At 48.9% G+C, this 71,553-nt stretch overlaps 1 long non-coding RNA gene and 1 other non-coding gene across 3 annotated transcripts; one reads left to right on the top strand and one right to left on the bottom strand.

Moving 5' to 3' along the window:
- Nucleotides 1-34,496: 34,496 nt before the first annotated feature.
- LOC138423174 (uncharacterized) lies at nt 34,497-52,627 on the bottom strand. 2 transcript variants are annotated; one of them, XR_011250179.1, is made up of 7 exons: nt 52,529-52,627; nt 49,696-49,965; nt 46,455-46,607; nt 42,388-42,469; nt 41,673-41,788; nt 39,708-39,765; nt 34,497-35,700 (listed from the first exon to the last, which is right to left on the bottom strand). It is a non-coding gene; the product is annotated as an uncharacterized lncRNA (long non-coding RNA). The 2 variants fall into 2 exon arrangements; XR_011250170.1 differs by having other exon boundaries at nt 42,378-42,469; nt 52,529-52,610.
- Nucleotides 39,847-39,919, top strand: TRNAS-GGA (transfer RNA serine (anticodon GGA)). The gene has a single exon. It is a non-coding gene; the product is annotated as a tRNA-Ser (tRNA).
- Nucleotides 52,628-71,553: the final 18,926 nt, after the last annotated feature.

The raw sequence follows: 71,553 nt of genomic DNA, 5'->3' as shown, positions 1-71,553 counted from the left end.
CAATAAGGCACACCGTCTCTTCCATTCTGAACCAACCGAGAAAAAGACACAGAAATCATGGAGGTGACGATGAACGTGGCAGCTCCAGTGCCGGTGAATCTGGACGGGATGTGATGCTTGGATACGTAGCCACAACCCTGCTCCCTAAAACTTACCTCAGCTCCAGTCCTTAGGGTGACCCACCTGGGGGGAATTTGGATCAGCTGAGCAAACACAATTCTGCAGAATCACATCTTTACACTGAGCCAGGAAAATGGCAATGGCAACCCACTCCAGTACTCTTGCCGGGAAGGTCCCATGGATGGAGGAGCCTGGTAGCCTGCAGTCCACGGGATCACTAGGAGTCAGACACGACTTCATTTTCACTTTTCACTTTCATGCATAGGAGAAGGAAATGGCAACCCACTCCAGTAGTCTTGCCTGGAGAATCCCAGGGATGGGAGAGCCAGGTGGGCTGCCGTCTATGGGGTCGCACAGAGTCAGACATGACTGAAGCGACTTAGCAGCAGGAAAATGGGGCTAAAGTGGGTCTGGCCTCCAGATAACCTCTAGAAGCAGGTGGGCCTCTGTCCCATGTGCTGTACACATGAGAGGGAGCAGAGCACAGCTCAACCATCCTGCAGGCGGAGCCTGATGAGCAAGAGAAGGTGGCAGGGCCGCGCCCGACTGTTGTCATCTCACTAACAGGTTAAGTCCCTATCTACTACCTTCTGAAGGGCCTCCCTGATAGCTCAGTGGGTAAAGAATCTGCCTGCAATGCAGGAGTCCCTGGTTCGATTCCTGGGTTGGGAAGATCCCCTGGAGAAGGGAAAGTCTACTGACTCCTGTATTCTGGCCTGGAGAATTCCATGAACTGTATAGTCGGTCCATGGGGTCACAAAGAGTCGGACATGACTGAGTGACTTTCACTTTCACTTCCTTCTGAAGGAGGAGGCAGAAAAGGAGGGTTGGGAAGATCCCCTGGAGAAGGGAAAGTCTACTGACTCCTGTATTCTGGCCTGGAGAATTCCATGAACTGTATAGTCGGTCCATGGGGTCACAAAGAGTCGGACATGACTGAGTGACTTTCACTTTCACTTCCTTCTGAAGGAGGAGGCAGAAAAGGAGGAAGACTTTCACTTCCTTCTGAAGGAGGAGGCAGAAAAGGAGGAAGGTTTTCTTCCTGGTTCTTCTGAAAGCATGGGGGCACCCACTCCATGATGTAGGAATGCTGCGAAGAGAGGTTGGTTGTCCCTACAAATGTGTCCATAGTCCAACTCATGATCTTTTTCCCAAATATGACCATCTTCCAAGATCCACTATCAGTCATGGCGTAGGTAACCCTCCAGGTGCCCATGCCAGGGGTCAGCAGCAGGATCGTCTTATTTGCTGACTGTGTTTTTCCAGCTTTACCCCTCAGTATTTCAGGCTCATCGCGTCTCCTTTATTTCCACCGTCACCGTTTAGCTGAAGCAACTTATTTGGTTACTGCATTGCCTCCCAACCCTACGCCTAGTCAAGTCCTGCACGCTGTCTCCATGCTTTAACCAGAGCGGCCTCTAAAAGCAACTCTGAACACGTCGCCCTCCACCCCTTTCCATGCTCTTAGGACAGAGATCAAAACCTCTGGTGTGAATGAGGTGCTTGCCGTAAGGACTGGACGCACCCTCCCTGCAGCCTCCTCTCCTCCTTCCCTGCCTCTGGTTCGGCCAGGACCTCCTTTCACGCCCTCAGACACACCCCGTCTCCTCTCACCACTGTCTCCTCTCACCACCAGCTCTGCACACGCTGTTGTCCTGTCTGGATGGCCCTCTTCCCCTCCCCACTCCTTCACTCTTGACTGCTTTCAGATCTCACCTCAAGAACTTTCCACTGGGCCATCACCTCCGACAATCCTTCCCTTCCTCCCATACCAGATCATCTCCTTAGTCATGGCCTTCATAGGTCCTCACTCCTTCCTTCACAGCCCATCTCAGCGGTGTCCACTACTCACGTTAGTGTGGGTTGATTAATGGTGGTCACTCTCACTTTTCCTAAGCAACATGACCCTGGAGCTGAGCCTCTCAGCCCAGCATTTTACCCAAGTTGGCCACCACAGTGACAGGCAGAGGGCGGGCCTTGGTGAGTGCTTGTTGGGTGAATGAATGGAATGCACCCTCGGCTGATTTCATTTCTTCTAGAGCAAGCACATGCTGGAGCATCTTTGTCCCCTGTCTGTCTCTGGTTCTCTGTTGGCTCTCTTCTCGCTGTCTCTGCTCATCTGTGTGTCTCTCTATTACTCTCTCTATCCCTCCCTCGCCCTCCTTCTCTCTAATCCACTGCTCATCTTCCTTTGCTTCTCTCCTTTGCCTTCCTCTGAGTCCTAGCAGCTTTGCCAAAAATTCCTCCACCCCAAATTTTTGCAGCCACAGCGCCACCTAGAGTCCATCTGTGAGATGGGCCAATTCTAGGGGAGCTGACCGCTGTCCAGCCCAGCCCAGTACTGCCACCGCCAGCTCCCCAAGTATTCTGGGCACATTTTGAGTTCTCACACATCATTTTCCTTGCTTTGAGACAATGTCATCTGACCAACCCCCTAAGCGCCTAGTGGAGACTTTAAGATAGAAAATCACAGCAAATAGGAGGGCAGGGGAGGCAGTTCAAAGCGATATCTTCCTCTAAACTTCAGTCTATCTTTTCTTTCCCCTCTCGAGCTCTAGTCCTCTCTACTTAACATTATAATTTCAGTTTTTATTAAAATATAGTAGATAGTTCATGAGCAACAACAATATTTATGGGCCAATGCAGGTTCCTCCTCCAGGGGACCTTGTAGGGCTACTGGGGAAATGATGTGAACGGAAGCGAGCCTTTCACTCGCACTCAGTTGCCATCTCCCTGTCTCTAAAAATACAAGCTTTGTTTTGGATGTTTGGACCAAGTCCTTTAAAAAGCATTCCAACACATCTCATCATGCGTACAGAACTTTATGCACAAAGATTCTTTGCGCATCATTATGTGTAATGACAAATAGGTAGAAACACCCTACCTCCCCAACAATAGGAAATTGGATACATAAGCCATGGCACATTCCTCTGTCTGAATAGCATGCAGCAAGAAAAATAGTGCAGATCAATGCTTTAGGATAATGTGAGGACATACTTACAAGCCATTTTGGGTAGAAAAAACAGATGAGGTGTATAGGAAGTATTATTGAATTATATAGAATAAGGATATATTTGGGGAAAGATTATGAGAAATATTCCTAGTGGGTTGTTCTGGGCAATTCCTTTCCCCCTTTTCTTTCCTAAAACTTCTGTAAAGAGTTTGGTTTATTATTTATTTATTTACTATTTGGAACAAACCCCACACACACACCCGCCAATTTACCAGAATCATCTTAGAGAAAAGAAAAGTGGGAAAAAAGAATAAATGTGGGTTAAAATAGTCTCTGAATAGTTTACAAAAGCTCTCTTCAGAGATTAGGAGTCTCTGAACTATTTCTTCTCAATAGACAGGGCTCTGAAGTCTCCAGGATCTATCAGCTTTAAGGTCAAGAAACCTGGGTCAGTCTGCCTCCTGCCATGGACTCAGCCAGCATCTCCTGGGTGCTTAGCAATACGGTTGGCTCTTAGCGACAGACATCACATCTCAGCCACGGTGCCTGCTGCAGAGCACCACAGTCTATTGAGAGGAGCAAGGCAGACCCCCGAGACGATAGTGTGGACACTGTTACCCCAGGAAAAATTCCAGAAGGATCAAAAACTTGAATGTAAAACCTAAAAGTACTATAAGAAGGAGAATGATTTTATAGTCTCAGAACAGGGATGATTTTTCTAAATATGATAAACCTGAGAAGCTACAAATGAAGATGGTTGATAAACTGACTTCACAAAAATATAAATTTTACTCATGGCCAAAAGACTCCATAGAAATATCAATAGGATATTTTTTAACTCCACAAATTCTAAAATTCATGTGTGAGGGAGAGGGTGGGATGATTTGGGAGAATGGCATTGAAACATGTGTACTATCATGTAAGAAACGAATCGCCAGTCTATGTTTGATGCAGGATACAGGATGCTTGGGGCTGGTTCACGGGGATGATCCAGAGAGATGATATGGGGTGGGAGGTGGGAGGGGGGTTCATGTTTGGGAACTCATGTATACCCATGGTGGATTCATGTCAATGTATGGCAAAACCAATACAGTATTGTAAAGTAAAATAAAGTAAAAATAAAAATAAAAAAATAATAAAGTTCATGTGGAAAAGTAAGTATGCAAAAATATTCATAATATAATATTAAAGGGCAAATAATGAACTGGGGGAAATACTTTCAACTTATATCTTAGGCAAAAGTAAATTTCCTTTAAAATATAAGCGCAGAAAATCAATTATAGAGATCAACACCCCACCCCACCCCCAAAATGAGCAAAGGATAAACCAAATAATTCCTAGAAAAGGAAATACTACATAGATTTCTTTTAAACATGTAAAAAGATATTCATGATAATAATTAAACTAATACAACTGAGACTTCTCTAAGATTTTTTTCACCTATCAGACTGGTCATGATTAAACAGTTTGATAGTATACACTGTTCACAAAGATATAGGTAAAGCAACAGCCCACACTGCTGGGGGCTGGGGGCAGGGTGGCAAGGAATGCTAACTCATTCAGTTCCCTTAGATGGCTGTTTGGCAACATCAAGGTACATCTGCATATATCCTATGCCCCAGCAACTCCACCTCTAGGGTTTATTCTGCAGATAGATCATATACAAGTGTGTGTGCACAGAAATTATTCATTGTAGCTTTGATTGAATAGCATTGTGTGTCCTGGACTCCATCACTAAGTCATGTCAAACTCTTTGCAACCCTATGGACTGTAGCCCACCAGGCTCCTCTGTCCGTGGGACTTCCCAGGCAAGAATACTGGAGTCAGTTGCCATTTCCTTCTCCAGGGTATCTTCCCAACCCAGGGATCGAACCTGCATCTCGAGTCTCCTATATTGCAGGTGGATTCTTTACCAATGAGCCACGAGGGAAGCCCTGAATGTTAATCAACAGGAGACAGTTAAACACACTGAGGTCTACTCATCAATGCTGCTCTTAGGCGCGGAAAAGAATAAAGAATGTTCTTTAGGAGATACCGTGGAATCATCTGCAAGATACATTGTTAGGTGAAAAGGGTGAGATGCAGAAGATAGCGTAGAACTTTTGTGTTGCAAAATTATAGGTTCAAAAATGCATAAAATATCTCTGGGAAAGGGGATAAGAAACTGGCAATTCTCTGGGTGGAGGCGGCTGAGTGGCTGGAAACACTGATGGAATGGAAACTTTTCACTGTGTATCCTTTTGTAACTTCCGAAGTTGGCATCATGGGCATGCATTACATTTTTTAAATCTCTGTATCATTCTGGGGCAAAATATTCAATTATTTGGGGAAAACACAAGAACTGGCCATTTAGTAACATCTTATAAAGCAAATACTCCCCATTCCTTCTGTGGGCCTCCCTGGTGACTCAGACGGTAAAGAATCTGCCTGAAATCCTTTCATAGGGAATGTCTAATTAATTAGCTTGGAGTAGGTAGTCATGTCAGTTGTCACAAGCAGTATGGTAAGTGCTGTGTTTCTGTAGATTTTATTGCTCTTTTATCAAAACAAAAACATAGAAAAAATGATGAATATTTATTTGCTTTCTATGACTTAGACTTCACTGTGCTTGTACGTGTATGTGTGTGTGTATGTAATCTTATTTAATAATTCACCAGTCTAAGCTGAAAACAGAGATGTCCAGATGTGGTATTTGCAAGACCAGTGGTAACAATTAGCCAGGCTGACTTAGAGCTCAAACTGAACTAATTACAGATTTCTCCACAGGCTGCATACGTCCTAAGTCACTTCGGCCGTGTCTGACTCTTTGCAACCCTATGGATCATAACCTGCCAGGTTCCTCTGTTCGTGGGATTCTCCAGGCAAGAATACTAGAGTGGGTTCCCCTGCCACCCTCAGGGGATCTTCTTGACCCAGGGATCAAGCCCTGGGTCAGGCCCTGTCTCTTCCTTCTCCTGCATTGGCTGGTGGGTTCTTTACCACTAGCGTCGCCTTGTTTTCCAGGCAAGAATACTGGAGTGGGTAACCATTCTCTTCTCCAGGGCATCTTCCCAACAGAGGGATCGAACCTGGGTCTCCTGCATTGCAGGCAGATTCTTTACCATCTGAGCCACCTGGGAAACTTCCTCCATAGGCTACTTAAGCTAAATGATCCGGAATCTGGGAAACATACTGATTGCTGTTCAGTTGTTGCTTTCTGATGTAATGGTCTTTGCAGCACTTAGGACCAGAACTCACCCTTGTGAATAAGGCTAGGAAGTGGACATTCCTATTGCCAATCATCTAGGCAGCCATCGAATCTGATCCTGGCATCCTATACTCATCAGGCCCTTTGATGCTTGGTCCAAAATTCTAACGAAGACATCTCAGTGGATTCCTGCTTAGGGGCAGAGACTGGCAGGGTGTGAGCAAGCTTCTTTCCTGCAGAGACAGCCTGGGACAAGGCAGGGACGCTTTGAAAATGATTTTAGAAAGGATACAGGCCTTAGGGCACTAAGAGAATCCACAAGTAGTAGAAACTATATAATTCTCCAGTGACTGCCCCTGAGCCTTCAATCAAAAGTCATAGACAATCTTGGATTTCCATAAGAGAGTAAGGGAAGGTTAAGACAACACGGTAAAGGGAAGAGCATGTCCATCACTTCCCAGAGCCAACAGCACGTCCTAACAGAGAACTGTGGGTCTGAGGCATGATTGCCTCTGGTCTCCACGTGGTAGCATCACATGAGTCCCAAACAGAAGAGCTGGGGTCACAGCAGCACCAAGACTACACCTGTCCATGTAGTGCCCACATCCTGGTCTCTAACACTACTGTCCACTAGAAAGAATCAGTGCGTTTTAGAGGACAGATAGTTCTATATCCTGGAGAAAAAGAGGAACAGTATGGATGGATATGCAGCATCCTGCTGTTGCCAGAAAGCAGGATTGCCTTAAAGGATATCAATGGAGGATTAAAAAGATAAGAGGTCAGCTTCAAGAGCCTTCCACTGGCAAAACTGTGATCGTCTGAACATCAAAGATAAGGGAGACAAGGAAGAGGAGAGAAAGACATAGAGTTTATTAGAGCAAGGTAAGGGACTTCCCTGTTGGCTCAGATGGTACAGAATCTGCCTGCAATGTGGGAGATCTGGGTGCAGTCCTTGAGTTGAGAAGATCTCCTGGAGAAGGAAATGGTGACCCACTCCAGTATTCTTGCCTGGAGAATTCCACGGACAGAGAGGGGGACTACAGACCATGGGGTCGCAAAGAGTTGGACACTACTAAGCAACTAACATATATATAGAGAGAAAGAGAGAGAGGGAGAGAGAGAGCAAGGTAAGTTAACGAAAGACTAGAATTCATGACACTTTTTAAAAAGTCAATATAAAAGCAATATAAAAAGGTGGCTACAATTCAAATGTGATAAGATCCATTCATTTTTATTATTTCAATAAGTTGGAGAATGTTTGCCTATTTTATTTTTCTAGTAAACATTTGTCTTTTTAAAGCTTTATCATGTATCCATTTCTAGCTCTATGTAAACAAGAAAGAAAAATCACAGGGAGTCATGAGTAAGTTAAGAAACCATGGAAAAGGTAGGAACTGTATTGAGAACCCAGACAGTGGCCTCAGTAACAACCAGGTAGAAGACACCTCAAGGTGAGCTGGCCCCCCAGCATGTGAACCCCACAACAGAGCAGTGGGAGCATTCTGCCAGGTGTCCACGGTGATGGATTAGTTAAACCTTCTCTAGAGAAGAAAAAAACATGCAGACCCAACCCCTCACCGCCTGTGAAATCTCTGTATGACCCCACTAATTATAAGGTAGTAAAGAATTCCTAAATAACGTTCATGGATCAGAGCCACAAGTCACAATTAACAGGACAATGAATTATGTGATGCTGACCAAGTAAGTTTTGCAATGTACAAAATTCAGAGGAGAGACACCGAATCACAAGAAAACTGAAAGCTATGTGAAAGGCCTGGTTGTACAAATCCTCCTGATATAACAAGTGAACATTAAATCAAAAGGAAAGAAACAGCCCAATCTGCTGACTGGCGACTCGTGTTCAAAGCCTTTGGGAGAAGTACCCATACTCCATGCCCAGTCAAGAACCAAAATGTTTGGAAACCCAGATTCTGGTCTGAGTCAGTATTACTTTTCAATTTATAAAGTTATTGAAACCCTCACTACCTGTCAAAATAAATTATCTTAGAAACCAGGAAAGTATAAAATTAAGTGTAGAAATCATGAAGAAATATATTAACCCATGGAACAGATGCTTTAGGATAAGGATAAATGTCAACATAGTCATTAAGTTTTAATAATTCTGTTTTGTGTATATTCTATCTGTTTCATGAGTTTGGAGGATTCAAAAATATATTACAAAGTTTGTAATTACAGTTTAAGAAAAGATATATAGTCAACTAAAAGCATATTCTTAACTAAGAAATATGCTTAGTTAAGTTCATAACATATTTAAATGTTCAATAAAATTTTGTTTTAACATCTTATTATTAGGTATTTAATGATATACATATATATTTTTAAAACATTAATACCAATAGTGGTGGGACTTCCTTTGCAAGCCCCTTGGTTATGGATTTGGTTACCTACTACAGTGTACAGATTATCCCAAAGCTTAGTGGTTTAAACCAACATTTTATTATATCTTTTGATTTCAGATGTCAGAAACAGGGCAATTCCTTTGCTCCACATTGTGTCAGCTGGGGTCATGCAGTTTTCCACTAGTGACTAGGCTGGGATGGAGGATCCAAGACACATCCACTCAGATGCTTTGTGTCTTAAGGGGGCATGGCTGGAGAGCTGGACTTAACTGGACCCTGTCTATGAAGTCTCAGAATCTCTCTCCACATAATTTCTCCTATAGGGTAAGTCAGACTTATTACACGGCAGGTCGAGGTTCCTAGAGACCAAAGCAGTACTTGTCTGTCCTTTAAAAGTCAGGCTCAGCACTGGAATAGTGTTACTTGTGCCATATTCTATCAGCCAAGCAGTCACAAGCCAGATCACATTTAAGAAGAGAGGACACAGACTCCATCTCTTTAAGGAGACAGGATCAAGGAAGCCATCCTGAATCTGCCTCGACCATTAGCCGGGAGAGTGTGGAATAGCTGAGTGAGCTAGGAGAGCAGCAGGTAGTTTGATGTAGAAGGAAGACAGAGTAGGTTGATGAGGATGATGTCCATGACGATGGATAACCCTGAGTATTATTGCGAGTGCTCGCTAGGTGCCAGGCAACATTATACTCACTTTACATTTTCTTGTATTATTGAATCTTTGCAGCAACCTTATGAAGAAGGTTCTATTATTATCCCCAGTTTATAGATAATAATGGGTAACTTGATTCACATCATTCTGCCCATAGTAGTGAGGCTAAGATTCCAATCCAGGGCTACACCCTGTACACAAAAGAGCCGAAAGAGAGGAAAGCATACAGAGATCAACAGATGTAGATGGTGAAGAGACTCTGAACCCCAGAGGAGCTGGAGGACATTCTGAGGGCAGTGGGAGGGCTCTCCGTTGAGTTGCAGGCACATTTGTGTGCAGAGGATAATACAGGAAACAGTGAAGATGCCTGGGCTATTCTAGGCATGAAATGATGAGGCCTGAATCAAGGCTGAGACTTACGGGAATAGGTAAGGGGGAAGAGGATTGGTGCACAACTCAGGAGGAAGGTGGGCAGGATCTGGTGCCCTTTGGGTGTGAGGGAGAGAGTGGAGACAGGGGCAGCCTCAGGGGCCAGAGTCCCCCAGTCACAAGCAGAGCCCATGGCAGATGCTTTCAGGGAGACGAGATGCTGACAAAACTCTCCCCCTGCACGTCCCCCAACTGGGGGAACAGCAGGCCCTACCCTGGGCTCTCATATACCTTTATGGGCCTTGGGGAGAGAGCTGGGAGTTGAGGGGAGAGACGAGAGGCAGCAGAGGAGGCCCTTTTACTAAGGGGGTTTGGAACAGGGATTGGAGTACTCCCTGAGCGATGGCCCACGGGAGCCTGGCTGCCCACGCCCTGCCAAGACAGCCTCAGGATGGAATGGATTCTGAGTTCCCAGGCCTAGGAGAAGACTTATTTTCTTGATCAACTCAGAGGCAATGAAGCAAGGAATGAGACTGGAGTGAGCAGGGCCAGCTGGTGTGGAGCAGGTGTTTTCTAGCACAGCCAGCCTTCATCCCACCGACCAGCCTCACCCATCCACAGATCCCATGTGAACTCCATTCTTCAAATGACCACTGTGGTCATTCAAGGCCCAGCTCCAAAGCAGTGTGACACTGTGATGAAAAGCAAAGGCTTTGAAATCAGATAGACCCAGGTCCAAATCTTAAATCCAGAAGTCACTACCGTTGTTGCTGTTTAGTCGCTAAGTTGTATCTGACTCTTTGTGACCCCGTGGACTGCAGTCCACCAGTCTCCTCTGTCCATAGGATTTCCCAGGCAAGAATACTGGAGTGGGTTGCCATTTCCTTCTCCAGGGATCTTCCTGACCCAGGGAGGGAACTCGCAGCTTCTACTTGGCAGGTGGATTCTTTACCACTGAGCCACCAGGGAAGCCCAGTGAATCTGGGTGAACCACTTAACCTCTCTGAGCCTTGATTTGCCCATATATCAACCTCAAACAATTACTGTGAGGACTTTGTGATAATGTATATCACATCCTTGGCACAGTGTCTAGTGCATAGTAATTACTTACCAATTAGCAGCAAGGAAAACAAACAAACAAAAATTCCCACATCTGCTTTTACTCTTTCCCAGCCCACACTGGCCTCTCCCGCTTTTGTATGTAACCATGGAATGAGATGCCCTGTCGTTTATGCTCCTTGGAATGACTCAGCATCTCTGTGGTCCTTCCCAAAGGGGGGTTAAGCAGCTCATAGTCCTCTGGGGTGTACACTACCCCATCTTCTCCACGGGTACAGGCTTGTACTGGTTGGGTGCCTGTAGGAGTGCAATAAAGACTGATTGGGCTAAATGGCCAATTTATGACTTCGCTTTGAACAGGCCTTAGATGATTACCTTTTATGAGGCTTACACTTTAGACTTAAGATGTAAAACAGAAGCTCAGGTTAAGAGGCAAATAATGGGATATTTTATGTGCTCCTCTGGAGCAAAAGTCCACAGCTTTATTGCAGTGGCTATAAAAGAACACGATTGGAAAAGCCTTGATTGAGAAACCCACAGCGGAAAGAACTCTGGGTCAGGAGACAGGAAGCTCAGACTTCCCACCCTGTCCCACACCATCCAGGCAGGTGCTTGTCCTGTCTGATCTCATGTGCAAAACCAGGGACCCCCAAGGACCCTCCCAGCCCTAACTGTGTGTGGTTCTTGAGGCTGCAGGTCTAAGATACTCTCTTTCTGGTATTTCATGATTCTAAAAATCTTAAGATTCTCTGATTCTAAGATTCTAATACTCTATGATTCTATAATACCAACATTTTGGAGTTTTAGCTTGTACTCTCCTAAGATTCTATAGTAAGGTATTGTGGCTCACAGCAAAAGTCTGGAGTCCTGAGACCTGGGGTTAACATTTCAATCTCCTTGCTTATCAGAGTGCAATTCTGGACAAATTGCTTAACAAGAATCTCAGCTTTCTCACCTATACAATAGAGCTAAAACTGATGATGTGAAGAGGATGAAAAGAAACTGCCTTTACAAAACACTTACTATAGTTCCTGGCACTGAGAAACCTCTCTGGTAGTTATTGTTGTTGCTGTTCAATCACTAAGTCATGTCCAACTCTTTGCAAGCCCATGAACTGCAGCACTCCAGGCTTCCCAGTCCTTCACCATCTCCCAGAGTTTGCTCAAACTTATGTCCATGGAGTCGATGATGCCATTCAGCCATCTCATCCTCTGGTAGTTATTTTTACTCTTCTAGAGTTCCATATCCACAATGTCTCAAGCATCTAAAATTCCCTGATTTTAAGAGCAAACTTCCTTATGATTCTAAGAATCTGTGACTCTTCCGATGTCACCCATGAGTCTGGTGGCTCAGTTGGTAAAGAATCTGCCTGCAATGCAGGAGACCTGGGTTCAATCCCTGCCTTGGGAAGATCCCCTGGAGGGGGGCATGGCAATGCACTCCAGTATTCTTGCCTGGAGAATCCCCATGCACAGAGATGCCTGGCGGGCTACAGTTCATGGGGCCGCAAAGAATCGGAGACCACTTCACACAGCGCAACACAGGACGCCTGGATCCCATGCTAGTTGCAGGAATGTCAGCATAGCCGTGGCCACCAGATGGCGGGCTCGGGTTACAGGTCCTTCCCCAACTCAGTTACGGATCCAGCCCCCAAGTCTTCTCTGGGGCTCTCATTGCAAAGTTCCTTTCTCTGATGGGATCAAAGTAAAGGAGGCGGGAGGGAAAACTGCAATTACTATGTTTTTCTTATCAATCCAAAGATCAACAATGCAGGAATTAAAGGGGACCCGAGCAGGGAGGTGGTTTTATTGTCAAATGAGCTTAACATGATGCCATATAAACACTTCATGGCTCGGCCTGGAAAGGTAACTGGGGCGGGGAGCCATACCCCAGGGCTTCAGCAGGCTCGGAGATTCTCAAGAAGGTTATCAGCTGCTTGCCCAGGTGCCTGGGAGCCGCGTGGTCCTCCGTGCCCCAGCTCAGACACCCATTCCTCTGGGAGGGCTGGAATCGTCACCATGTTTACAGATTAGAAAGCAGAGGATCTAAGGGGTCAAGGTTTTGCCTCAGATTCTTCCGTGGTGAGGCCAGGATTCAGAGAACCTTCTAGAGTGTGCTCTGTCCACGAGCTGAGGCCGGCACTGCTGTGTGACACGGGGTGTGGCCTGGAGTGTGGGGTAGGGCGTGGGGTGTAGGTGGGGAGTGGGGTGTGTGTGGGGGGTGGAGACAAGGACACAAATGGACGTGGACATCTCCTTCAGAAGTTACAGCCGCCACTCGCCAAAACACACCCCATCCCCGCACTCCACCCCGCCCCCAACCTCGCCCCCGCCCCGCCCGTCGGATTCTGTCTGGGCACCTGCCCTGCACTATCTCTAATGTGATCCTTCCACCAGCCCTTTGGGGGAGGCGTTTAAAAATGCCAGCCCTGAGTGCTCAAGGTGAAGGGACCTGCCCAAATTATACAGACATACCAGCCAGGAGTCAACCCGAAGTCTCCCAGGGCCAAACCGCCTGCTCCCTCTTTCCATGGTGGGCGCTGCTTGGAGGGTCCAGAGACTCAGGGCCCTGGGCTACCCCTGGGTGAGGCCCAGCCGGGTCAGGCTCGCAGGCATCTCCTCGGGGCGGGGTCCGTTGCGACAGCAAGGACGAGGCCTGGGCAGCCCGGATGCGGCCCCGGGCTCGGCGAGGCCAGCGGGGGCTGCCTGCCGGGGGCCCTGGGTGGTGCGGGCGGCCAATATTGACTTTGGTAAACACCATTTTGCACAGAGCGCGAGGCGAGGGCGGGGGCGCGCTGACCCGGGGGGCGGAGGCAGCGGCTCCGCATTTAGACGAGGCCATTAGCGGCGATCGATGGCCTCGCCGCGCGCTCCGGCCGCTGGGCGCTCCCAAATGAAGGTTAAGTTTGCTCTGCGCCCCGGCGCGGCCGGCCATGCGCTCGCATAATGGCCCCGGCCCAGCCGGCCCGGTGCGCCCAGGTTAAGCGGAGGCCGACGCACTGGCGCGCGGGGGAGGAGTAGAGCAGCCCTGGAGGCGGGGGTGTCTTTGGGCCCCTGGGTGCCCTGGTCTGGGTCCGTGTCCCCTGCCGGGCTTCTAGGCGCTCCGAGCCCGGTGATGCGGTGTGTGTGTGATGCCGGGGTCCCCCGCTTGAATGCTTGATCTGCTGGCGAGGGCGCCAGAGTGCCTGGATGCCGCCTCACTCCTTTAAGCCGGGAGCCGGCCATTGAGGGGAGCAGGAGCCGGGTGCAGTCCTGAGTCTGCCATAGCCTTGTTCCTTTTCCCTTCTCAGCCTCAGACTCAACCAGAAACAGCCGGGACGCGGGAGCCTGTTCTCGAACCCCCAGGGAAGTGTTCACATTGCGTTTGAGGGGAGCTGGGCAGTGTAGGGACACACGTGGGCTGTGTGCATGAACAAGGGTGTGGCTGTGCCCCTGCTGTGACTACAATGCTGGACCAGGGGCAGCAGCAGGCCTGAGCAGGTCAGAGTCGTTGTTCTTTGCTGGGAATCCACTGGGGCCTGTTGCCCTGCATCAGGACAGCAGCCTCGCACCTCACACCTCCCTCAGCAGACCCGCACCTCCCCCAGCAGACCGCACCTCCTGGCTATTTCATCTGTCAGCTCCACCTGTGAGCATGAGGACACTTGTCCGAGCTCATATCTACTGACGCCCAGAAGTGTCCAGCGCTGCAGTGATATCACCTTCAATTCTCACACCTATTCTTTTCTCCACTTTTCACAAATAAGGAAACTGAGGCACAGAGTGGGGAAAGAACAACTTTCCCAGGACCACCAAAGCCAGGAACTGGAGGAACAGGGATGCAGACTGTGTTCTCCCTCCACACCCTGCTGCTTCTGCTGGTAACCCCAGGGACGGGTGACTTTAAACACCGCATCCTCAGCAGCAAGGATGTAAGCAAAATGCTGTGTGCACCCACCTGGGTGCCTAGGTAGTGTTCTCTAGTCTCTCTCGAGATCTGTTTATCTCCCACATTTAGCTGAGCAAACAGGTTCAGAGGGGGAAAGGCCGTTGCCTAAGCTTGTTCAGCATCGGAGCAGGGACGAAACCCCTGGAGGCTGGGCCCCAGTAGTGTGCTGCTTGCCTAGGTCCTGGCTGGTTGTGGACGGCAGGCATCAGAACGTGAATGTGACCTGGGTCACGGTTTGGAGGGGAAACCCAGGTAGTCTCCCCACTGGGATATGTGTGCCTTGTTCTCTCCTGGGACAAGACTCTGGCTCTCTCGTGGCCCCATCCCCAGTCAGCACACCAAGGCAGCTGGACTCGTGGGCTCCCAGCAGAAGAGGTGATGGAGTGGGCCAGAGGGGTTGGCATCTACCCCCAGGGCCATTAGGCAATGTGTGGGGACATTTTTGTCACAGTGGGTAGCCCTGGGATGCTGTTACCGAAACGCCAGCTGAGCCCAGGAGGACCTGAGCAGAGGTTTTGAGGAGCCAGAGAAATGGGTGGCCTTTGGGGGTGGGATGCCTTCCTTCCACTCTCCCCAGCCCCCAGCTCCCTACCGAGGGTGGTTATTCTGAGGGCCCGGGAAGCTTCCTAAGGAGGTAACTAGCATCAACAGAGGAATTAACTAGACTGGGGCCGGCCTGAGGGCGAGAGTGGAATCTGCATTGGGAGGTCCTTGGGTGGGAGGCAGCCTGGAACATTCAGAGGACTAGGAAGATTCCACGGTGGGTGGTGTGATGGTACTACCTGTGTGTGTGCTAAGTCACTTCAGTCGTGTCCAACTCTTTGTGACCCTACGTCCTTGGGATTCTCCAGGCAAGAATACTGGAGTGGGTGGGTTGCTATGCCCTCCTGGGCAGGGGGGGATCTTTCCAACCCAGAGCTTACCACTAGTGCCACCGGGGAAGCCTGATGGTACTACAGCAAAAGGCAAACCGGGAGAAGTCAGCAGCCCCTGGGAGCCACGGAGGAGTTACAGTCTTATCCAAAAAGCATCAGCAAGCCGTAGACGTAAGCAGCAGGAAGGACTGTATTTTCAAAAGATCCCGTTGGCAACACGGTTAGGCGAGAGTAACAAGGGGTGCCCAGTGAGGGGGGTTGATGGTACAATCCAAGCTCAGATGACAGCTCAGATGTGGCAGAGGTATGCATGGGTGGCATGGATGGAGGGTGAGCCGACAGACCCTGGTGATGGTCCCGCTGGGGAGGTGAGGGAGCAGAAAGTGTCAGGCTGACTGAGCTGAGGATGGACTGCTGGCTGTGGTGCCAGGCACAGAGACCAACAGGATCCCTGGCATGGGTGTTCTGTTTGAGGTCTGTTTGTGTTTCAAGTCCCTTTAAGAAGGGAAGAGCTCAAGTAGGCAGTAGCCTGTGTGGTTCTTAGCCAAGAGGAGAGAGACATGTCATTCGCAAAGAGAGCTGAAGTCAAGGGTACGATGAGGTCGTGTAGGGAAGGAGGATGGGGTGAGATGAGAAGCAGGATAAAGGTAAAGGCCCAGGACAAGAGGGCAAGCCAGCAAAAGACCTGAGAGAAATCAGCTGAGAGCAACAGAGCATGGCCCCAAGAGGGGATGAGGCTAACTCTCCAGGCCTTTGCACAAACTCCTCTCTCTGTCTGAAATCCATCCTCTTCCAACCAGCCCACTCCTGATCTTTCAAAGCACAGCACAGGTCCAATGTCCTCCAGGAGGCACTCCTCAGCGCTGCTCCCTCCCCGGAACCAGATGAGGTTCTTGGGCTTCCCACACCCCCTGGGCAGAAGCAGGTGTTGGAGAGAGTAGAGCTTTGGAGCTGGACAAGCTGCTCTCCAGACGTCTCAGTCTCCTCAACTGTCAAATGGAATTACTGCTCTGCAGGGATTCTATTTCTCCTGAAGATCAAATGATAGAAAGCATAGAAAACCTATACTTCCTAACAAGACTCAGGAAGTAGAAGCTGCAATTTTCTTAGTTCTTATCACATTGTAGTACAGACATCTGCTTTTGTCTCTTCTCCGGCTCAGCCCTCGAGCTCTCTTTACCTGATAGGGTTTTTATCCATCTCAGCATCCCCAGTGTCTGGCCCAGAGCCTGGTACATTACAATGTACCATGTGCTTATTGTAATCAGAGTCAAGGGCATTTGGTGGGAACAGGAGTGTTCAGGGTAGAATTCCTGCAAGAAGAGGGGCTGAAGCCAGCCCCACCCCCCCACCGCCACCCCTCACCATAAAGCAGTGCAGTGGGAGGACCAGGGGACGGGAGAGGGAGAGGGTCGCAGGGAGGAGGCAACAGCTTGAACACGTTTCTCCCAGCCGAGGGGCCTGGAAAGGACTTCTCAGCTGAATTTCGACCTCTGAGTCACATATTCTCTCTGAATTTCAGGCAGCCCCAGCCCTGGGGCTGAGCTGGCGAAAAGCGAAACTCAAGTCCTGCCTCAGAGCGGCCCCCAGTGAACCCAGGCCCGCCCCCCACCCCCAGGCCTGGCCTCGCTGCCCCTTGCCTGCCTGGGCCAAGCAGAGCTGGTGGCTTCCTCCAGCCCCGGGTCCCTGGCGGCTTCTCTTCCAGCCTGGGCAGGGGCCCCCGCACTGTGGGCAGAACTTGGACTCCAGAGCTGGGTAGGAATGTTGCTCCCCACTACACACAGTGGGGAAGTGTGGGAAACTTGGGAAGTTTCTCCACTCTCTGGGTCTCGCTTTATCTGCAAAATGGGGAGCGTATCATTGTAAGAATTAAATTTTCATGTAATTAAAGTGAAAGTGGCTCAGTCATGTCAGACTATTTGTGACCCCATGGACTACACAGTCCATGGAATTCTCCAGGCCAGCATACTGGAGTGGGTAGCCTTTGCCTTCTCCAGGGAATCTTCCCAACCGAGGGATCAAACCCAGGTCTCCCACATTGCAATTGGATTCTTTACCAGCTGAGCCACAAGGGAAGCCTGAGAATACTGGAGTGGTTAGCCTATCCCTTCTCCAGGGGATCTTCCCAACCCAGGAATCGAACCAGGGTCTCCTGCATTACAGGCAGATTCTTTACCAACTGAGCTATCACGGAAATCTGTAATTTAAGTACATAGCTCATCAGTTCAGTTCAGTTCAGTCGCTCAGTAGTGTCCGACTCTTTGCAACCCCATGAATCGCAGCACGCCATAGAAGGTGCTTAACAACCTAACAAGTGTCAGCTTCCTCCCCTGTCCTCGGACTAGGGGCAGGAAAAGTGGGCACTGGCTGCACCCATGTGCCAGAAGCCTGCAGCACCCTTGCTTCCTCCCACAGAGAGACTCAAACTTTAAGCACAGCATGGCAGATTTTTACTCCCATTTTACCTGTGAGGAAACCATGGCTTCAAAGGTAGCAGAGCGAGGGTTCAAACCAAGGGCCACCTGACCTTGGGTTTACAGTGGCAGGTTCCAGTGGGAACATAGCCCTATTCCAGAAGTTGGACACCCTGGCACTAGTCCTTCTACCAGCAAAGCTCCTGGCCTCTGGCAGGCCTGGCAGCTCACTGAGCCCCTCACTGAAAGTCCAGAGGGCTCAGCGACTCACGAGCAGAACCCAGAACTCATGCCCGAGCTCCGAGCCAGAGCCTGGCACCAGAAGGTTTGTTGAGTGACTAAATGAAGGAATTCCCAACTCCTAAAACATCCATCTCTAAGGGTGCTAGATAGCGAGGTAAGTAAATAAAAATAAACAGGAAGACTGAGGAAAGTAAATGTGAAGGATTCATTTAGTTATCAGTATAAGGAATTAAAGTAATTAATCACAGATAATTAATACACTCTTGATCATCTTTTATCCACAGTCCTCCCCTCTCTTCCCATACAAACATCTATTGGGTGCCTACCACGGACAGGTACAAGGACGACAGTACTGAATGAGCGCTATGTGACTACCACTATCCTAAGCATTTGACGTGATCTTCTCCCTTAACATGGCTCCAAGAAGTAGAAGCTATTGTTATCATTCCCATTTTACAGGTCAGGAAACAGAGCTAGAAATTAAATACCTTAGTCACAGTAACTTAGAAACAGGCAATGCCCAGATTTATATCCAAATACACAAATCTCAGAGCCAAGAGGGAACATGTTTTTTGCACCAAGGAACTCACTGGATGATTGAATAAGGGGTGTGCATAGTCAGAATAAGACAGAAGACTGAGATGAAGTACGTAGCATGGGGCTAGGCAAAGAGAAAATTCAAAGATGAGTGTTATGAGCACTAATTTTATTGTTTAAATATGACTAACTTTATTGTTAAGTATTGTTTAAGGAAGATAGTCATTTTGTTATTAGTACTCCTCTCTGTTCCTTGGTGTCTACTGAACTAAAAAAAGAGAAACAAAAACAGGGAGGCGGGATGAGAGAAAAAATCCTTTAGAGGTAGCCAAAGAGCCCACACACTTTGACTAAGGAGGAAAGTGAGGCCCAGAAAAGAGTAGGAAGCTCCTCCCCGCAGTCCACCAAAGTCGGAAGCTCCGGCGTTGTTGAATGTCGAACACCAGCTTCCAGAGGGGATAAAGCCTGGTCTGTAGCCTATGCCACCTTTTGTGGAGTAAAGACTCCTCATGGCCAACTTCAAGCTACTAAAGGGGGGTCACGGAAGAGCAGAGCTAGACGGAGATGTGATGGACAGCTCCAGGACATGGCTGAATACCGCACAGGCCCTGACGGCCTGGAGCCCTCCAGCTGCCCCTGCTCCAGAGGCACAGGAAGGACCAGGGCCAGACAAACGTGGAACCTGGGAGACCTCTGAGGTTGAAAAGGCCTTTCTGCTCCGCACACTCAGGTCATCACGGTTTTTCCCCAGCACAGCACGGCTTGGGCGTCAGACCACCTATCCTTCTCTGGGAGCCCAAGTTGCTCATTCTGTGTACTGTCCCATGACTTGTAAAGGTCAGACTTGGTGGGGAGGGGCAGGGCAGGAACATCCTGGGTGACCAGTAAGATACTACAATATCTGCTTCCTTTGCACTTCTGAGGGACTGATGGGCAAATGGTCTTGGCTGGGCTCGGCTACTCCCTTGATCCAGACAAGACCACCAGGTGGGTTCATTTCGTAAGCACTGCATTTATTCATTTAAATATCTAACACTGGTTCCTTTTCATGGCTTGTTTCCTTCCCCCTGTGGCCTAGTCCCCTAGTGCTCTCAGCTCACCAGTCCAAGACTTGGACTCAAACACAGGCAGAGCCGGCGATCCCTGCAGAGCCCCTCCACATCAGGGCCCTACCTTCCACAGTTAGCTCTTCCTCTGACTTAAACTGGGGCCCTTCTATTAAAATTACCTTACCGTTAGCAATGGTAATGAAAAACAACAGTTTCATTTACTCTAATATCTATGAACAGATTACTTAATATTAGCTCAATGCTATCCCAAACAAAAGAAATAGTTAAGCCCCTGCTGTGTGTCAGGAACGTAATAATGTATATTATATGTAATCTTCCAAGCAAAGTGAGGAGAAAAGTTATTGTCTGCATATTTACTAATGAATAAAGTTCTGCTTAGAAAGGTGACATAAGGTGGGTGAAGTCCCATGGCTAGTGGGTGACTGAGCCAGGATTGGCTGATTGGCTGAGCCAGTGATACCCAGTGATATCCAGGTGTATCTCTATTCTATAATATTTAATTGCTCCTCTTGATTAAGATAAAAATCAGGATAATTCTGAGAGAGTGGACCTAGGATGGGCATACTACTTTCCTATTCCTTTGTAACAAATCATCTCGAATTTAGCAACTGAAAGCAACGCTCAGGACTTCCCTGGTGGTCCAGTGGCCAAGACTCCATATTCCAAATGCAGGGGCCCAGAGGCTAGTTGCCTGGTCAGGAACTAGACTCCACAGGCTGCAACCAGGAGTTCACGTGCCACAGTGAAGACCCTGCATGCGGTAATGCCACAGGTAAGACCCAATGCAGCCATGTAAATTAAAAACAAACAAACAAAAAAGGCAACTCTCATTCACTGTCTCACAGTCTGTAAACCAGGAATCCAGGCGGGCTCACCTGGGTCCTCCGCTCAGTGTCTCATAAAGCTGAAATCAAGGTGTCAGCCAGGGAAGGTCTTGCAGGGGAAGCTCTGGAATAATTCAGCTTCTTAAGGTCACACACATTCTTTTTCACATGGTCACCCCCATCTCCTAAGCCAGCAACAGCGAGGCAAGTCCTTCTTGCGCTTCCAATACCTCTGACTTCCCCTTCTCCCCCCAGCTGGAGAAAGTCCACTGCTTTTAAGTGCTCATGTGATTACAGTGGGGCTACCCAGCTAATCCAGGATAATGCCCCTATCTTAAAGTCACCTGCACCATAAAATATAGTGTAATCACAGGAGTGATGCCTTATATTCACAAGTTCCGGGGTTAGGACAGGACATCTCTGGGAAGCTGTTTTAGAGGTTCTGCCCCCTGCAGTGGGTAGGCTTTGTAGAGTGGAGGTTCTAAGGGGATCCTCTAGGAAGGTCAGACTGTGAGGGAGATGGGCTTCCCCTTGGGGGCGTTGAACACCGAGAAATTACTGTGGGGGCTAACCGGAATGGTCCCAGGCAAGGAGGCAGGGTTTATAGGGTGAGGGTGGGGATGACAAGAGAGAGAGAGGAGGAAAGAAATGTTAACAAAAGAATAGGCTTTACATCTATAGAGAAGTTCAAGTTGTCTCTTCTTCCTTGTGAGCGTTCCTAAAAGATGCCCGATAAATAAAATGCTGCTGCTGCTGCTAAGTCACTTCAGCCAGGTCTGCCTCTGTGTGACCCCATAGACGGCAGCCTATCAGGCTCCCCCGTCCAAGAATCTCTTCCCTGGGATTCTCCAGGCAAGAACACTGGAGTGGGTTGCCAAGTGAAATCACTCAGTCGTATCCGACTCTTAGCGACTCCATGGACTGCAGCCTACCAGGCTCCTCCGTCATGGGATTTTCCAGGCAAGAGTACTGGAGTGGGGTTACATTGCCTTCTCCGGATAAATAAAATATGTGAACAGACTGTGCTGCTCAGTTCACATGGAATGGGCTGGGTTGAGAGTCATTCGGTAGACTGGGATTAGAGCTGAGTTGGGATGAGTTGGATGGGATCATACAGGTCGAATTGGAAATAAGCAGCTTCTTTAGACAGAGTGTTGGTGTGGGCTAGATTGAGATGAGTTGCATGGAGTTTAGATCAACTGAGATAGAAAGATGCGAGCAGGGGTAGCTCTGGGGCTGGGTTTTGCCGGGCTACATTGATTAGGGTCAGGGTGGACTAAACAGGCTTGGATGGGTTGGAAAGGTTTGGAGCAGGTTAGACCCACTTGGGAGAAGGCAATGGCAACCCACTCCATACTCTTGCCTGGCAAATCCCATGGACAATGGAGCCTGGTAGGCTGCACTCCATGGGGTCGCTAGGAGTCAGACACAACTGAGCAACTTCACTTTCACTTTTTACTTTCATGCATTGGAGAAGGAAATGGCAACCCACTCCAGTGTTCTTGCCTGGAGAATCCCAGGGACTGGGGAGCCTGGTGGGCTGCTGTCTATGGGGTCGCACAGAGTCGGACACGACTGAAGTGACTTAGCAGCAGCAGCAGCAGCAGACCTATTTGAGGGTTGGGTTAGCTGGGGATTGGTTAGTATTTAGTGGCAGAGACAGAATCCACTCTGGATAGCTTGTATGCTATGCTCAGTCACTCAGTCATGTCCAACTCATTGTGACCCCATGGACTGTAGCCTGCCAGGCTCCTCTGTCCATGAGGATTCTCCAGGCAAGAATACTGGAGAAGGTTGCCATGCCCTCCTCCAGGGGATCTTCCTAACCCAGGGATCAAACCCAGGTCTCCCACACTGCAGGCAGATCCTTTACCATCTGAGCCACCAGGGAAGCCCTGGATTGCTTAAGCCAAAATAAATGTATGAATGGGTTTTTAATGGCTTACAGTAATGGTTGAAGAGCTGAAGAAGCAGATTCTAGGCTGTATCTTCAGGACCAACTCCCAAAACTGCCCTGCAGACTTGGACCACCAAGGCAGTCGCTTCTTTTGCAACCATCAGGAAGCCATCTGCCAAATCCGGAAGCCACTAGTCAAGCTTCTGGTTCCAGAAACATGCTCCTTGGTATGTCTACACCAGCAGAAATGCACAGCTCAGTATGAAAGCATGACAAGGTCTAGCTTCAGAGGAAAAAAAAGTATGATAAGGAAATTCTTTGGCTAGATAACACAAAAGTAGAAGAAATGTTCATAATTGTACACCATACTGCTTTTTCTAATTTTGCATGTTTTTGAAAATTACTAGTATTATTGCAAATATTGATGGGTATCTCATGCCCTGCCTGTCTTTCCATTTGAAACACTTCTGAATGAACTGCCTTGCAGGAATTCATGGCACCTGGTGAAAACTACATCACATCTTAAACTGTAATTTTAGGGCAGTCTGGAAAATGTAGTTTCTAGCTTTTCAGCATCTGCAGGATAAAAAGGCCCAGTCTAAGGAGAGAGGAGAGACTGAATGAGTTACTCCACACTATCTACCACCACCGAGCTAAGTGGGGAGTGGTTGGAATAAGTGGGGATAGACAGGTTGCCTGATTGAGGCAAGTTGGACTGAGTTGAATTGGAAGGTGTGGGATGTGTGGGGCTGAGCTGAATGGAACTGGGCTGGGAGGTAATGGAGCAGTTGGATTGTGATGGGTGGTTTGGGCTGGGAGCAGCTCTGGGGCTGACACTTGAACACTGGTGTCAAGCTCTTTGCATCCAGTGGAGTGAGAGTTATGCTCAGTGGGAGCTAGGAAAGGAGGACCTGGAGGATGGCTGTGTTGCTGAGAATGACACCTCTATTAGTACATCCACTCCACTACCTGGGACCAGGCTTATCCCCACTTCATGCAAACTGGCCCTATCCCCAGGCTTAGGACATGTCCAGTGTTCAGTTCAACCTCCTTTGCTCTCCTTAAAATGAAGTCAGTTAGAGCAAGAGGCTTGAGGAATAAGTTTCAAACAGAGAAACTTGCAGGATGTGTTGTCTTGGGGCAAAGCCAAACCCCAAATCAGGATATCAGAGCCATATGGTTTCCTCCCTACGTTTCTGGGGGGAGGGGTTGTGGATTTTATGGAATCTGGGACTATTTCTGGAGCCCCACAGGTGCTCTGTTCACGGAGCCAAGGTAAACGGGTGCTGGCAGGCACACACGGCTACATACACCCAGAGTCATGTGTGCGAGCACAGGGCTTCCCGGTTTGCAGCACACTGTCAGCGCCTATACCTTCCCTCAGAACTGCTCTGTGAGGCAGGCGTCATTATCATATCCCAAATGGAGACATTTGTGCTCAGAGAGCCTAAGCGGACTGCTCAAAGACACACAGCAAAGTGAGGATTCGTGTGATTGTGTTTATGTGAACACTGTCTATATCCTGGACTAGACTCCAGCCTCCAAGAGGTTTGAAGTTTTGCCCATCTTGCTCATGGTTGTAGTCCCAGCATCTAGAACAGTCCTAGCACATAGTAGGTGTTCAATATATACTTACTCAGTACACACATACATTACTAAATAAATGAGAAACTCAAGCCTCAGAAACCCATGTTGTTTTCAGAGCGACAGGCACACACACCTGGGTATGCACAGACATGGTCTTTGTGACATGGGCCCTTTGTCCCACGTCTTTAAAGTCTTATCCCATCTCTGCTCACTGATATTGCCTGGATCAGGTCACGAATTCATGCACTTCCTGACCCACTGGCTCAGGAAGAGAAACGTCTGGACTCAGAACTCCAAAATGCCCCCCGCGATCTTGGCATGACCAGTGCATGGACACATGTCTCCCCCTCCTGCATCACCAGCCTTCACTGAGACTCTCTTTGGGGTACAGAGCAGAGGAGACACCGGGCAGTTCCATTTGGCAGTTAGCCTTGCCCTTCCAAGAGAGGACAGGATAGAGGTCTTGGACTTTGTCTCAGCTCAGTTGGAGAAGCCTGCAAGTCTGCCCGCTCACCCAGTGCTCAGAACTGGGTTCCCGTCCAGTTTGCACAGAGCATCTTGGGATGGCTGTGTCCTCGTCCCCATTTTGCACACAAAGAAACTGAGGCTTCTAGAAAGAAAGTAACTGAACTTCCCAAGGTCACTGACTAGAGAGTGCAGGGTCTAGATCAGAATCGAAGTCTGCGTCACTCTGAAATCCATAGGCATTCGTGACAGGAACCCCAGGCCACCCCTGAGGGGGTACATCTCTCCTTCACCCCAGGCCCTGTGAAGGGCAGAGGGGCCAAGTCCCCTCTTCCCTGCATCCTGCTTCTGCACTCAGCCTGGGCCAGCACAGAGTAGGGGGGCGGGGGGACATTTCTTGCTGCCTCCGACTGGTATTGACGGAGCAAGTGACTATTGTAAATGCTACGGTGTTGTGTAATCAGTAGGAAAATGTGACTATGTCCCCAGAGATGCCACTGGCATTTTGGAGAAAATCCCATCCTTGATTTACTGGGCTGGTTTAGTTGAAATGTCTGGGTGACAGGGACAGGCTGGAGGCTCTGCTATCTGGGGCTGGACAGATCGCTTGCTGCCCTAGCCCCTGCCTAGGAGAGTAGGGACTGGGTGTGTGGGTGTGTGTGGTTCCAGGTGTGAGTGTGCATGAGCACAGGAGCAGTGCACAGGGGCCCAAGCTCTCGAGTCACACTGTGGGCTCAGATCTCAACTCTGCTCCTTACTCAGTCTCTCTGCACTCATTTCCTCTACCGTAAAACAGGGACGGCAAAAGTGCCCAGCTCTGTAGTCTGTCATGGGATTAAGTGAGAAGATGTAGGAAAGCAGATAGCATGCAGTACAGAGTCTGGTGCATGACCGATGATAAATATTTGTGGAGTGAAAGAGTGAATGCATGAGCAAACAAAGGGAAAGTGCATGAAAGCGTGGAGCAAGGAGCATGGCGCAGCAGAAAGAGGAGAGCGTTTAGAGTCAGGAGACCCAAGTTGGAGCCATGCCTATCATTTACTAGCTGAGCAACCTTGGGCAAGTCACTTAACCTCTCTGAGCCTCAGTTAATAATAGCAATAATCCCTGCCTCTCCAGTCGTTGTGAGGATTAAACAAAAGTACAGGGTGGAACTGCTCTGTCAACGGCAGGGCACTGTGCAAATGTTAGTTCTAATTATTCTCCACAATTATGACTGCTCCGCGGGAGGCCTGTGTGTGAGTGAGCATGGGGGAAGGATGTGGTGAGGGTGGGCCTGTGACCAGGCTATGTGTGCACGTTGATTGCATGTGGACGTGTTTGGAGAACTGGGGCCATTAGAAAAACCATCAGCCCTCTAAGTTGTTCTTTCTTTTGCTAAACTCAACCTGCCAGGCTGACATCGGAAGCAGGAATTAGTGGGAAGTCTGGGGGGACAGGATTAGTGGCTGAACTTTCTATTCCTGGAGACCCTCTTTTCTCAGGAGGTCAAAGCAATTTCCATATATTATCCTGCTGGCAGCTTGGGAAGGTCAGGGAAACGGCAAACACATGACTCTTATTCCTCAGATGGAGAAACCAAGGCAGGAAGGGCAGCTGCTGAAGCTAGTCCTGCCTGGACTCTGTTGGAACCATCAGCAGAAGGACGCTACAGCCACCCTGGCCTCTCCCAGTCAGACCAGCTGGCAATGGCTCATTCATTCTAGTGTTTATTACAGTCCCCCTGGTCCCCATTCCCAGTTCTGGGCTGTGTGTATTTCAGGGGCAGACTGGAGCAGGAACCCCAAGTCCCTGCCATACAACCCATAATCACTGGAAGGTCTTCCTCTGTCTCAGTCTCCACCTTTCAGCCTCTAGCCAGCTGTTGCCCTAATTCCCCTCTACTAATCTTTCAAGTTCAATCCACTTCTTCCAGGAAGCCTGCCAGACTGCTCTATCTGGCAGATGAAGAAGTTATTCTTCGTTGAGCCATTGCAGCGTTGGAACTGGGAGAAGGAAGGGGCTTGGAGGCCCAGCCACATTGCACCTCTGAGGATGGGTCAAACCAGGATGTGCTCTCTGAAGCCAATCAGAGTAAGAGTTACTCATGTGCTGTGACTGTGGAGCTGGTGAGCCTTGGAGCCTCAGGGTAAGTTCTCTGAGTCTCAGAATTGGTCTCCAGACCAGCAGCATCACCCAGGAACTTGTTAGAAATGTCAACTCTAACGCCAGACCTGCACGAGAAACTCTGGAGGAGCGGAAGCAATCCTCCTCTCATCCTGATGCTTCAAAAGATCACAAACCACTGGGCTCAACGATGCTAGTTCCTCACATCCACACCCAGACACCTGCCCCTGAGCAAGCTCAGGAAGCCCCACCTTCCCCACACTGGCTTTGGTTCACCCTGAGGAGGGTTCTTGCCCCCGAGACCCAGTATCTCCCCAGAGAGGGAGGGGCTAACAGCTCCACTGCCCTTTCAGTTCCTATCACCCGCCTCAAATACGTCTCCTGCCTTTCTACTATGTCACCCCTTGATGCCTCCAGGGGGAGACTGCCCCCCTGGAAGCCTCTTGGATCTTCTATAGAGCAGGGACCCTACCTGCCACCTCTTCCTTTGCTCACTTCCCCACCAAGACCCAGCCCTCACTCACCCGGCCTCCTCACCCTCCATGTGTCTGGGGCAAGCCCTAAATCTTTCCTTGTGTGGCTCTAGGGAAGTGGCTTCTTCCTTCTCGGGGCCTGCGTGTCCCCTCTCATGAGGAGAAGCCCTCCCAGAACCTGCCTAAGGTCCTGGACAAGGTCAGTGGACTGCAAGGCAGTGAGCAGTAGGCCACCACCACTGCTCCTCAAGTCCCAGCAAGTGGTCAGACCCCTGAGGTGCCAGGCTTACCGTCCACCCCAGGAGGAGCACAGTCCTCCACCCCTCCTCCTTTCCAGTGGGGTAGTCACAGCAGTTGCCATCTTCCCTGATGAAAGCACCTACTGTTCCAGAACCAGCCGCCTGACTCCATGCTCTGCAAGCTTTGACCCCTGTCTCATTAATCCACCCCTCCCCCAACAGTCTGAGAAGCACCTCATCCCAGTGTTCAGGTTCAGAACTGATGCCCAGAGAGGTTCTGTGGTTTGACTGCAATCTCACAGCCAGTACAAGAATGAAATTCCAACCCAGATCTAACTCCAAAGTCCTCTTGCTTAACCTCCAAGAGAACAAGAAGGCCACCACTGGAGCAAGGAGCAATGGGAGGCAGGAAAGCAGAGGCAACCTGGATGCCGGCTCCACTCCTTGCCAGTGAATGGCTGTGGGTCGTGGGTCTGTCTCAGCTGCCCCATTTGTAGACTGCAAATACTTCCTGCCCTGCCAGCCTCACTCACCTCAAGAACAGAGGTGGTAGCGCATGGAAAACTGCGGCGGTGTCCAAACACTGGGACCGAGTGCGTACCATGCTTTACAGTTTACGAAGTACACGGTATACGAAGCGCATCCCTGTGTGACCTCCAGTCACCCTGTCTGAAGCTCATCAACCCTCTCCAGCATCATCGCAAACAGAGGCGGAGGAGTCAGATGCTAGACCGCAGGGGCCGGGCCAGGAGCCGGGTGCGCCTCCGGCCACGAGCGCAAGGGGGCGCCATGGGCTCACAGCGAGCTGGGGCGGCGGAACCCACCGCGAGAGATCGCTTTCTGTACTCTTACTCACAGCAACCAGGCTCCGCAGAGCGCCGAGGGGTGCCCGGGTTCCAGGAGCGACAAGGAGGGGTGGAGGAGACTTGCGCCGAGTCTGAATTTGAAATGTGAAGTCCGGAAAGTCAGCTGCCTCCCCCCGCTGTGTGACCTCCCCTGAGACGTTCGACCTCTCTGAGCGTCACTTACACAGAAATACAACTCCCTCCACCGATGCTGCTCTAACCCAGTCCGCCAAAGGCTCCTGAAACCACAAAATGAGATCGCTCATTCAGACTAGCAGTGCAAACTGTAAACCCTCCTTCCCACGTAGAAATTCGCCCCTTTCTCACTCTTCTTGGACTCTGCATCCGAAGCCCCTCGGAGTCAGCACGCAGGGATCTCCGCATTCTCATTTTACAGAAGCGCAAACGAAGGCTCAGAGAGGTCGCTCTTTCGGGGTCTTGTGGCTCATTTGGGCATACACGGAATGGTCTCCTGACACCAGCACCGGACTGTCCCTTCCTGGTCCAGCGGCCTCAGGTACCTGGCAGCACTGACCTCTGCTGACTGGGTACGTATGAGCCTTCCGCAGAGACCGGAGTGCTCAGGAGTCTGAAACTGTCGAAGCCGAGGAGCCCATAAGGTCCGGACCTCCCGCGTGGGCCCGGAGGCCTTGGGCCTAAGGCCAAGGGCACTCGGACCCCAATTCTGGTCCTATCTTCTAGCTCGGCCACACTGCCATCCCTGGGCGTCCCTGGCTGCAGCGCATCCGCTGTGTGATGGGGGCCTCTCTTTGGAGGCAGAGGGCTCACCCCAACTCCGGACGCCGGGGGCTCTCCGCCCGCGGGCCCCCACCCTGCCTCTTCCGAGCCCACCTCGATGCACCCCCCCCACCCCCCGCCGCGCTGGGCAGGATCGCGGGAGTCAGGCCGCGGGAGGGGTGGCCCGCACGGCCTCCTCGCCTGCAGCTGTGCGCACACGTGTAATTAGCTCTAATTATCCCGGGCTTTTTCAGTTCGTAGGCTCCAGGCCTGAGAGCCGCGCCGGGTGAACGCACCCTCTCCGCCCAGGGAACCGGCTCTATCCCAGTCCCCAGGACCTCGCGTCGCCTGTGTACCCACGCCTCCACCCAGCGTCTACACCTCCGCCACGTGCTGGCCTGTGAGCGTCTTTGTGTGTCCGCGGGTGTGTGTTCACACTCACGCGTCTGAGCACGAACCTGGCGCGGAAAGGGAGAGGGGCGGTGGCGCGGCGGGAGGAGAACCAAATGGTTCTCAGCTGCGAAGGAAGGAAGCGCCCGGGCCCCGCTGTCTCCCGTCCCGCCAGTCCTGCATAAACATGAGCCCCCACCACCAGCACCCCCCGCCCCGGGGCAGCGGCCCAGACCGAAAATCCCAGGATTTCTGCCCTAACCGCGGAGCCGCGGTGTTGACGCAGCTCTGCTCCCCACGCCCTCGAGCCGTTTAGCCCCTCGGCCAGCAGCAGGCCTCTCTGTCCACAGGTGGCAGAGCCAGGGCTCCGAGAGGTCGGGGCGCCCGTCCCAGGCGGCGCAGCAGGCCAGGAGAGCCGCAGCGCAGGATTGGGGTCGGCTCTAAGACAGAACTGCGGAGACAGGAGCGGAACGCTTCCGACTCCCCGGTCCTCTTTGTCGGATCGCGGATCCCTAGCCCTGGAAGCCCCTGGTCCTGCGTACTCGGTCCGTGGCGACTTCCAGTCCACTCCCTGCGGCCGACTTGCCTAGTCTACGCGGAAGGGAACCAGAGAGCCGGGAAAAGCCCCAGGAGCCTTAGCTGGAGGTGGCAGGGTCCGCCCCGGGTCCCCCGGAGCAGGATTTCTCAGCACACTTGCTCTGCCCTCCCTTCCCCTTTCCTGGGGTCTCTGTGTGTCCCCCTGTCCCCGCTCCCGTCTCCAGTCTCTTTTCTTTCTTGCTCTCTGACCCTATTGACTCCTTGCCCGGTGTCGCGCACCGCCTTTGTCTCTGTCTCTGCCTCTCCTCGGATCTCTGTTGGTGAAGCACCCCCCCCCCCCCGCCCCCGCAAAGGAACACACACCGGCAGAATCCGCCTTTTCAATAAAAAACGACAACTGGGAAACAGAGTGAATTAAAAAGCATTAACTTAAAAACAATCCATGTGTCTGTAAATGCGTTCCAAATGGCAGCCCTTCGGCGGGGGTTGGGGGAGAAGGGGGGACGGGTCGGCCATATGTTCTGGAGCCTCAGACACAAAATACAGGGGGCTCAGCGCCACGCGGTGGACCCTTCCCGCTAGCCACCTGGGACAGCAGAGTCTAGGGAGGGGGATTTCGTCTGTGCCCTCACCCTGGCAGAGCCCCCCCACCTAAATTCCTGGTCCCTCCCAGGATTCCGTCATCTGCTGGCCCCTCCTACCCCGATGCCTCCAAACCTTCCTGTGCTGATCTCAGCTCTCCCTTCGCACCAGCCCTCACCAGCCCCCCCACACAGATTCCACCCCCTTCCTTCCCCACCCCACCGCACCCCTGGTCTTGGACCCCATACTTCCGCACCCAGGGCCTGCCCTGCCCCACCCCCATTCTGCCCTTCTGCCCCTAGACCACCCAGCAGCCCTGGCTCGGGGAGAAGTGGTTAGAACAAAGCTTTCCTTGGCCTGAAGAAATTCTCCAGGGAGCCGCGTGGACAAAGGGAGCTCCCAGTCCTGGTACCTGCAGCCTCTCTGTTCTCCCAGAGGACATCGAAAGTTGTATATCTGAAGGCAGCGTAGCTCTCCAAGCATAACAGAAGTCAGTGCTGTCCTTTGAAGCCCTGACTTTCAGGGGGAACTTCCCTCCCCTCAAAGTCCATCCTGCCACCCTACCACTCCTGGCAACCATCCTCTGCCCCTCTGCCTGGGAGTTGGAAGGATTGGAGAACCTCAAACAGGGGCATAATTAGAGAAGAGGGGACTGGGCAGGGTGCCCAGATTCTGCCGCCCCCTCTTCTCAACTGGCAAGGACATCCTAAGACTATAAACCAGACAGGAGGAAGATCTGGATTCTTAGTCTTGCTCTGCTGGTGACGATGACTTAAGATTAGAATAGCGATAATATTAACAATCGTCATCATAATATAGCAGCTAACATTTGTTGAGCTCCTTCCGTGTGCGTGCCATACATTAGCGCACAGAAATCACTAATAGCTGGATGAGTTTGAGCAGTAGCTTGCCCTGCCCGGGCCTCAGTTTCCCTCTCTGTAGCAGGAAAGGGTGGGACCTCCAGGCTAGACAGTGAATCTGAAACGTCTGTAATTGAATCAAAATCTAGACAAGGTGTAGCTGTTGTCACCATTCCTATCTGTTCAATAAAGATATAAGGAAGCCAACTAGGAAAAAGTTCAGAATTATTCTGTGTTCTTGAAAGAAAATGAAAAAGCCATCCCTTTTTAAAAAATCCTAACAGTTCTCAATCAAACTGGTCTTTTTCCTAAGAGTCAGCAAGGTGCCATTTAATTTTATTTTTTTATGATAAAACTGTTCTTTGTTCATTATACAAGGGAACATTTTAAAATTCACCACACTACCCCAATATCACAAGCCTCACCCAGTGGCTTATCAGATTCTGGGGGAGCCCGGCATGAGGATTTATATAAAACTCCCTGGTGATTCTGATAGAATTCTGATTTGCTTGATTTCTGAATCTGATACCAGCTATCTTCTCCAGTGTATCATTCACATATAATCCCATACCTGATTCTGATTGAGAACCACTGAGGTTAGGTTCTAAGAATTTTTGTTCCTGCAGATTTAAGCAGCTTCCCTGTCTCCATGCGTGTCCTGGTCCAGGGGGCCTGTGAAGGGGATGCACCACGTGCCTGTAAGTCTAGGCAAGTGTCTACATGCACACATGCAAGTGTGTTTCCGTGTGTGTCTCTGGGCATCTGTGAACAGACGTGCTGGGAGCATATGCGTGTCTCCAAGGGTGGGTACCTATGCCTCTGGGTGAATTTGTTGTGGCTGTGCCTCAGCATCACGTTTACATACGTGAGGAGACTTTATGCTCGTGTGTGGCTATGTCCTGTGTGCCTGCATTGGTGAGCCTGCCATTTTCTGAGGCCTCCAACAGAGCAGGAGTTTCTGTGGAGGAGGAGCTCCATCCAGGCCCCTGAAATGCCAGTTGAGCAATCTCCATGACCCAGAACTCACAGTCAGAGCTCCTCTCCTGGTTGGGGAAGAGGGACGATGATTTTGAGCATAAACATGGATCTCTGTGCTGAGCATTCTAATTCTGCAAGTCAAGTACAGAGCCCGGGCAGCCACCAGCTAATTAGCCACCCTGGGGTGGTGGGGGGGAGGGAAATTGCCTGTATTGGAGTGGATAATGTGTTTGCCTGTTTCCGTAGGATCCTTGACCGACTGAACACCCCCCACCTCCCTCCTGCTGTATCCCACGGGCCTGTCTCCCCGTGCCCCCAGCTCAGAAAGATGGTGCAGTGTTTGGCTCTAATACGTCGGCTTTTCAAACAGGCCAATTGCTAAGCAAATGTCATTTGGGCTGAAGCTTGGAAGGCTCTAAATGAGATAAATGATTCATTTGAATAGGTGAAGATGGGTCTCCTGCTGGATGAAGATGAGCGAATCAAGTTCCCCATGTCAAAGAGAGGCTCCATGTCCCCTCTCCAAGGCACACTGTGCTCTCAGGCTGGGGTTCCTCTGCAGTGTAGAACAGGCAGACCTGCAGCTAAGGATCTCGGGCTTGACAGATCCCTGGTCCCAGAGAGCCTCCAAGCCCCTCTGTCTGCTTCCTTTCAGCAGCTGCTATGGGCTGGAAGGAGCAGGAGCCCTGCCAGGCTGGGCTAAAGGGCAGCTGCCTACAGCAGTCGGAGTCATGCCCTTCCCAGGCTTGTATACACATATCACACATGGATCACTTGCACAGGCGGCCTAAGCCCATGACTTCAACCTGTGCTAGGCTCTCAGGCACACACAGGTCTACACGGAGGCACACACTAAAGTATGTAAGCTCCTGTGCCACCACTGTTCTATGTTTTAACTTACAAGACATAAGTGGGCATTAAGACAATATACTAGTTCATAAGCAGATACAGATATGAATTAACAGATGTCACATACAGATACTGTTATGGACTGAATATTTGTGTCCTCCCCCCAAATTTATATGTTGAAGCCCCAACCCCCAATGTGATGGTATTAGGAGATAGGGCCACAGGGAGGCAATTAAGTTAGATGAAATCATGAGGGTGGGGCCCCTATGAAGGGATTGGTGTTCTTATAAGAAGAGGAAGAAAGATGAGAGCTGCTCTCTGTACCCTGTGAGGTCACAGTGAGAAGGTGGCCAAGTGCAAGCCAGAAACAAATCTGCCAGCAACTTGCTCTTAGACTTTTCAGCCTCCAGAACCGTGAGAAAATAAATGTCTTTCGTTTAAACCTCTCAATCTGTGGGTTTTTGTTATAGCAGCCCAAGTAGACTAATACAGGTGTGAACTAGGAATTACGCTTGCACACATTTGCAAATATTAATTCAGGTATCAGCAAAAATTACTGATACACTTCTAGATGGGGAGTAATGGATGTTACCCCTACCACTGCTTCTGGAATCACTTACTGAGCTCTCACTGTGCTGTGTTTTACAGAGGTAATTAGCGCCCGTTATTCTCAAGATAGTCCCCTTCCCCCTGAGGGAGACATGTATTAGCTCCCAGAGAGCCTCCAAGCCCCTCTGTCCACTTCCTTTCAGCAGCTGCTATGGGCTGGAAGGAGCAGGAGAGATTAAATCTTAAATAAGGTGCTCAGAGTTAGTTGCACAACTCTACAAGGTAGAGTTTGGATTTGGACCCAGGTCTCCTGACTCCCTGGTGGCTCAGACAGTAAAAAAATCTGCCTACAATTCAGGAGACCAGAGTTCAATCCCTGGGTAGGGAAGATCCCATGGAGAAGGGAATGGTAACCCACTCCAGTATTCTTGCCTGGAAAATCCCATGGACAAAGGAGCCTGGAGGGCTATAGTCCATGGGGTCGCGAAGAGTCAGACATGACTGAGCAAGTAACACACTTCTAACTCCAATATGCATGATCTGTTGGGAATAAGCCATCCAGCACTGGGAGTTAGGGGAGGTGAGCCTCGCCCTCCTGCTATGCCCATGAGGCCAAAGCCTCCATTCGCCAGGGCCACGTGGCTTGTGCAGCTCTGAGCCTTATTACTCAGTCACCATCATCGGTGCGTGTAGTTGTCTCCAGGAGTCCTACACAGTTCCCCAGGCTCAGATCCACAGGTATCCCTGAAATTGTTAAAGAACTGGTTGTGACTTTTGTACAAAATAATGACCATGATCAGAACAATAACACAAACTGGTTTTAATATGTGCCCAGCTTAAATGACGGGTTCAGCTCCCGTGTTGACAGTTTCTAACGGTGCAAGATTATTTTATTCTCCATACAAAGTCACTCCTCAGATTAATGTAGCTCCGTGTTTTTAGTCAATACTGGAGTCATTTCAAGGTGCATTTGGACAGGATCTCTTAACTGCAGCCTCCACATCCACACCCAGATAGCTCATTCACAGCTTAACAGGGTCCAGGGTGTGTTCTGTTTGCCCTGACCTACCTCTCTTGGGCTCCCACATCCAGTCCTCCTGAAGCCCCTCGTACTTGTCTAGAGCTCTCCTGCGGATATTCTGGAGTTTCCATCAACCCCAGACCAGAGAAGAGCTTGGAGAAGCCCCACAGAAATGTCACATTCCTTCATCCCTGGGCCAGCACCCTGGCTGGCTCCCTTGGAAGAAAAATGAAGGTCCTCCTGACAGGCAAGCATAAATATTTTCTTTCCCAGCCTGGTTCAGATGGGGATACTTTCTGTTAATAAAGTGGCAGCTGGCTATCCGGGAGTGTCTAAATGTGGCCTTCCCCAGCAGGGAGCACGTCATCTACCTCTGTTCACATCCCCAACAGATGACAAGACTTTGCTGGCCTTGCGCCTTTCAGGAATGTGCCTCAGATGGCAGAGAGCAGGCAGGGAGCATTCATGTCACACCAGTTTTGTCTTCTATCTCTTGAGGGCCTGGGAGGAGTGGCCTGAGTTTGCGGCTCTTGGCAAGCATGCCTATTGGGAGCAGGGCCATCGGGCGCCCTACATCACACGATGCGGCTCTATTTATGGGGCCGGAGGGAATGTTGGAACAGGCTGGGTTGTCCCCCTTTGAAAGGTGCTCAGACCAGAAAGGGCAAAACACGACGTAATGGGAAATCGTGCTTTTCTTTGAGGCATGTGGCCTGGAAATGGAGCTGCAAGGCCCGGAAAGGTTTTGAAATAACATTTCGGGCCGGAGCCTTCCCTGCCCCCACCTGGAAATAGGTGTGAGGATGGAAAACAGGGCGCCTCTCCTCACCACTCGTCACCAGCCAGCGCTGTTTGAAATGAAAACAAAAAATTCTTCCTTTAAAGAAAATGTGTTTTCCAAAGTACTGTGAATTCTCCCCTTGACTCCCAAAGCCACAGACGGTGGTGTGAAGGCGCAGTTCGCAGCTTGAAGCTTCGGAGGCTGTTTTGGGAAGAAGGAAGGCGCCGCTGTTAGGGTGCAACAGCATCACCCTCCTGGGTGTTGGGAATAGCTCTATGCAAAACTGGAATTCAGTCAACAAGCATTTAACGAGCACTAGGCCTCTGGGGGGTGGAGAAGGAAATGGCAACCCATTCCAGTGTTCTTGCCTGGAGAATCCGTGGACAGAGGAGCCTGGTGGGCTGCTGTCCATGGGGTCGCACAGAGTCGGACACGACTGAAGTGACTTAGCATGCATGCATGCAGGCCTCTGGGGGAGGGCTTCCCCGGTGGCTCAGTGGTAAAGAATCCACCTGCAATGCAGTAGACTCACAGGAGACGTGGCTTCAATCCCTGGGTCAGGAAGATCCCCTGGAGAAGTAAATGGCAACTCACGCCAGTATTCTTGCCTGGGAAACCCCATGGACAGAGGAGCCTGGCAGGCTGCAGTCCATGGGGTCATAAAGAGTCAGACATGACTGAGTGACTAAATAACAAAAATAACAAACACTCCTAGGGGACAAAAAGACACAAAGATTTCATGTCACCTGGTTTCAAATTTCTGCTGTATCTGGTTGTCTGGGGAAAGTTACCCGACCTTTCTGGAGTGTTGGTTTCCCCATACATAAAATGGAGCCAATAATGGATCTCAAAGGACTGTTATAAGGACTCTCCTGAAGGCTGTGTATCAAAGTGTCCACTGCAGCACTTGGCTCCTCAGCAGGTTTGCAAACTGTTCGAAGTTGGTGAAGGAGCACTCAGAGGTTTCCTGTGCCTACAGAACGGGGCAGAGCTCCTTGCTTTTGTAGTCAGTACCTTCTGGGATCTGACCCAACTGCTTCTCTCACCCAGTGGCCAGGGTTCTCCTACTGAAGTCGGCCTGCCGGCAAGCCCAGTCTACCACAGTCCCTCTGCTTGTGCCACCCAGCTGCCACCCCCACGTGCTTGTCCATGCTGTTTGCACACCCCCCGCCCACACCCTGAAACAGTCCCCTCCCTCCTCACCACAACTTTAAACCGGATGCCTTTGCTTCAGGGATAACAGTAACTACCACTTTCCGGGTGCTGTGCATCAGACACATCTTATATGACATTTTACACGATCAGGAAAGACAGAATCGAGAGAAAACAAAAGGGGGATAGGAAAGAGTTTCCAGAAGAGGAATGATGTGGTCATAGTTATCATAGAAGAAAGCACCCTGGATCAAAGAGGCATCTGGGGGTCAAGAGGAGGCTGAGAGGTCAGGGAGAAGGCTAGGGTGAGGAAGAGGCTGAGGGTCAAGGAGGAGGTTGTTGCAATGTCCAAGCAAGACAAGATAGTTATAGCAGCTTTTAGGCAGAGAGAAGAGGCTGGATTGGAGACTTCACTCCATTTATCCATTCAGTACATACACATGCAGTGGGCACCTATCTATTCATTACGTATTTAGTGGGCAGGCTATATGCCAGCTGCGGGGATACAGCAGGGAACAAAGCAAACCAAAACCCCTGCCCTCCTTGAGTCGGCATCCTAGCAGGAAAAACAGGATCAACAAAATAAGAAAAATCTTCAGAGCATTAGACAGAGGAGCCTGGCATGCTGCAGTCCACGGGGTCACAAACAGTCAGATGCATGAACTGAGTTGCTCAGTTCAGGACAGGCTTCCCTGTCCATTACCAGCTCCTGGAGCTTGCTCAAACTCATGTCCATAGAGTCAGAGATGCCATCCAACCATCTCATCCTCTGTTGGCCCCTTCTCCTCCTGCCTTCAATCTTTCCCAGCATAAAGGTCTTTTCCAGTGAGTCAGTTCTTTGCATCAGCTGGCCAAAGTATTGGAGTTTCAGCTTCAGCATCAGTTGCTCCAATGAATATTCAGGACTGACTTCCTTTAGGATTGACTGGTCGGATCTCCTTGCAGTTCAAGGGACTCTCAAGAGTCTTCTCCAACACCACAGTTCAAAAGCATCAATTCTTCAGCACTCAGCTTTCTTTATAGTCCAACTCTCACATCCATACATGACTACTAGAAAAACCATAGCTTTGACTAGATGGACATTTGTCAGCAAAGTAACGTCTCTGCTTTTTAATATGCTATCTAGATTGGTCATAGCTTTTCTTCCAAGGAGCAAGCATCTTTTAATTTCATGGCTGCAGTCACCATCTGCAGTGATTTTGGAGCCCAAGAAAATAAAGTCTCTCACTGTTTCCATTGTTTCTGCATCTATTTGCCATGAAGTGATGGGACCGGATACCATGATTTTTGTTTTTTGAATGTTGAGTTTTAAGCCAGTTTTTTCACTCTCCTCTTTCACTTTCATTAACAGGCTCTTTAGTTCCTCTTCACTTTCTGCCATAAGGGTGGTGTCATCTGCATATCTGAGGTTATTGATATTTCTCCCAGCAATCTTGATTCCAGCTTGTGCTTCATCCAGACTGATATTTCACATGATGTACTCTGCACATAAGTTAAATAAGCAGGGTGACAGTATACAGCCTTAACATACTCCTTTCCCAATTTGGAACCAGTCTGTGGTTCCAAGTTCAGTTCTAACTGTTGCTTCTTGACCTGCATACAGATTTCTCAGGAGGCAGGTAAGGTGGTCTGGTATTCCCATCTCTTGAAGAATCACAGTTTGTTGTGATCCACACAATCAAAGGCTTTGGCGTAGTCAGTAAAGCAGAAGTAGATGTTTTTCTGGAACTCCCTTGCTTTTTCGATGATCCAGTGAATGTTGGCAATTTGATCTCTGGTTCCTCTGCCTTTTCTAAATCCAGCTTGAACATCTGGGATTTCACAGTTCATGTACTGTTGAAGCTTGGCTTGGAGAATTTTGAGCATTCCTTTGCTAGCATATGAGATAAGTGCAATTGTGCAGTAGTTTGAACATTCTTTGGCACTGCCTTTCTTTGGGATTGCAATGAAAACTGACATTTTCCAGGATAAGTGTTATGGAGAAAAATCAAAGCAGGGGAAGGAGATATAGAAGGAAGAGTTCAGTGACAAAATTATAGGTGCAGAGCCACAGAAAGCCTTAGGGTAGCTTTTGAGCAAAGCCCTGAGAGGGCCAGCTCTGCAGATGTCTGGGATACCCCCCAGGCAGAGGGAAACAGGAGTGCAAAGGCTCAGGGCAAGCATGTGCCTGGGGGAGAGGATTAGGAGAAGAGGTCAGAGATGAAAAGAGGGCTGGATTATAAGAGACCTTGTGTATCCCAGTAGCCTACCACGCTCCTCCGTCCATGGGATTTTCCAGGCAAGAATACTGGCGTGGGGTGCCACTGCCTTCTCGGAAAGACTCCTGAAGGCACCCTGAAGTCAGGGGTTTGGTGATATGCCTTGGGCAGGCCCCTTTCCCATTCTCACCCTGATTCGTCACTATGGAGGTTATGAGTAGTGCTGCATGTGATTGTAAAAGCTTTGAGGTTTACTCCATGCGCTGAGCAAACAATCAGACCTTGCAATGCCCAGAGATTCTCCATGTCAAAGTCTTTAGACCTTTCTAAGTCCAACTTGCAGTTTTGGAGGTGCTGGGATAGTGGTGCTGACCTCAGGTTGCAGAAGACCCAGCTCACTGGCCTGGGAGCCCCTCCCACCTAGCCTGCTGCCTCTGTCCCCAGAGGAGTCGAAGCATTGACTTCTGGCAACTCTGGCTTCTCGGCCTTGTCCTCGTGACCGTAACTCCAGATCATGTGATATGGATACTTTCTCTTGTCGCTGATGAGTCTTTACTCATCATTCCTTCATTTGTCCTCCTTGATATTCATTTATATATTCATTCCCTCCCTCAGTCTGCTTGCTTAGCCCTCACTCACTCAGTTATTTACTCACAGTTTTCTTACCTCGTGGCATTTATCACAAGAGAAACTAAATAAGAAATGAATTATGCAACTCTCTGTGTTAGCCTGACTTCTCAGCTGAAATGTAAGGGCATGAAGGCTGAACGCATGACTTATTCCCAGCTGTCACACCAGCATCTGGCCCACAGAACATGCTCTAGGGACTTCCCTGGCAGTCCGGAGGTTAAGACTCACCTTTCCAGTGCAGGAGGTGCAGGTTCAATCCCAGATCAGGGACTTAAGATCTTCCATGCTGTGCAGTTAAAAAAAAAAAAATCACATACTCTATAAATAAACTATTGTATCCATTCATTTACTAATGCTTATTGGGGCTTCCCTGGTGGCTCAGAGGTTAAAGCGTCTGCCTGGAATGCAGGAGACCCAGGTTCAATCCCTGGGTCAGGCAGATCCCCTGGAGAAGGAAATGGCAAGCCACTCCAGTACACTTGCCTGGAGAATCCCATGGAGGGAGGATCCTGGTAGGCTACAGTCCATGGGATCACAAAGAGTCGGACACGACTGAGCGACTTCACTTTATTCATTCCTTCAGGTATTTGTCAAACCTGTGCACGTGCCAAACTCTGGCCCTCGCATGTTTTAAAAGAAGAATAGGAAAGAAGAAAATATAGAGAAACACCATCTGAGGCTCTGTCATCTATCCATTCCATTTGTCTGTTCACGCTCTGATTCTTCAATAAACACTTACTGCTGTCACTTGGTACCAAATCTGAGCTGGATATTGCTTTACTCAAAATGATCAAGGGAAGGTTGAGGCTGGGTTGGAGTTGGGCCTCAAAGAACGGATACAATTTTAGGAATGGCAGGAAAAAAAAGTAGTCACGGTGAAGGAACAGCATGACAGAGGCTGCAACGAACATCACAGGATTCTGGCTGCAAATACTCCCTTCCTGGTAGGTTGCTAAGAGCTGTCTGCTATCCAGATAGCAGTCAAATCACAGAGGGTTCTGCTTGCTGGGCATACTTACCTGGAGGCCCAGTGGTTAAGACTCCATGCTTCAGTGGAGGGCCTGAATTTGATCCCTGGTCAGGGAACTAAGATCCTGCATGCCACACAGTGCATCCAAAAAAATTAAAAAATTAAGGTTTGTTGTGCTCCAAGGGAGAATGACTTGAGTCTTTCATTTCCAGTTGTGCAGAGGCCAGTGGGGCAAGCAAATACTGAATGTTTTCAGCAGGGTGTCCCTGGAGCAGTATGACTTCCTTTTTTCCCTGAGAGAAGGAAAAGGCCTTCAAAAATGGCTTAGATTTCCTATGCTAAGTCGCTTCAGTCATATCTGACTCTTTGCAACTCTGTGGACTGTAGCCCACCAGGTTCCTCTGTCTACAGGATTTGCCAGGCAGGAATACTGGAGTGGGTTCCCTGCCCTCCTCCAGGGGATCTTCCCAACCCAGGGATCGCACCCATGTCTCTTACATCTCCTGCATCAGCTGCCAGGGTCTTCACCACTAGCACCACCTGGGAAGCCCCAAGGTTCTCCAACAGGATCCAAGTGGCTTTTACAAAGCTCTGTGATGGCTTTAATGCAAATGAATCAGAAGTTTGTGAATTACATTTCCTCCCCAAAACACGTAAGCTAGTGGAAATCAGGAGAGTGCTTAGGTGTAGGAACCTATGTGTCCAGGACCCAGTAGAGCCTCCTCAGTCTCTCAGGCAGAGACTGAGGGTTTCTGTGGGATTGTGGGGAGGAAGGGCCCAACCCTGGACACCCAAATCCTTTGAGATCACCTGTGGGCCCATATTAGCACCAACCGATGCACTAAGGAGGTGCCAGCTATGTGGTGCCATAGTTCCAACCCATAGACTTGGTTCTTAACAAGGACAAAGGAGGCTCAGCCATCTGATTCTGCAGGTCCTCAAGTTTTCTGGGCCCTGTAGGGCCCTGGCAGAACTCCTGGCCTCCTCTTGGCCCCTTGACTGGACAGAACTTTCTCCTGGGTCTAGGTCTCTAGAGGGGATCAGATCCTCTGGCTAGCCAGGAAGGAGATTAGACAAAAACAATGGGATCATTTCAAAACATCCTCTCATATGTGATAACATTCAGCTAACAAAGCACCTTCATAATCAGTATCTCATTTGATCCTCATAAGAAACCAAGGGAATGGAAGGTGGTGGGGAGATTATAATTCCCATTTACTTACAGGTGAGGAAACTGAAGTACAGAGACTTTTCCCAAAGTCACTCCTCTGAAGGGCCCATTGCATCAAACCTCCAAAGCAGTAAGAGCATGGCATCCTTGTCCAGTGAAGACGGTGTCCTGGGTAGAAAGAGCAGTAAGTGGTTCCTGTGGTTGAGATGGGCCATTGGAGGCTGTGATCTTTCCTCCTACCTCCTAGTGATCTGTGGTTGGAAGGCAAGGCAGCAACTTGCAGTGGGGTTAGGGCTCAACAGTGAGGGGGATCAGGGCTCTGTGTGTGGCCTGGTCTGGGTTCAGCCAAAGCAAGAACCAGAGTCCAGGCCTCCTGACCCCAACCCAGTGTTATTGCCTCTACATCTGCCCTGACACAGACCTTGCCAAGCCCACCCTATATTTGCAGCCTCCCTGCCTGGAGTGAGAGGTCGTGAGAGAGAGGCCTCTCGGGGTGCTCTCAGGGTCTGGGCTGTTGTTGTGACCAGGTCCGAGCTCAGCATGTGAAGGTGGACAGCGAGAGCAGGAAGTCCCGGGGCTCCAGGGGTGGGGCAGGCTCGTCAGGAAAGACAGAGGGCACTAAAGCCATCCTTAACTGACCCACCCTCACCCCTCAACTTCCTCCTCTCCAGCCTGGAGGTTCCCACTGCTTCACATCTTGTTGACTTTCGAATTTACAAGGTGTGCTGATTGCCAAGGCCCAGGGATGATTACACACCTGGACCCACCTTAGGAAATCATCCTTCTTGGCCTGGTCCCCACCAGCAGCCTGGAGGTGGGGCAGGAGCACAGGGTGGGATCTCTCAGGTGCTGTGGAAAGTTTAAAGAGGAAAACAATGAAAAAGACAATAGCAGAGAGAAATCAAAGGCAAGTTCCATTTTTCTGGAATGAAAAGAGGGAGGTTTCAGGGTCAACTTGATTGATGGTCGTGCTCTGAAACTCGGCTTTCCTGATGCCACCTCTGATTCCATCAGGGCTCAGGCTGGGGGAGGAGGTTTATGGTGTTTGCTTGGTTTATTGGCTCCTCAGAAGAGGATATGAAGGCCCAAGCAGGTCTCTGGAGACAGAACCCCTCGAAAAAAAAAGCCAAGATTTATGGTTTCCGGAAACTCTCAAGGTTACTGAGTTGGGCAGAGTGGGCTTTCCTCAGCCTCAGGTTTAAGGGGTTTGGGAGGTGCTGGAGGTAAAGGAAACCCCAGAATTTTGGGGAACCATTCCCCTATATATTTCCTCTTCCATCGCCTGCCTTGAGGCTCAGTGAAGACTCCACGATGCTGGTGATCCCATGATTTCCTCCATCATTGTGACGATGGGGCAACTGAGGCTGGATTGCTGGTGAGCCTGCCCACGTTGTACAGGATCAAGTGTCAGGGGAAAAGCACAGCCAGCTCCCAGCCAGGGGCTCTCCCTCCCTGAGCTGTTGCCACTAGAGTGACCTTTGAGGCCAACTGTAAATCCTGGAGTCAGAAAACAAAAAGCATTTTGGGGGCTCTGGCCTGGGGCTACCTCTGTGTCACCCCACAAAGACTGGGGACAGTAGTCACACAGCGGGGCTCAGCAAGGCGGCTGAGGTATCCATCTACCCCTGCATGTGACCAAAGCAAGGGTGCCTGACCTGCCAGAGAGTGCCCAACTCCGCCAGGCCTGTGGACACCAGCCCTGGCCACCACACGGCTCTGGACATAAATGTTTCGTTAGCAACCTTGCTTCACAAGTGCGAGAGGCTGGTTCCTGACGTGGCCTTATAGCCTTCTGTGGCCCCCGTGAACAGGGTAAATTTGATTTCTGGGCTTAATTAAGGGATATGCCATAAATATTCATGCAGCAGAATGAGCCCCAGCTCACAAGTGCAGCTGCTTCCCGCTTGGGGGAAATTAACATCGTTTTCCAGCCCATGAGTAATGAGGCTCCGCTGCTGGAAAGAGGAGCCTTTTTAACAGCCTCTCCAGGACAGAGAGAGTGAGCCACACTCAGAGGCACCCACACATGGGGAGCCACCCCTCTGCCTCTCCAAAGACTCAGCTCTGCAGGGAGTCCCCACCAGGGTGCTCAGTGAGCAGAAGACCCCTGAGCTCTGTCTCGAGAACCGCGGCCAGCAAACTGTGGCACGAAGACCAGAGCCTCCTGCCACCTGTTTTTTGTGTGTATGTGTGTGAAGGAAGTTTTATTACAACACAGGCACACCTACTCACTTAGCTATTGTCTACGACAGCAGAGCTGGGGAACTGTAACAGAGAGCTTATGGTTTGCGTGGTATACTAAGGTGCTTCAGTCGTGTCCAACTCTGCGACCCCATGGACTGTAGCCCACCAGGCTCCTCTGTCCATGGGATTCTCCATGCAAGAATACTGGAGGGGGTTGCCATGCCCTCCTCCAGGGGATCTTCCCAACCCAGGGATCGAACCCGTGTCTCATGTCTCCTACACTGGCAGGCAGGTTCTTTACCACTTGCGCCACCTGGGAAGCCCCTGTCTGGCCATTCACAGAAAAAGTGTGCCCACTCCTGCTCTCAAAACTTCTCATCCATTTTTTTTTATTAATAAAAGTCCCATACTATTGAGCTGTCTGGAATTCCAGGAACATGGAGCCGTTTTAGAATCATGTGGCCTGAGACTCCTCTGCACACAGACTCTGGAACCAGTGTCCAGTCTCAGCTCTGCCTCTTCCTCAGCTATAGGACTGTGTGCAGGTTACTTGTCTTTCTCTGCCTCAGCTTCTTTATCTACAAATTAGAGGTACCTACATGGGGAGAGAATCTACAGGAAAGTGGAGATATGTACATGTATGGTTGATTCACTTTGCTGTACAGCAGAAACGAATACAACATTGTAAATCAACAATACCCCAATAAATCTCTTTTTTTAAAAAAAATCGGGGGTAATAGCAGTTCTGATCTCATGGAGTTGTTGTGAAGATTAAGTGAGCAAATATTTGTAAAACCCTAGAAAACCATTTGGCACAAGCATCATGTAAGTGTGCTGTTAAATAAATGGAAACAGTCTCCGATTTCAGAATCCTCAAGAGTAGAGAATTCTAACCCCCTAATCCGCCTGCTAGACCTTCCTCTCCGTGGCAACAGGGAAAGCCTGCAGGTTTCTGACACTCCGCTAAATGCTTTACATGCATTATCTCATTTAATCTCCAAAACAACTCTTTGAAGTAGGACCTACTGCCAATTTACCTATGAGGAAATTGAGACTTTACGAAGGTTAGGAGGCTAACCAAAGGTCACCCAGGGTGAATTGCAACGTGGGAACGTGAGTCCAGGTGTGCCTGATTTCAAAGCCGACTCCCAGATATTCCCACCTCTCCCCCAGGGCCATGATCCCTCGTCCGTACCTGTCACAGGGCCCCCCAGCCCCTGCTGACACATGCTGAGACAGGGCACTCACTATCTCTGGAGAGATCCCACTGGAATACGCTCTTGTTCTGTCCACCTCTTGGTCTTAGTTCTGACTGTCCGCTCCAGGCTCTGAAAAGCCCTGGCGGGAGGATGAGGCCACTTCTGGGGCATCTCCCAACTTGCTGGGAGCAAGCAGTGGTCTGTGCTGCAAAATGAAAGTGTCAGTCCTGTCTCACTCTTTGCGACCTCGTGGACTGTAGCCTGCCAGGCTCCTCTGTCCTTGGGATTCTCCAGGCAAGAATACTGGAGAGGGTTGCTGTTCCCTTCACCAAGGGATCTTCCCAACCCAGGGATCCAACCTGGGTCTCCTGCATTGCAGGCAGACTCTGTGTCTGAGCCATCAAGGAAGCCAAGCGTCCACAGCAGACTAGACCTGAGTGGAAAGACTAAGCTCCTTTGGACAGAACACTCTTCCAGGAAGTCCTCTTTGGTGCCGACAAGCAGCAAACACCTCCCTTTCCCCTCACCCCTGCCTGAGCCATCACCTTGACGAGACCAGAACCAGGCCCTAGTGTGAGACTTACTATGTTAACCCTGGGGCCCTGTGACCCTTGTATTCTTTCGCTTGCTTTCTAACTTTCCTACAGTTCCGTGGCACTGCAATGCTCATCAAATGCTTGTGGCATCACCCTTATCCTCATAGCATTCTCAACCTGTAGGTCATTATCATTCCTATTTGTAAGATGAGGCACCTGAGACGCAGAGGGAGGCTAAACGGGAAGGATGAGAGGAAGAACCTTCTGCGTGCCAGGCATCGTGTTCACCCTTTGCCTCACTGAACCCTGAAAATAGAGGTAGCCATCCCACTCTACAAAGGCGGAGCTTGAGGCTCTGAGAGGAAACTGGACTTACTTCATCATAAAGCACACACAGAGTCAAACTCTAAGGGAGGTTTTTTTTTTTTTCCCCTGTTTTCCAGATGTGTAAACCAAGGCTCGAAGCCGGGTGGAAGCCGGGTGGCTTATCCCACAGGGAGTCAGGCTGGAACCAGGCCTGCTGGCCGTGGACGGAGAGCTCTCGCCCAGCCCAGCCACCCTCGCACAGCCCAACACGCATCCTTTTGGGGAGTGGAAAAGGAAACACTGGGCCCTTTTACAGGGTTTCCGTGTGCACGATGGGGAGCCCCCAAGGATGGCCGGCTGGCCACGGATGGGAGGAAGAGTTTGTTTTTCCTGCAGGCCGCTCCGGAGCCTTTCAAAGGTGTGAAGTTCCACGGCCTGCAGAGGCTGACTCTGCTGGCTATCCAGAGCCGGCCCTCCCCAGGCTCCAGCCCTGCAGACCTGGCCTCTTCATGCGCCCCCAGTGGGAACTCCCTCCGGCCCACCTGGCCTCTCACTCGCTGAAAGGCTGCAGAGTGACAGGCCAGAAATTCGACTCCGATGTTTACTCACCAAACATAGAGCCGGCCCTCTGGGCTCTCCTCCACCATCCAGACTCTCTGCTACCTCAGGGGAAGAAAGGGTTTGCAGCCCACTCCCAGGCTCGGCATACCTAGCACGCACACCTCCAGAGACTGGCCACGAGGAGGAGCTTCCAGGCTGGCCCTGCAGCAAGAGAGAGTCTGGTTAGACACGAGGAAGAACTTTCTGCCACTGAGGGACATTCAGTTCAGAGACAGGAAATGTCCTGAGTTCTGTGCTCTCTCAGTAAGGACGCCGGGTTCCTCTGCTTGAGCTTCCTTTCCTCACCCCTACAATGAGAGGTGAGACTGCTTGATTCCAAGTTCTAACAACACTGTAATTCTGAGAGTCACAGCGTGAGACAAGGGGCTGGAGAGCCAGCTATACCATCAACTGACTGTGGGAACATGGGCAAAGCTACTGTGCTGCTCTAGACTTCAGTCTCCCCATCTTTAAATCGGGCATAATTATCAAAGAGTAGTTCCAAGTTAATGGATACCAAGTACACTGTCCAGTATGTTCTGTGAAGTGCTCTACACGAGAAACTAGATCGATTCTCTTTTGATTCTTCCTCTCTCTCTTACTTCTCACAAGCAGGAAAGTTACTATGTCCTCTTCTCTCCCTAACCTGTTAACTGAGAAATGCTTATAGATGGAGAGGTTGCCCCTTGTTTTATTTGAATTTAGTTTTCTGTTTAGTGCAATTAATACAAGTGGGCCCAGGAAGGTAGTGGGGCCATGGGGAAATACCCCCTCAGGTGGCTCTTAGAAGACTCTGGAATATTCCCCCGCTGGAGAATGTCTGGCTGGGTGTCTGTGAGTGTTGGACAGGGGGTAGTCCATGGTCACAGTCTTACTGGACTGGACCAAAGGGTCATTTCTTAATGTTTCCACCTCTAGACGGGCCAAGTTGTTGACTGCTTGAGTAAGGCAGAGCAATTGTGTCTATGAACTGACTGGCTGTTTTCTTATGTCATAGTCAAGGAAGTTGCATGGTTGCTTTTAAAAAACTGAACTGATGTTGTCGTTTTTCTGTAGCCTCTCTTCCCCCATCATTTTTATAACTAGATTGACTGTTTTGGTTGTACTGACCTGTTGTTTGTCTAAACTGACCCTTTGTTGGAAGAGCTGAGCTGTTGTCTGTCATGAGCATTGGGCACTAAAGCAGCTGGCTGGGGGCTGACCCCACAGGATATTTTGGCTCAACAGACAGGTCCGGGGTCTGTTGTCAAACCAGCTGATACCAAACCCACCCCTCAACTTTCCTGCCGACGTCGGCCTTTCCAAAAAGATCCAGTCTTAAATGTTCCAGCCATAAACCCCACACCGACTGCCCCAAGAGCACACACAATGTTGTTGAAAATTGGCCTTCACATCGAGAAAGCAGAAAGCCTGACTGAGGAGCTGGCAAATCAGCCCACTGTCTGTCCTGCAGCCTTACAGGGCAGCCCTGCCTGCCTGGCTGTCCATGTGGCCCGAGCCTTCCAGTCTTATTCCTCATCTGCGTTAGGGGGATCACTGAGCCCGCAGCACAGCCCCCTCATTTGCCTCTTTAACTCACTTCCTTTCATTGCTGACAGGTCCAGGGACTTTCAATGGGGCCCTGACAAGAGAGTCCTTTACCCTCTTTGCCCCATTCACCCTGCCCACCCCTCCTCGGCCTTTCAGACTCCCAGTGAAAGGGACTTGTCCACAAATTGGGGATTTGCCATTGTCCGCTTTGTAAAGGCCCTCCATTTCCCTGGGCCCCACCCCGCCAATCCCCAGGATCAGTAGGGGTGGCCCCAGAGGAGCTGTGGATGTAACAGGACACAATACACCCACACTCTGGCTTAGAAGCAGGGCTGAAGCCTCAGAAACTCAGACTTGGCTTTGGGGCAGGAAGACGATATTCTGCTATCCTCCTGCCTGCGTCCCCTCCCCATTTTATAGGCAGGGAAACTGAGAGTCACATAGCAAGACCTCTTGGCACCCAGCTGGCCCTCCCATTAGCTCATTTCCACTCTGTTTCTTTCTTATTGAGAAGGCTACAGTGTTTGCCATTTGTGCTAACCCAATATGCCGCACCATTGAAAATGTGTACAAAAGCTGCCGTCAGTAGTTGAAGAAGTTTGGGGTCGTGGTTTCCTTGTTTAGCATCAGAAATCAAAAGCTAGAGCCATGAAAACAGTAATTCTTGGATGAACTGCCTCAAAAATAAATAGAAACAGTGGCCTAATTTGAAATTCAAGTCACTAAAAGGAAACAAAGCCAAATTGTTCTTTTCCTGTTTCTAATATTTTTGCTCCCACATTTAGATTATTTAATCCAACTTCCTATCTCTAGGTGGGCCTAAGAAGGCCCAGAGAGGAGGTCTACTTGCCTAAAGGCACACAGCAAGTCTGGGCTAGTGCTCCTGGAATGTCCCTGGAGTCTCTCAGGGAAGTATTTCGGTTTGCAAAAATTTTTGGCTACTTTGAAACGGTATTTCTAGAACCAGTTGGACACTGCAATTTGGTTTTGGGGCTTTGGAGTTTCTAAATTGATTTTTAAGAAAAGATTTTACATTGGTAAAAGGGGTTGTTTACAAAGTTTCAGCTATGGGGAAAATCACAAGATCTCTTGGCATTTCTAACCCAAGCTGTTCTTCCCTAAGGAGCCTTGGGGCGCTACAGATGAGGCTGAAACGGGGATTCTGTGCGTGAGCTGAGCCAGAGAAAAGGATTTTCAAGGAAGGTAGCCTCCAATTTAAGCAGCCACTAGGCAGAGTCTCTCTTTACAGGGCTTGATAAAAAGCATGAGGTTCCAAATTTAAATGGTCTCTGCCTAGTCCTTTTACAGAGTTTTGGGATAAATTCTCTAGGAAGTGAATGTTTTCTAAGTACCAGGGTGACTCAGGCTGGCAGCTCTGCTTTGAGAGTATTCCTGACATTGTAATGAAATCCTGAGTATTACCATTCACCCCCTGCCATACATATACTGTCCCCCTCTGAGGATTTATGGCGGTGACAAGATCCCATATCTCTCCAAACCCCAATGAGGACATGATAATATCATCATATCATCAGCTCATCACTGAACCATCCTCATCCACTCAGCTTCTGTCACCCCCCAAGACTGATAACCATCAGAGGTTGTTAATTCCCAGCAAATTATCTAATCCACATGTTGTCTGATTTGTGTAAACCCCAGCCCATGAGGATCATAAAACAAATAAGCATGAAATGGTTTATAGTTTCCAATCTCCTCTCACCTAGATAGGCCACACTCCCAGTCTCAGCCTCGGCTGTAGCTCTCACGTCAGAAGGAATGGGCAGCCGAGGTTCAAATCTGGACCTGTCCGCTGCTGTTTCTGGGACAGAGGCCACAGAAATACAGACACACAAGTCTGCTCCTCCCTCTTGCTCCCCACCCCAAAGGGGCCAAAGCTTCATTTCAGCAATACGTTAATCATTGAAACAGCAAGGTACCAGCATGATGGGTTAAGACACTGGATGATTTGCAGAGACCAAAGCAAACTGTCCTGGAAAAAAACAGAGGGTAAAAGGAATTTGTAATGATGAGAGACAAAGCAGAGAGGAGAGGAAGGAAAGGGGGTCAGCAGCTCAGCGAGACACAAGGAACAAAAAAATTAGACTGCGTTGTCTAGAGAGAAGTACAGGAGTGTGTGTGCATGTGTTGTAGACTTAGGTGAAGATTTGGGCAGGGCCATGAGGAGGGCTAAATGACCTCTAAATCCCTTTTTGCCTCTAAAGTTCATCAAGGCTATGTCTAAAAGCCTATAATTCCAAAATTCTGTAATTCACAGATCCTATACTTCTCTAACAAAACAGACATTCTGAGTCTAATTCTCTGTGATTCTAAGAGCCTATAATCCAATAAGTCTGTAATTATAAACTGCAATGACTGTTAAAGTCTATGGCTTTCTAATTTCACCATTCCATGATGTCAATGTTCTGTGATTCTAAGATCTTATCACTCAGTGTTTCCTTAATTTAATATTCTAACATTTCACCATTCCTGCATTCTATGATTCTAAAAAACCATGATTCTAGATTTCCATAAATTTATCTTCCATATTTCCAATGCTCTACAGTGCTCTGCTGCAGCTGCTGCTGCTGCTAAGTCGTTTCAGTCGTGTCCCATTCTGTGCGACCCCATAGATGGCAGCCCACCAGGCTCCCCCGTCCCTGGGATTCTCCAGGCAAGAACACTGGAGTGGGTTGCCATTTCCTTCTCCAATGAAGGAAAGGGAAAAGTGAAAGTGAAGTCGCTCAGTCGTGCCAGACTCTTAGCGACCCCATGGACTGCAGCCTACCAGGCTCCTTCGTCCACGGGATGTTCCAGGCAAGAGTACTGGAGTGGGGTGCCATTGCCTTCTCCGCTACAGTGCTCTAGTATTGTAGAATTCTGCTTCCATAATCCTAAACTTGCATAATTCTGAAGTTTTATGCTACTAAGGATCTAAATCATTTCTGCAGTTCTATAAATTACTTTAAGAATTCTAAAAACAGAACTCTTAACAGTCTATATTTCTGAATATATTCTAATAGTCTAGGTTTCTAAGATCCTACAATGCAAAGATATTTTTATTCCAAATGCTATAGTTGAAGAATCTATAATTCCACGATTCTTAGTTCCATGATTTTAATATTGTATACTCATAATTTCCAATATTTCTCATGGGGTAGCAAAGAGTCGGACATGACTGAGCAACTGAACTGAACTGATGATTTCATTATTATAAACATAAAGTCGCTTCATCTACAAAGTACATGAATTAAGTTGAAACTGAATCAAGTGACCAGCACAGACGTCCTGTTTCGGGTTGTAGTGTCACCAGGGCCACTGGTCTTTCCTTCTCAGCAAAAGAGCCTGGGCACCTGGAGCCGCTGCAAGACAAAGGCGCACGGAGGTGGGGCCAGGCCCAGTGTCAGGCCCGGGAGTGGCCCCCATGCCTCCAGGTGGCCCCTCTTCAACAGCCCCGTTTTCAAACATCTGCCAGCGTTTGGGTCCCGATTGCTGTCCTTTAAAAGTACCCCTCTCCCTTTCTTGTTCTCCATCAAGGGCTCCCATGACAATCATTTCAAGCAGCTAATGAGTTTCAGATGGCCTTCAGGAGCCCGGGACGGATGGAAGCTGGGGGATAAGGGTTCTTAGGCCGAGTTTCATGGGCAGGGGGAGGGGAGGGGTGGGAACGGTGTGGGGTGGGGGGGTGGTCAGAAAGAAAAATCTTTTGTAGCTGAAGTGTTACTGGGCCTGCCCACCCCTCTGGAAGGGAGCCCTGTGGTCACTCTGCCTATTCCTCTCTGCTCGCCCATACTACCTCTCTGGTGTGCAAACCAGCGCCCCCTTCCCTGACTCCTCATTCACTGTTTTGAACTTGGGTGAAATAAAACATTACAACCAAGATGGCATCACTCACCTACTGATAGAAGCAACTTCGCAAAAGACAGACATGATCCTTGTCAGCAACATCTTCTGGGACTCTGTCACTGTCCAGATGTCACCTCCGGGTAAAGCTCTAAGCTGCATCACACTGCCTGGCCCAGAGTGGGGCTGGCTGGGGGCCCTGGGAGACGCAAGCCCGCAGCTTCCTCCTGTAAACTGCTGACCCCTTTTGGATCACCCTTGCCCGCCCCCTCCATGGCTGGCCTGGGACCAGCACCGGGGGCTGATTGTGACCCCAAAGGGCTTTTCCCCTCCAACACCAGGGGACATGGGGAAACCAGAGGCATGAGAGGGGGCACCCCAGCTTTCGTTTCAGTGACACAGGGAGACCCAGGAGGCAGCCCATGCCCAGAACCTGGCCGGGATTACACAGTGGGTTCTTCGGGCATTCTCCCTCCGGCTGCCTGGGAACTTCCGCTGCTTTCTAAGTCAATTCAGGAATCAAGCGAGCAGAACACTGAGAAAGGCTCTCCAGGGCGGTTCAGAGGAACTCACACACTCCCCAGGCCCACCGGGGCCATTCCCGTCCAGGAATGTCGGGGGGACATTTCTGCAACAGGATGTGTACAGTTTCGGGTTTGGAGAGGGGGTTCCTCCTGGCAAGGGAGACCAAACCGTATAATTAAGTAACTTACCATTTCCTTTAAGATATCAACAACAACCACCACGTTCTCCCCGATGCCTAAACAGGACAAATCCCGGGTTAAGCAGTTCCTGGTGGTCCGCTCTCACACATGTGCGGAGGGAGGGACAAACCCCCGCCTGGAAGCTGGCCTCCCGACTTCCCAGAATCCCCCGCTGCCGCCGCCGCCGCCTCCCTCACCCGACCGCTCCCCCACCCCCTCCCCCGGTGCAATTAGGGGTAATCTTTTGTTGCCTGGAAAGTGTAAAAATCGCCGGCTTCTCTTTTTGCATGCATAATATCCATTTCCCCTCCAAGTGCGTTATTTGGTTTGGGAATTACATCTATTTACAAGAGTAGATGTTGCACAAAGGTTGTGTTTATGTGGAAAATTATATCGGTGACACGGGCTGATTGGCACGTGGAGGCTGGGAGAGCAGGCCGAAGAGGCCTTCTCATCAGCTTGGAATAACAAAATGATTGTATTTTCAGCAAAGCTAATTGATCACATACCTCGCTGGGCTATCTGTTTACTCAAAGGCCATCCAGGCCCTGGGAAGGTGGACAGGAGAGAGCCCCGGGCGGTGGTCACCACCAGACCAAGCCAGCCTGCTGAGGCGTTGGGGGTGTGGGGGCCGAGCCAGGGGTCAGGAGGGGTCGTGGGTCATGCGGTGGGCTGAGAGGTGGGCTGACCCTCCTCAGACCCAGCTCTGCACTTTGTGGCCTTTTGACAGGGCCCCGGAAGTCCTTGTGGGACACGGAAGGTGTGGGAAGAACAAGTTAGAGTGGGATCAGTGGTCACTCAAGGAAAAATGGTTTATTCCCTTTCTCTCTTCTGTTTGAAAAATGGACCCATGAAGAGTTTTTAAGCTGATGCAGTGCTGGCTGCCCTGGGTCCTAGATGGTGAGAGCCCTGGATGTGGGTGTCTGTCTTGACGAAGTGACCCTGTGGGTTTCAAGACTGACTTTGCTCTTCTCCAGGGAGCTCTAGATCAGGGCCCTGGGTCCGAGATTGGATGGGAGGCAGGGGGCTAAGGGACGGCAGGGGGCTAAGGGACTGGAATGAGGATTCAGTGCCAATTCTGCAAACAGCCGGAAAGCTGAGCCCTCTCTGACACCCTACCAGAACAAAGAACTGATTTCTTACTTTAGGGGAATAAGGCGCTTATTTTTAGGTTTATGACTAGCATTCCTGCAGCCCCACCCCCACCCCAGGGATGAATCAGTGTGTGAGAGGTCCCCTAAGGAGATATCAGCTCCCCCAAACTGACTCAGGTAGGCCAGGCCTGGGGATGGAAGGGGTGGGGTGGCGGGGGAGGGGGTGTGAGCAAACAGCTCAACCCCTAAAAAGGACCAAGTTAGACTTGCATTTCCTCATCAGCATTAAAACTGCACTTGTGTGGGGGCAGAAAACAAAAGTTAAATATGTTAAATAAGTGCTTGAATGGAAAATGACCAATTATTCTAAAAACAATTAGTTGGGAACTAGTCAAGGAACTGATTAATTTACCACTCACTTTGCAAACACTGTCCGTTTGAAAACCACCCCCTTAAAATAACCTGACATTCCACCCCCCACCCCCCATGCCCACCAGTTCAGTTCAGTTTAGTTGCTCAGTTGTGTCCACCTCTTTGCAACCCCATGGACTGCAGCACGCCAGGCTTCTCTGTCCATCACCAACTCCCAGAGCTTACTCAAACTCATGTCCATTGAGTTGGTGATGCCATCCAATCATCTCATCCTCTGTCTTCCCCTTCTCCTCTTACCTTCGATCTTTCCCAGCATCAGGGTCTTTTCCAATGAGTCATTTCTTCATATCAGGTGGCCAAAGTACTGGAGTCTCAGCATCAGTCATTCCAATGAATATTCAGGACTGGTTTCCTTTAGAATGGACTGGTTGGATCTCCTTGCAGTCCAAGCGACTTTCAAGAATCTTCTCCAACACCACAGTTCAAAAGCATCAATGCTTTAGCACTCAGCTTTCTTTACAGTCCAACTCTCGCATCCATACATGACTACTGGAAAAACCATAGCTTTGACTAGATGGACCTTTGCTGGCAAAATAATGTCTCTGCTTTTTAATATGCTGTCTAGGTTGGTCATAGCTTTTCTTCCAAGGAGCAAGCATCTTTTAATTTCATGGCTGCAGTCACCATCTGCAGTGATTTTGGAGCCCAAGGAAATTAAGTCTCTTGCGTTTCCATTCTTTCCCCATCATTTGTCATGAAGTGATGGAACCAGATACTGTATTACTCAGATGGCTGGTTATTCTGCACACTTCCAGTTGGCATCATTCAAACTACTCGTCACTCTTTACTAACAACTAGGTACAAGCACTGTCCCCTGGTCTGACAGGTTTCAATCATGGCTTTGTGTCCTTATTGCTAATCAATTTCAGATTTAGTCAACTTTTCCTAGATTGAGGATTAAAAATGTTTGGGGACAATCAATAAGGATCCCCCTGGAGGGCTCCTAAAACCCTCACAGACCGCTGAACCCAACAGCCTTGTTTTACAAGTGAGGGAACTGAGGCTGAGAATGTTCCAGTCTTTGCTAATCCCTGCTGATGACATGTGGGCCAGGGTTGTGTTTGGTTTGGGGGTCCTCAGATCAGGGGGATGTTGAATAAATTTCAGGTGCTTTTTCTCCAAGCTCAACCATGAGGTTTTTCACCTCTCTCCAGGTCTGAGTTGAACAAACTCCAATTTGGGATGTATTAGGTGTTGTTGTAATAACCTCCTGGTAGCACTGTATGTGTATGTGTGTGTATTTGTCCACCCTGCGTTTCAAAATCTCTGGCCCTTCCGAAAGACAAGCAGTTTATTAATGTGGTGCTCTCGGAATTGTTTTTTAATTGGAAACATTTTGCAATGAAAGCACATTAATAAAACCTGAATCCAAATCAAACTTCTCTGTGTATGTTATTTTTACTCTGCAGTCAAATACTTTTATTAGATTTAAAACTTTTACCGTGCTTTTTATCTCTGGCTGTATAATGTTCTACAATTTAAAAAAAAAAAAAAAAGCCCAATGACTCCAAAGTCTGGCAAAATAATATACTTTCTTGGATGTCTCTGTGTGTTGCCAATTAGCTTTGCCGTGAACGCAGGCCCCCATCCATCACCCGCCTCTGGGTGGCTGTAATGGAGACCTAATTTGTTTCATATGCCCCGTGATCTCTGAGCCATTCACCGGTGTCTCCAACCTGCTGAGGAACTGCCAGGCCAAAGGAGAAATGAATGACAAGGAAAACCCAAGACAAGCCAGAGGGACCCCTTATCAGGACGGGGCCCAGTTCTGCTCATCCAGTGGGAATACTCAGCCTCTGCGCCTCCAATTTCTTCCTCCCAACTCCCCCCATCCACCCTCTCCTCTCTCCTCCACTTTTTCTCCCCTTTTATGACCCAACTCAGAGCTCACAGGTGGGGAGGCCTAGAGTGGAGAATGGAAGACTTCTCCTTTCCCTTCGCCTTCCCGGGGCTGACTGTTGCCCACTCCCCCTCTCTGCCCAGTTCCCACCCCCTCCCACCTACTCCTTTTACAAGCCCGACTTTTAAACCCCCAGTTCCCTAGGAATTTTATGAATGCTCGGCACAAGCCAAAATAAACTCATAAAGAAAAAGTTTCTAAAGAAGGTCATAGACCCGTACAGCAAGTGCTAAGCGGTAAATACAAAAGTTCTCCGGGTCGCTGGGAGCTGAGGTCTGGGTGGCAGAAGGTTGGGGCAATGGAGGGAAAAGGGGGAGGGGAGGGGGGGTCAGGAGTGAAGGCTTTCTTTCCTCTCCTGAGAGGAGAGGAGAGGACTCCCCAAACCTCAGCCTCACTGAGTCTTTATTTGAAAAAATAAAAGCTTAAAAGCTCTGTTAGAGTTTGACTTCTCATTTTATTGAAACTGTATCCCAGAGAGGTAAGGCATTTATCCAAACTCACACAGCAAGCCAGCCTGTCCAATGCCGAAGCAGGTACTCGGTCTCCCAGTCTAGAGGCTCCCCTCTCTGTGTTACTGATACGATGAAGGAAGGAAAGGAAGGGTCTTCAGGGCAGAACCTTTTCTGGACCTCGGAGTCATGGAGCTATCTGTTGAAATTCTCTGGACCAGCACTGTCCAGAACTTTATGCAGTGACGGAGATATTCTATATCTTCGTTGCCCAATACAGCAGGCAACTGGGCTTCCCTGGTGGCTAAGGGGAGAAAGAATCCGCTTGAAATGCAGGAGATGCAGGAGAATCGATCCCCAAGTTGGGAAGTTCCCTCAGAGGAGGGCATGGCGACCCACCTCAGTATTCTTGCCTCCAGAATCCCGTAGACAGAAGAGCCTGGCAGGCTATCGTCCATAAGCAACTGAGCATGCACGCGGAGTAGGCAATCACCACAAACGGCTATTTAAATTAGATTAAATAAAAAATTCAGCCTTCTAGCCTCGTTTCAAGGGCTATCATACTGGACCACATGGATATAAAACGTTTCTGTCACGGTAGAAAGTTCAATTGGATAGCAGTGTTCTCAGATGTCAGCGTGGTTGGCCTTCAAAGCCATCACCATGGTCATGATGCAAAATGGTTCCTCTCTCTGGGCTTCCGTTAGCCTGAGATCTTCCATACTCTCATTCCCTAAAATGACGCATGCACCTTGGGGGCTATAGCTCCAACTCTCTTTTCTTTCCACCTCCATGATATCCAGTATGATATGAATTCCTAATGAAGGCTTAGTCTCAGAAGCTGAGAGTTGGAAAGGCCTTACAGGGAGTTTAACTGAACCACTCCCAGGGCAGGAATCTTCCCTGAAGCCTCTCAGAGGGTGGCCCATCCACCCAGTTTGCACGCCTCTAGGCCCAGAGACCTCACTATTTACCCAGGCAGCCTAGTCCAGTTCTGAAAAGTTGGGATTATAAGAATATACTTTCTAAAGTCTAGCTGAAACCTCCCCGTTTGCCTCCTCCACCCTGGCTCTGCCCTCTGGCTCTCACTATATTAATTGTTTTTCTTTCTATACAAAGACCCTTCTAATAGCTGCTGCTGCTGCTTGGTTGCTTCAGTCATGTCCAACTCTGTGCAACCCCATGGACTGTAGCCTGCTAGGATCCTCTGTCCATGCAGATTCTCCAGGAATACTGGAATGGCTTGCCATGCCATCCTCCAGGGGATCTTCCCGACCCAGGGATCAAACCCAGGTCTTCCATATCACAGGCAGATTCTTTACCATCTGAGCCACCAGGAAAGCCCAATATCTAATTCTAATAGCTAAACAATCTAATTCCTTCCTGTTCCTCTTCAAACAGGGAATTCATCACTGAACATTAAAGTTTAAATGTAGGCTGGTCAGCAGAAAATAGCAGGTACATTGCTCCCTTGATGAAGAGAATATGTTTCCATTAATGCCACCCACACTTTAAGCAACTCCAGGACTCCATAGTCTCGCACCAGGTTTGGCCATATGCATGGTCTGTCTAGGCAAGGCTATGGTTTTTCCAGTGGTCATGTATGGATGTGAGAGTTGGACTGTGAAGAAAGCTGAGTGCCGAAGAATTGATGCTTTTGAACTGTGGTGTTGGAGAAGACTCTTGAGAGTCCCTTGGACTGCAAGGAGATCCAACCAGTCCATTCTAAAGGAGATCAGTCCTGGGTGTTCATTGGAAGAAATGATGCAAAAGCTGAAACTCCAGTTACTTTGACCACCTCATGCGAAGAGTTGACTCATTGGAAAAGACTCTGCTGCTGGGAGGGATTGGGGGCAGGAGGAGAAGGGGACGACAGAGGATGAGATGGCTGGATGGCATCACCGACTCGATGGATGTGAGTCTGAGTGAACTCCATGAGTTGGTGATGGACAGGGAGGCCTGGTGTGCTGCAATTCATGGGATCGCAAAGGGTCAGACACAACTGAGTGATTGCACTGAACTGAACTGAGGGCTAAGTTGTCCCACTGGCAAATAGGATGGATGTGGTCCCTACCAGAATTGCTTTTTGATGTGAGCAAAACTCCTGCTCCTGCCCCACTCTTCAGGCAGCCCCACGCTTTAGAGTGTCTTCCTCAAAATTTTCAAAGTCCCTTCCCAATGCCTGAGACTATCCAGGGCTAGCAATGCTATATAGATGGGACACTGGGCCTGGACTGAAACCTGCATGGGCCCTGGTCCATTTCTCCCACTCAGGGTTTTTTCTACCCTTTGCTTCATATATGAGGTCAACCAGATGACCTGAGGAGCTCCAGGATTCATTTCTATGGTTTGGACCTGGGATTCTACAGCTAGGCCCTCTCCTAGCAGAGCAGCCTGGAAGATGGATCACTTATACTTGCCAATGTGATATTTTTCTTGTAGGTGCCCACAAACTTACGTCTCCAGAATGGTGCTGACATGCTGATTTTGAATGACTCATTGTCTCTATAGACAGGGACTCTGAACACCCTAGAGGCAGCCCTGGATCCTGTGTTCACAATCTGCATGGAAGAAACAGTTTACTCTACAATATTGTGGGAAAAGAAGTGCTAGGTGAGCCCAGAAGAAAGAGACCAGAGGGCTTCTTATAGGCCGTGATATCAAAGCTGGGTCTAAAGAATGACAGAAAAGAGAGGGAAGGGAGAGAAATCCAGGCAGAGAAAACTGTGAGAACAGGACGTGCACAGGTTTTGCCTGGTTATATAAGCTTGGGCAGTTGGCTTAGCATTTTTGAACTCCAGTTTACTTGTCTGTAAATCTAAGACAACCATCTCTATCTCAGAGGTTCAGGCCTTCATTCAGTGATTCAAAGAATGTCCTGAGAGCCTACTAAGCCAGGCACAGTGCAGGCGCCAGGGACATCTGAGAGAGCAGAGCCGATTCCTGCTCTTAACGCACTTGAGACAGAAGCGGTGCGGCAGAGCAGTCAGACTCCCAGGAGCTCCACAGGGGACTAGTTGACTCTGGCCAGGGCAGGACTTCCTGACCCTTGAGCTCAGTCTTGAAGGGAGAGTAGTTAAGACCTGTCAGGGTAGAGGAGATGGGAAGGGTCTGCCAAGTCAAGGGAACCGTATGTGCAAAGGCCCAGAAGTCTGAGCAAACCTGAACTCTTTGGAATCTGGGAAGTATGCCAGTGGGTATGGCGTATGTTGACCATGGCTGGAATTGAAGGCCAGAGCTGGAAAGGCCTTGAATGCCCTTAATCATGTGGGTGGTATTGAGCTCTGGAGGATTTTAAGCCTGGAAGTCATATGACCAGATTTGCAGTTTAGAGAGTTTCTCCAGAGGCCAATGTGGAGGCTAGACTGGCAAGTGAGAGGCTAGAGGTTGGGAATCAAGGGGGAGGCTGGTAGGATGTCCGGATGAGAGCTGATGGGGCTGTCTCCAAAAAGATGGAGAAGGTGTGTCAGACCGAAGGCCTGTATAGGAGGCAGAATTAGCAGGCACTGGGTGGCTGGTGGCTGTGTGTGGTAAGAGAGAGGTGGAGCCAAGAATGACTCAGGTATGTGGTGTGTTTGCTTTCCAGAAAAAGTACCAATAATCATGGCAATACTAGCTAGCATTTATTACCTACTAATTATGTGCTAGGCAGTGTGCTAAGCATTTTACACACATGACCTCATTTAATCCCCACAGCAATTCTGTGAGGTAGCTACTCTTTTATCCCCCATTTTAAGGATGAGGAAACTGGTTCAGAAAGGTTAGGTAACTCGCCCGAAGTCACACAGCAGACCCAGAACTGGCCTTCTGGCCAGCCTTCAACATCTCTATCCATCCTTCCCTCCTGCTTTCTTCTCTGGCTCAGGCTCTGTGTTTCTGCCAGGCCGTCCACACCCTCTCCAACCATGCAGGCACTCAGGCACCGGGTGGCTTCTCGCCTGCCCTTCCTTCAGGGTTTTCCCGCACAACAGTGGGGTCTCTTCAGGGAGCACCCCATTCGCTGGTCTGCACACCTGTCTGTCCACCTCCAGCACACTTATTGAGCCACAGTCCAGACCAGGCCTACAATGCAGAGGTGAAAAGACTTGGCCCTTGCTGAGTGCCTGCAGCCCAGGACAAGAGAGATGGCCCCTCCTCTGTAGATTCCTACCCAACTGCCATGTCTAAGGCAGCCCTCTCCTCCATGGTCTCTCCCTCAGCCCCTGTGTGCTGGTTCATGGCTTTTATCAGAGTTGCGTCATTTTCTATTTCTGTTTCTTGGGTCTATCTTCCCTCTAACAGGTCAGTTCCGAGGTATGGCTTGAGTTTTGTCCCCTCAAAGCTCGCATGTTGAAGCCCTGACCCCATCGTATCTCAGAATGTAACTGTATTTGTAGATGGAACTCCATTTAAAGAGATAACTATGTGAAAATGAGGTCATTGGGGTGGGCCCTAATATGACTGGTGTCCTAATGAAGAAGAAGAGATTGGGCCACAGACATGCACAGAGGAAAGAGCATGTGAAGTGACAGGGAGAAGACAGCCAGGACGAGCGGTCTCAGAGGAAACCAGCACGACCAGTGCCTTGACTTTGGATTAGCCACCTCTGGGATGGTGAGGCAATGAACGTCTGTTGTGTAAGCCCCTTATCTGTAGTACTTTGTTAGAGTTGTCCAAGCCGACTAATACATCACCTAAAGGATACTCTGCCTCATTCCCTAGAGCTTAGCATCATCGTATGTCACCCATGACCAGGCTCTCAGTAAATATGTTATCGATTAGGTATGTGTTCTTACTTCCCAGGGGGTGCCAATGGTAAAGAACCTGCCTGCTAATGTAGGAGATGAGTTTGATCCCTGGGTTGGGAAGATCTCCTGGAGGAGGGCATGGCAATTCGCTCCAGCATTCCTGCCTGGAGAATCCCATGAACTAAGGAGCCTGGTGGACTACAGTCCATAGGGTCGCAAAGCGTCGGACTTGACTAAAGCGACTTAGCAAGTATGTATATGAGCATGCGTGTAATGTGATACATATGTCAGTACGCACAAGGACCTGTGGGTACACATGTCTGTGTAGGGATGAGCTCAAGCCTATGTGTCCGCATGAGTACACGTTGACTTTTGCATCTGTACTTCTGTGTGAAGACGTGTTTATGAATGTATTTGTAGGCAGACTGTGAATGACTTATGTTCAAATGTTTGTGAACAGGGGCATGGTTCTTATGAGGGCATGGAGCGTCTCCACACACACACAAACACCAGCTGTGCCTGTCTGTGGACCCAAGTCTGGAGCAGTGAGTCTCTGAGTGGCCCTGCATGCACACGTGTCTGTCCTACTTCTCAGGAAGGGTCCCAGGGCTGGAACAGTGACAGGTCTGTGCCTGGGCAGAGGGCTGGGGAGAAGTCTTAGCTACTGGTTCCCCTTGAGGTGGATTTTTTCAGGGGGAGAGCTTCTTGAAGGGGCAGGAGCAGGGCAGGCACTGCCAACCCAGCCAGCACAGGCCAAGCCAGGATAGAGAGAGGAAAAGCAGAGCCGACAGAAGCTCTCCTTTGGACCTGTCCCTGTTGCCTTCCCAAAATGGGTTGCTTCCCCATCCTACTCCTCTGTTCTTGTTCTTTTTTTTTTTTTTTTTTTATGGCTGCAGCGGGTCCTTGTTGTCGTGTGCAGACTTTCTCTAGTTGCAGCGAGCGGGGACTACTCTTTGAGGCAGAGCATGGGCTTCTCATTGCGGCGGCCTCTCTTGTTACACAGCACAGGTTTTAGGCACACGGGCTTCTGCAGTTGCAGCACGTGGGCTCAGTAGTTGCAGCTTGCAGGCTCTAGAGCACAGGCTCAGTAGTTGTGGCTCATGGGCTCAGTTGCTCTGAGGCTTGTGGGATCTTCCTGGATCAGGGATAGAACTGGAGTCCCCTGCATGAGCAGGCAGACTTCCATCCACTTTGCCACCAGGGAAGTCACACTGCCATGTTCCCATACAGACTAGTTGGGGCAGTTTCGCTTTTGTTTGTGTGGTTCAGGCTAAGATAACTCCCTAGGCGTCTCCTCTGACGATAAACTGGGGAGAGGAGGAAAGGAAAGGAGGGACTGGATTTCGAGTCAAATATTCTCAGTTCTGCCCCTAAGTCGCTGTGGCCCTTTCACAGTTATCACCCCTCTAAATCTTAATGCCTCTTTCCCTAAAAGGGTTGAGAAGATCCCCTGGAGAAGGAAATGGCAACCCACTCCAGTATCCTTGCCTGGAAAATTCCATGGACAGAGGAGCCTGGCAGTCTACAGTCTATGGGGTTGCAAGGAATTGGACACGACTGAACACACACTCACACAAGTACCCCCTGACTTGAGAACAGAGAGGTGCTGGCAATGAAAATGTTTTGTAACTACAAGCCCCAGGAAGCCCTTAGGTGGGCTCCAGTTCCCTGACTCCCATCCTCCTGGTTTGGCCAAAAGGAGAAACTCAACGTGAGGGCTCCGCCTCCCCCTGCTGCAGGGGCTGTGGAGGAGGTCAGGCTGGCAATTAACAGTGTGAGGAGCCAGCTCCCTCCCAACACACGATCTATCAAGGCCGTGTTTTCCTTGGAAGGCTGCTCCCGCGTGGAACCCTCTTCCCGCAAGCGGCTCTCCCTCAGGTGCTCCCAGAGTTCATGGGCAGGTGAGGGGGAGCCGGGGGAGGGCAGAGGCCTCCTGAGAGGGGCCCTTTCCATCAGAAATGACAGATGCATTTCCTCAGCTCCAGGCCTCAGCCTCAGCACACTGGGGCGGGCGGAAGCCCTGCTGGTTCCCAGGGGGCGATGGAAGGGAAGTCTCTCCTGGCTCCCCTCCTCCCGGCCCTCTCAGTTCAGGGGCTGAGGAGGTGCAGAGACAGGGAATGGGCCACGGAGACAGAGACACAGAGACACGTGGAGAGAGGCAGAGATACGTGGACACAGAGGCGGGAGAAACCAAGAATCAGGCAGGAAGGCTGAGAAAGACCACAGACAGAGACCAAGGCATAAAGAGGCTCAAGAAAACCCTCAGGGAGAAAACACAGGGTCAAGGAAGGCAAGGCAGAGAGAGCAAGGCCGAGAGCGGACAAAAGCCAGCCAGCCAGCAGTGAAGGCAGAAAGTCAGGGAAAACACAAGAAAGAGCTGGAAACTCACACAGGGAGTGGGGAGGTGATGAGAGAGGCTGGAGAGAAGAATGGCCTGAGATGTGAAGAAGAGAGACCCAGGCGCCAGAGAGTTCAAGACAGGCGGAAGCCTGTGACATCCAGGCAGGAATGGATGAGAAAACCAAACAGCCAAGACTCGAAATGAAAGACATGGTGTTGCTGTTGTTCAGCCGCTAAGTCGTGTCCGACTCTGTGTGACTCCACGGACTGTAGCCCATCAGGCCTCCCTGTGGCTTACTATCTCCTAGAGTTTGCCGAAGTTCACCTCTAAAGATGTCGTTGGTTCCATGTTCATTTAGAGCAAATGTACAGACTGCTCAAATCCCAGAGCCTGTCATGTAAACTAACCTCTTCTCTTGCTTCCTAGACGGCCAAGGATCCTGGAACCTCTACTGGGTGTGGGGGTGCAGGTTAATGGGGTCCCCCTGGAACCAGGCCTTGTGGAAGGCCTAGGGGTGGGGTGGGCATGACATGGGTCCTGGGCTGGAGGAGACAAGAGCCCTTGGGGAGGGGGCTGCAGTGGGTGTGGTGATGGCGGGACCACAAGGAGAGGGAAGCGTCAGGAACTCTAGGAGGAAGAGGAGAAATGCACCCCCACCTTCTCTGAAGCCACTGCAATTTTCATAGAGTCAGACTTGATTTTGCCAGCCAGGCAGTGCAGCCTCCACGTAGGAAAGGAGCTCACTTGCTCAGTAACTGCTTAGCTAGTTGATGCCAGACTGTCTTCTGGCTGCTGGGGGACTACGGAGACAAGGCAACAGAATGCGCCCCGTGTGGAGCTTACTTTCTAGCGGGAGGAGAAAGGATAGACAAAGTACTGATGCTTGTAGTGACATGAGCTGCTGCTTCTCAGATAGAGGTTTGTGCTGTGAATAAATCAGAGCAGGAAAGAAGATGCATGAGAGGAGGCTTGTGATTGAAATGAAGTGGTTGGAGAAGACCCCATGGAGAAGTCCTGATGAGGTCAAGGAGTGAGCTGTGAGAATACCCAGAGGAAATGCCTGCAGTGAGACCTGAGGATTCAGGGGAGGGGCAGGGGTGAGGCAGCGTAGGAAGGAGCCAGGCTGTGCCAGCCCCATAGACCTGAGGGTGTTGGTTCTGCTCCTAGTGGAATGGCAAAGTCAGTGGAGGGTTTGAGCAGAGGAGTGACGTGAAATGACCGACCTTATTTAGGTGGTGACCGTCTGCCATGGTCTCAGCAAGAGATAGGAGACACTTGGACCAGGGCAGTAGCAGTGGAAATAGTGATAAACAGTCAGGTTGCAGACCCCTGGAGGAAGAACTAAGAGAATTTGCAGGTGATTCTGATATGTATATGGGACAAGGAAAAGGACGGGAGTCACAACCTCCCTGTAAGGGCTCCTTGCCTCTGCTCTCACCTTTCAGGGCAGAGCGCTTAACTATCTTGGGGCCACTCCTCTTTGGACTGCCCTGTCCAAGGGACCATGCTTCCTCTGGGTGGTGCTTAGACCTGCCAACCAGACGGGCCCACTGGGCAGGCAGATGGGACGATAATGACAAAGAGAGCCTCAGAAATTCCCTGCACACCATACTGAGAGGACTAACGGGCCAAGACTGTGTAAGGGAGAACGAACGTGCCTGCCATCTGACCGTCACTGGCTCCTGGTCCCCCTCCCATCCTCTGGGTACTACCTCCTACAGGAGAATTTCCTATTTCCCTAAAATATTGGTTGTATTAACTGCAGAGAAGAACACAGGAGGTGGTTAAAATACAATAGAGTTACAAGAATTAACCTAGATTGAGCTCCAACACAAAGTTGTTTTTCAGTTACTCAGTCACGCCCAACTCTTTGTGACCCCATGGACAGCAGCATGCCAGGCTTCCCTGTCCTTCACCATCTCCTGGAACTTGCTCAAACTCATGTTCATTGAATCAATGATGCCATTCAACCATCTCTTCCTCTGTTTCCCCCCTTCTTCTCCTGTCCTCAATCTTTCCCAGCATCAGGGTCTTTTCCAAGGTGTCAGCTCTTCATATCAGATGGCCAAAGTATTGGAGCTTCAGCTTCAGCATCAGTTCTTCTAATGAATACTCAGGGTTGATTTCTGCTAGGATTGACTGGTTTGATCTCCTTGCTACCCAAAGGGATTTAATTTAGGTCATACCTGAATGGTCTAGTGGTTTTCCCTACTTTCTTCAATTTAAGTTCTCATACCAATCCCAAAGAAAGGCAATGCCAAAGAATGCTCAAACTACTACACAATTGCACTCATCTCACACACTAATAAAATGTTCAAAATTCTCCAAGCTTCAACAGTATATGAACCATGAATTTCCACATGTTCAAGCTGGATTTGGAAAAGGCAGAGAAACCAGAGAAAAAATTGCTAACATCCGTTGGATCATCAAAAAAGCCAGAAAAACATCCATTTCTGCTTTATTGACTATGCCAAAGCCTTTGATTGTGTGGATCACAATAAACTGTGGAAAATTCTTAAAGAGACAGGAATACCAGACCATCTGACCTGCCTCCTGAGAAATCTGTTTGCAGGTCAAGAAGCAACAGTTAGAACCAGACGTGCAACAACACACTGGTTCCAAACAGGAAAAGGAGTACGTCAAGGCTGTATATTGTCACCCTGCTTATTCAACGTATATGCAGAGTACATCATGAGAAATGCTGGGGTGGATGAAGCACAAGCTGGATTCAAGATTGCAGGGAGAAATATCAATAACCTCAGATAGGCAGATGACACCACCCATGTGGCAGAAAGCTAAGAAGAACTAAAGAGCGTCTTGATGAAAGTGAAAGAGGAAAGTAAAAAAGTTGGCTTAAAACTCAACATTCAGAAAACTAAGATCATGGCATCTGGTCCAATCACTTCATGGCAAATAGATGCAGAAACAATGGAAACTGTTTAAGAGACTTTATTTTCTTGGGCTCCAAAATCACTGCAGATGGTGACTACAACCATTAAATTAAAAGACATTTGCTCCTTGGAAGAAAAGCTATGACCAAACTAGACAGCATATTAAAAAACAGAGATATTGCTTTGCCAACAAAGGTCCATCTAGTGAAAGCTATGGTTTTTCCAGTGGTCACGTATGGAGGAGAGAGTTGGACTATAAAGAAAACTGAGTACTGAAGAATTGATGCATTTGAACTGTGGTGTTAGAGAAGACTCTTGAGAGTCGCTTGGACTGCAAGGAGATCCAACCAGCTCATCCTAAAGGAAATCAGTCCTGAATATTCATTGGAAGGACTGATGCTGAAGCTGAAGCTCCAATACTTTGGCCACCTGACGCAAAGAACTGACTTGTTTGAAAAGACCCTGATGTTGGGAAAGATTGAAGGCAGGAGGAGAAGGGGATGACAGAGGATGAGATGTTTGGATGGCATCACCAACTCAATGGACATGAGTTTGAGTAAACTCTGGGAGTTGGTGACGGACAGGGAGGCCTGGCGTGCTATAGGCCATGGGATTGCAAAGAGTCAGACATGACTGAGCAATTGAACTGAATTGTCCAAAGGACTCTCAAGACTATTCTCCAGCACCACAATTCGAAAGCATCAATTCTTTGGCAATCAGCCTTCCTTATGGTCCACAAAGCTAGTACTCAGTACATGTTGTCTGTCTGTCTGTCTATCTATCTATTTATCTATCTATCATCATCATCATGCTTATAATCAATCGAGTCAGATGGACTTGGATTCAAGTTGTGTATCTTCGGAAAAAGATTCAATTTCTCTGAGTCTCAGAAACATCACCTTCAAAAAGAAGGCATATCTGAACTTTTTATAGTTATGATTAAATGAGATAATGAACGTGTAGAATTTGGCAGGGTGCCTGACACAGAGGTAGTACAACAACTGGTAGTCAAGTGGTATGTTGGAGTCAGCTTCTACCACCTTGTGAGCTGAATGTTAAATTTCCAGGGATTGTATGAGCCAATTGTTAAAAAGAACTACTATTAAAAATTAAAGTATACAAATTGCAATTTAAAAAATTATATTTAAAATAACTGTAATGCTCAAAGCCCACCATTTCCTAATTATTTACATTTTATTATTATCCATGCTCTGAGGTCAGAGAAGGCAATGGCACCCCACTCCAGTACTCTTGCCTGGAAAATCCCATGGATGGAGGAGCCTGGTGGGCTGCAGTCCATGGGGTCGCTAAGAATCGGACACGACTGAGCAACTTCCCTTTCACTTTTCACTTTCATGCATTGGAGAAGGAAATGGCAACCCACTCCAGTGTTCTTGCCCGGAGAATCCCAGGGATGGGGGAGCCTGTTGGGCTTCCGTCTATGGGGTCGCACAGAGTCGGACATGACTGAAGTGACTTAGCAGCATGCTCTGAGGTTATTTACATCTATTGTTTCTGCATGGGGGAAATACTATCTGATGACATGCTACTGTGCATCCCTTCACACATAATTCTTGTGTGATGATCTCATGTTCGTAGTTCAGAATCAACCACAGTTGATTTGCACACTGCATGCATGCTAAGTCACTTTAGTCTTGTCCAACTCTTTGCAACCCTATGGACTGTAGCCTGCCAGGCATCTCTTTCCCTGGGATTCTCCAGGCAAGAATACCAGAGTGGGTCACATGCCCTCCTCCAGAGGATCTTCCCAACCCAGAGACTGAACCTATGTCTCTTGCAACTCCTGCATTGCAAGTGGATTCGTTACCACTAAGCCACTAGGGAAGCCCGATTTACACATTAGAAATTGACAAAAGCTACCAATAAGGGCTTGATTTATTGTTTCCTTGATCATCTAGATTTAAGAAAGTGTTAGAGAAAATGTTAATAATGCAAATTAAGTTTAAAAGTATGTCATGGTTGTGATACAAAAAGTTGAAGAAACACTACTCCAGTATTCAAAAACTGACATGGTTTGTCAAAATATTTGTTCACATTGATGATGAGTGACTGAAGTTACAACATGCATCTTTGTTGTTTTAATTGTATCTCACTTGTTGATAAACAAAATTATCAATAATATCTATGTCAAAACTGTGCTCATTCAACGGCAACCATAGTTTGAATAAAAATCAACAATAGTATTCTAGGAGAATGAATAGGCTATGTGGAATTAACAATAAAAAGATTGCATATTTTATTTGTAAATTGTGTGCTGCAGATTCTTTAGATCAGTAAAATTTGTAATAAGCACATTTTTATATACATACATTTTTTAGAAATAATTTTAAACACTTACCAGCACACCACTGTGGTCAAGTCATCCTAATTGTATTATCACTGTTACTGTAGATAATTCACATGGCTTCTGGTATTGGAAGACTTGTTAATTCAGACCAAACCCTCCTGATAAGAATAACTAGAAAAGTTGAATAGGAACAACAAAGCACATATGTTTGAAGGCCCTGGGGAGTTAACAAGACAATGAAGAATTATGGGAACAAAGCTGACTTAAGAAGGGATCTCAGACAGCTTAGTTTAGTATTTGATGTTGCCTTCTCCATAGGCGGATCTGCCGATTCTACAAGAGGCATTTGAGAGCCTGAGAAACTGACCTGAGCTTTTACCAGGCTCACAAGACTATAGGGACAAAACTAGGAGTCCTGGACCTGCTAAGAAGGCTTGGTTGAGCTCCTAATGGGCTATACCCTAGGAGAAAGAGTGAACAGGAAATTCATTGCCCCAACAGGGATTGAAGCCCAGTTTTAAATGAACTTAATTGCTGACTAGATGAATGTGATCCAGGATAGATAGTACTACAGCCTCAGCCACAGCCATGACTACCCACATTAAACAAATGTGAATCCTCTCTGTTCCAAAATGATATCAGCTCAAGCCACAGCTTTTCTCTACAAATTTTCACATAAAACATTCAGAACACAATCTAAAATAACTGTATACAAGAATATGTGAATTAAAAGAAATGAGGCAATAGAAATAGGTTGACAGGGGAGCCAGAAATTTCAGTTAATTGGACATGCACTTTAAAATAATTAAGATTAATGTGTCTAAGGAATTAAAAATCAGGATGGAGAATTTCAAAAGGGAGGATAAAGTAATGGAAAAGAATTAATTGGAAATTGAAGAACAGAAAATTAAAATATCTGAAATTAAGAAACTTCAGATGTGGCTCAGCTTCATGGCACATTAGATGTAGCTGAAGATAGCATTAGTGATCTAGAAGACAAGTTAGAAAAAAATATGCAGAATGACATACAGAGAGATGAAAGGATATAAAAAACAAAAAGAATGCAAGACAAGCCTTATATAGCTCTAATCTCAGTCCCAGATAGAGAGAAGAGAGAGAATAGGGCAGGAACAAGCCACAGATTCAATAAACTTTGCAAAGCCATAGCAGGACTAACTGAAAGTGAACTCCATCTTATAGTTAAGCTGCTGAAAAAATAAAAACAAAAAGAAAACCCTAAACACAACCAGATAAAAAAGAGATATTAGCTTCTAAGGAGCAACAATTAGACTGAGTTTACTTCTCAATAGAAAGAGTAGAAACACAAGACAGTGGAATGATAACATCAAATAGCTGGGGAAAAAAAAGTCTAATCTAGAATTCAATACCACTTAACATGGTCTTCAAAAACAGAGATAAAATAAAGATATTCTTAGGCAAATTTTTTAAAGTAAAAGAGTTTATCACTAGGAAACTTGAACTACAAAAAATATTCAGGGAGTTCTTGAAGGGAAATGATTCCAGAGAGAAGTTTGCAAAGTCAGGAAGAAATGAAGAGCAACAAAAAGCGTGACTATATGACTAAGTATAAAGGAAAACTGATAGAATGAAATTATGACAGTAATGTCTTATATGGTTAAAAATACAGATTATTAAAATATAATAAAACCAATAGCATTAAATTTGAAAAAGGGGTAAATGCAATAAAAGTGTTCTTAGATCCTTGTATCAGTCCTGGGTGTTCATTGGAAGGACTGATGTTGAAGCTGAAACTCCAATACTTTGGCCATCTGATGTGAAGAGCTGACTCATTTGAAAAGACCCTGATGCTGGGAAAGATTGAGGGCAGGAGGAGAAGGGAATGACAAAGGATGAGAAGGTTGGATGGCATCACCAACTCAATGTACATGGGTTTGGATGGACTCTGGGAGTTGGTGATGGACAGGGAGGCCCAGTGTGCTGCAGTTCATGGGGTCACAAAGAGTCGGACACAACTGAGCAACTGAACTGAACTGAAGATCCTTTATTTTCAGAAAGAAATAAAAGTATAAATGTATCTATTATACAATGTTTGGTAAGTCAGTAATATATTTTTATATCTCTAGATAAATCATTAAAAGAAAGTACAACAATCAAGCTAATTGATGGGGATAAATGATATGATAAAAATGCTCAATAAATCCAGAAGTGAGCTACAGGTGTGGACTGGGGGAGTTCTCATCATAGAGAGACTCATTTATCATATTTACTGATGCTATTTATTGATGCACCATGTAAATCAATACTAAACACTGATATTTCAGCAAATCAATGGATCTCTGCCCAATGGCAATTGCCTTCTACACACAGTAAACAACAAATAGTACAAAGTGAATTCTATGATATATTAGAATATTACAAGGATAATACAAAAAATAAAAAGTCTACCTGGGTGAGTGGTGAAGGGGAGTGAACTACAGTGTTAAATAGGATGGTCAGTGTAGGTCTCACTGAAAAGGTGAAATATGAGCAAAGATTCAGAGGAGTTGGGTAACTGTAGCCAAGGGAGCAGATGAGAAAGCTGGAAGGGGCAGGGATTTTAACTGGGGCCTGTGAGCAGACTCACGGGGTCTGTGAGTGTTCTGGAAGGAAATATGCAAATGTGCATGTGAACAAGCTCTTCAGCTCTCAGCGTTGGAAAGATGCTTAGGGAGCATTGCAGCCATCCCCCCTCCCACTTTACTGCCAGTCTGGTCAGAGGGGGAACAAGGTGGTGGCTGGCCAGAAGTGAGAATTCGCTGGACCAGGGCTCACAGCTGGCTCTCACCAGGGCGGGGCTACTTTATCATCACCCATGCCTCTGTCTACAGTTTAGACTGGGTGGGCGGTGGGTGGCAGTGGCCTGAGCTGTAA

The sequence above is a fragment of the Ovis canadensis genome, chromosome 1 (genome assembly GCF_042477335.2).
Source record: "Ovis canadensis isolate MfBH-ARS-UI-01 breed Bighorn chromosome 1, ARS-UI_OviCan_v2, whole genome shotgun sequence".
NCBI classification, from domain to species: Eukaryota; Metazoa; Chordata; class Mammalia; order Artiodactyla; family Bovidae; genus Ovis; species Ovis canadensis.
This window is presented reverse-complemented; position numbering and strand designations above follow the sequence as displayed.